A 72,089-nucleotide genomic window follows, 5' to 3' on the forward strand; every position below is an offset into this window, starting at 1 on the left:
CACTCGTGGACAGTGGGCTGGCTTAGGTCGTCATTCATCTTTCAGATGGTTTGGTTCTCACTCTGAGATCTGGATTAGGGCCAAAACCTAATTCTAGGCCAGTAAGTTGAACAAAGCTCAAAATAATGCAACTGCGACGGTTCGTAAAACCCGCATTGCTCTTCACCCTAGCAATTCGGGTTTCACGAACCGGCGTATCTTTACTGCGTCGGTTCGTGAAACCCCTTTTTCTCAATTTCTCAATATTTCGAGTACCGTCGTTTTTTTCTTTCTTTGATAAAATTAAGAATAATTAATTTTGTGATCTAAAATTTTGGGATTTGGTAGAGTTTTGAAAGCACTTTCATTTGGTACCAATATCTCGATTTTGAAAATTTTGACCAAAATCGAAATAGCGTCGGTTCGTGAAAACGCCGACGAAGTACAAAGTTTGCAACACTTTCCCTTCCACAAAACACCATTGCGAAGTAATGACACCACAATAATAACTGCATTTAAAAGAGAAGCTTTTTTCTCTTTGATTAAACTGAAACAAGCAAATTTAAAAGAGCTTTGTATGCAGATCAAAAAGAAGAAATGACATTATCTCATCTAAATTTGAATACTTGGGTATAACTTAGATCACTGTTCCACAAAACGTTTTGTGACTGTCTCTCAAGGCTTTCTATTGTTAAAGGGACTGTACAGTTCTAGTCGAGGTGAGGATTTAGGTTTTAACGTTTTGCAAGATATTCAGAAACCACTCTATGAGATGTCAGAGACCATGCAATTCTAAGGGATATCAAAAGTTTATTCGATGAAAATAGGTTTTGAAATGGCTGAGATATCCCAAAACAATGTGAAACAAAGAGATCCTAATAAAGTTGTGGCATGTTGCCTTTTATTATTAGCACTTTTTGGGATATCTCAGCCATTTGGAAACCAATTTTCATCAAATAAACGTTGAATCCTTCTTAAAATTACATGCTCTTTCATATTTCATAACAGGGTTTTCATTATCTCACTAAGGAATGTTCAAAACATGAATCCTCACCTCAACCAGTACTGTACAGTCCCTTTAATCTGATTTTGATGTCTGATTTTGATGAAACTTCTACCATTGTTTTTGCTTCATTGTACTCTTTCCTTCAATACAAAGCAAACTTGAAAATGACATTGAATTGTACTTTGAGAAAGATATGGAGGGATTCATTCTTTGTTTCATGATTAAAAAACATTAATGGGACATACATCTTGGATGGATTTCATGGACAGTGGTATGCTCTGAATTTGAATATGAACAGATTTTGATATCAACACACACAACAATATTAAACACAAAACTTTATAACTGAAAGATGACTGACAATGTAAATGATGAATGTCACTGTAAAGCATGAGATGTGATGATGCACCCCTCTAAAGACAATCCATCCCTTGAGTACAATCATAGAATCAGAGGCTGAACTGGTGCTATATCACTTCTTCCACATCTACCTCTGATGTATATACTTCATCTACCCATGCCTTGTGTGACCACCATGTAATCTCATCTTATCAAGCTTGCATGGAATGTGGGCGGGGCACACACTACTGTAACATGTGATACACTCTCCCAATCCCATCTTTTTAGGATATTAGTATCATTTGTTGGTACCTGCCTGCCAATCAAAATGCGTGGGTCCCCCCCCCCCCCCCTCCTCCCCTGATGGGACGATACCGTTGTTTGTCCGGAAATGAATAGAATCCTCGCATGCAAACGAGTGACGAAAGATCCGCAGGCTTTTTTTTTTACCCGTCCCTGATCCCCAAGAATTCACTGCTGGATGCTCCATTCACACTAACACGAATTCTCAAATATTTCACAGACTGGAGAAACAAGGAGCCTGTGAAATGGAAGAGGTCAACAGGTAGATTCCTACATCAAAAAAAGTACTGTAAAACACAATATTTTCGCGGCATGAAATTTTCGCAAATTGGAGCCAATGGCATTCTTTGTGGCATGAAATTTGTGCATGTCGCCTCTAACATTCAATGCGTAAAGTGTAGACAAGAACTTTCATATGCATTTTAATTTCACGAATCTTGGCTCTGGCGAAATTTGTGAAATTAAAATGCATGTGAACATTCCTTGTTTTACAGTATTTGGTTATGACTCAATGAAGAATACCGACAACTTTCATCTCACACCGCACAACATCTACATGTATCTGCTAGAATTTATATTAAATAGACTCTGATTTACTGTCTCAAGAAGTCTTGCAAACTTGAATACTTGACACATTGTTTCACTGAAGGATTATACAGCGTGGTATTGACATGTGTTTGTATGCTCTGAACAAACACTCTAAATAAAAATTGGATAAAGTCTCCAAAGAATGAACCAACTGTTGTCAATTACTCCTACAAGTGATAGGGCACAACAGTAGGCCCTACGGGTCTCTGCGTGTGACATCTTTCTTGAACGTGCCATCTGATGTGAACGCTGCCACATTCTTTGCACAGCTTTGACCTGTAATGGTCAGCTTCAGCAAATAGCTCAATTTAGAGGGTATGGGTAGTGGCCTTTGTAATAAATAGATGCTTTTACTTGGATTGCATACCTGTGGTAAGATGTCTATCCAATGTATTCTGTTTGATTATGTGTGTGTGTGTGTGTGTGTGTGCTGAATTATTGTCCACTGAATTCTCTATAAGCTTTCTACAAAGGTATATTAATATGTTTCACTAGACGTCTAAAAATCTGGCACAGAAATGTCATTATAGCCAACCACCAAATAAACACAGTTTTGAGCAAATAGGCTCTGTGGTTTAGATGCGGTCAAGCACACAAGAGACCAGGAATACCATATAAAATGGGTTAATTCAGAATGTTTCAGCACCAAGTTAGAAAACACACACAAAAAAGTAAATTTCACAATCTTTTAGACTGTGAAATTCTGACAGGATTCTGGAAAGAAATATGTTTATTTGACACTTTATATCACTATAGAAGGTTTTCTACTTTATCATGGAATGTGGTTTAATGGATCACAAATAATGACCTTTTTATATTCTAGTGCAATATTATTTGATAATCTACCGTATGATATTTGATCGAGTGGTACAATCTGTATTTTTAAACAGAATACTAGAAGACACCATTTGTTTTGAGGCCGCACTTTAACATATCTTTTGTTGTTGTTATATATACATTGATTATTATTCATATCATGAATGATTATTTGCATACTCTGGCAGAGAATTCAATTTATTTAGGGACACTTTCCATGCTTTTGAAGTGAACAAGTATACTGTAAAAGGACAAATGTTCGCATGTATTTCAATTTTTCGAATTTTGCGAGTGCCAACATTCATGAAATTAAAAAGCATGTGAAAGTTCTTGCCTACAAAATATGCACTGGTCGCCAGTGGCAATTCGCGAAAATTTCATGCCGCAAGAAAGGTCGTTGGGTCCAATTCGCAAAATTTTCATGCCGCGAATATATCCTGTTTTACAGTACATGTATTCATTATGTTGCATACTTTTATTCGTTTCTTTTGGTGAATATATAGTTATTTATGTAATTTGTATTTGTTGTTTTACCCTGTACACCATTGCATTTTTACGTGGGACCCCTTTGAAAATCAGTCTTGTGCTGAAAGGGCTATCTACCCTGTGAATGAATGGATATAAACCTTTGTTTGTTTGTTTTTTATTTTGCGGCTGTTTTCATTTCTTTTATGCGTACAAAATACCTTTAGATCCCTGGATCAGACATCAATGGCAGGCAGCATTACTAATAAGCCAGCCTTAATGCCAACCACACAAAGAGTGGTATTAATACTTCATAGTGTGGAAGCTTTATGGACATGATGCAGGGAAAGGCCATGGATAATACTCACTGTTGGTGTAAACCACAGAGAAATCTGTGTTTGTAAAGTGCAATAGCACATCAATGCAGTGCATTGACATTTACTTGATTTCCTCACAAGCATCCTGTAAACAAGAAAATGCCCATTTTACTGTTACTTAAGCACTTTTTATCATTTCTAATGCAGGTCTAGCCTAGAATCCGCATCACTGCAGAGCTTATGTTATAAAAGGTTTGATTGATAAAAATGAGGAATTAGTGTTTCAATGGTACCGCTTCCACCGATTCTCTCCGCAGCATAATCCTGGAAAATCAATGGATCATGCTCTCTTTCAACTGGAGCTCACTGCATTATTCTCCCAAATTCTGAAAGATTCAGCGCAAGTTGCAAATTGAAATAGCACTGCACCGCATTTACGTAAATCAGGTAATATTTAACTAACGAATACACTTCACAGTTTGGGGACTGTTCTATTAACAAAGATTGCCTGATCAATTGTCAACCAGAATAAGAATCGCATGGACAGGCCGGGGAATCAGGAAAGGAGAAAAAAACTTACAGACAAAAAAATACATAATAAAGGGTGATAGAATGAATAAAAAGCCCTACATTAAAAATCTATACAAGCCACAAGCACTTTTGTTGGTGTTTTGATTCAACTACATATTCAGCAGTTTTATGAAAAAAATGACCATATATATTCAAATTATTTTGGATATCAAAGTTGCATATTAACTTTCACATTTTAAATCATCTGTCATACCCACACCCCTTACTCGTTTGGAGACTCAATTTTATCTCATGACATTTGATTTCACTTAATGCAAAGTTTGCTCAACAACAAAAAGAAAACAAAAATCTTGTATTTAGTATTCATTCATCATGTCTCTTATCAAACACATAAAGAAAACAGTATTAGGCAGTTTAAAATCTAAAAAGACTTTTACTACAAACCAAACAATTTAGCTTATTTCTTTAAAGTATACTACTGTAAACTAAAGGTACACATAAAGACACATACACACAATATACTTGAACAACAATCTCTTTGAAAGAAAGAAAGAAAGAAAGAAAGAAGTGTATTGCTTGCTACTGTTACCATCACTGTACACTTGCATGCAGTATATCCCTTTTAGCAGAGACTCAATACGACCTTTTGCTGATGTGACTTAAAAACAGTACAATGTGGGTGACTTTATACAACACCACAGTTATGTGTTTGAATCAAACATATTGGTGTACCTTTACTGTTTCAATCCATTCTGGCTGTTCCACTTCCCAGGTGTCTACCTTCAGCCAATCAGAACTCTCGATTGCCAATTTGCACATCTCAGTTCGGTGCTTGCCAGATATCAGTCCCTGTGAGAATCAATCAAAATGTAGGCAACAAAGAAATTATTTCACTTGTGCATACATGAAATTTCTCAGATTTTTATTTGAGTGTTTGATCCACTATATTACTTACTGACATTATCATGTACATGTACAAGACATTTCCTGTCAACAAGTTAACATTTACTAATAAGAACTACTACAGTACATACAATGTACATTCAACCTGAAATTTTAAATATTACTGTTTAGAGCATTGTTTCAGATTCATAACTTTAGCAACTGCAGGCAATATTTTATCTGAAAGGCATCTTACTGATTAATGACAACCAAAAGTCAAAGCTCCACCAAACTCTGCATATTTCCCATGACAGCAGATTTTGGACTCAAAGAGTTAATTGAGATTAGATACAAAGACATCAGGGTAGACTTGCACTCAGCACTTTAAAAAATTATTTATATCTTTCATAAAAGTCTTACACAGCACCACTTTCACCTTGAAACTATTACGATGTAAACATAAGTTCCAACACATTGAAAGTTTACACTTAGGCTGCATTACAGTGTACTGCCAACAAAAAAGTGCCAACTCTTTTTTTATCACATGCAATAAACTCAATTTCCTGTTCTTTTCATGTGATGGCTAAGGTGTAGTTAAAATCATGAACCTCTCAGTAGATTCCCTTGCCACTATGGGGAGCCAATAAGGGAGCTAATTTCTGCCAATTAGAGACTGCATTAATTTCAAGGCACAGGGAGGGGCCTAGAGTCTCATAGAATCTCATTTCTGATTCGCCCACTGGGATTTCATATAAATTAATGTGAAGGCAGCATATCCACCTCAAGTATCATACTGACAAGAACGGTAAGCAAAGGAGTCAGTTATGGGCTAGAAGGGCATTAATGTGACTAAAAGTTTGATACTTAAGGCCTTCTGGCTCTGATGTTGATATCATATACTATATTAAAGAAAATGTTATTCCCTGTGGATAAATGACTTCAGCGCACACCAAAAATGATGATTAAAACCCTGTTTTGTGCAAGGAGGGTGGAGTTCATAGAACCTCTCCATCACATCTTAGTGCTCGAAGTAACAACATATTTAATCACTGTCGGTGTTACATTTATAATTTGCTCTTGTCTTTCCATAAACAACATCTTGGATTATACACAGAAGTCAGAGCAACAGCAACTACAGTCTATCGAAGGATACCAGCAACACTGCTGGACTTATGTTGATAGTGCCATCATTGAAACATTGATATTGCTACACTCTTAATGCAGACGGCACAAAGTCAACTATTTTGTTTTTTCTTCATGAATGCTGCAAGAGAACATTACAAACTACTCAGTACCAGATGTACATGTACTTCAGCAAATTATTTTGATGATTTCTCATATACACTTGCCATGCGATCATAAGTAAAGCAAAGGCATTCCAGTTTACAGAACATACAGCTTTGTTGTCAATGTTGTGATGTGTTACCTTACATTATTCTTGACTGTCTTATTCTTTTAGAAAAAAGATAGAAGAAGAAGGAGGAGGCTAATGAGTAGCAGGATATGAGCTGTGCACTTGTAAGTCAGTGCATTTCACAAGCTTTTGACATACAAGATACAACATGTTTCTGTAGTGTAAACCTAACCTACATTACATTTCTTTCAGTCCATAAATGCTTCAGTAACCCTAAAGGGGTTTTAACTGTGGATTTTTGATCTCAATTGCAGTGCTCACCAGACAAGACAACAAATATTCCTCTTTGTGCTTGGTCAGAAGAGTGTGACCAGTCCTTGCTATTTCACTGCATAAATAGACCTGCAGCTATCTCACTGGACACACATTCTTTGTAAAATGTTTACCTCAAGCTGGAACCTGTACAGGGTACATGCACTGATTTGATAACAAACAAACCACAAATAAATTGTTTTTAAACAATGCTAGCCTCTACTAAATATCTTCCTCCATGTCTCGTCAATTTTGCAGAGTTTGCTTTTCATCTCTTTCGAAATAAAAAGACGATTTTTCTTTTACACATGAACCACATGCAGAAATTCATTAAAAAGAACACTTTTAGCAAACTAACACGACACATGTGATTGATATTCTGTGTACGGTACTTAGAGGGGTATCCTTCAGGATACCCATGTGTGTGGTATTCTTGAGCTTGGGGGACATGTTTTGACTTAACACCATGCCAAAACCTCTGTACACTGAAAGACTATCAACATACACATAACCCCATCCTTAGACACATGAAGAGGTCTCCTGATATTTGTCAAAAAAAATATGTAGGTGGGTTTTTTTTAATCGATTTCATATGTAGCTCAAACAGTGACACACAAGGAGAGTATGTAATTAATAAAGCATGCTGTATGACACATCAAAAGATATCTTTCCCTAGCCAAAAAGGGGGTTGGGGCAAGGACCTCATACAAGGAAGGCACAGTAATCATCAATACCTTGCCTGACAGTAAGCTTGAGTTGCCCCTGGCAAGTGGGCAACTGGGTCTGCATTGAAGGACAATGTTCTGAGATACAAGTGTATGATCCCATGCCTTGCATGAGTGTCATGTATAGAGTTACCTACATAGTTATGTGGGAAGATCATCTATCATAGATTATCTGCTTTATGTTAAACACTGTACATAATCTTTGATGTCCATATTTCATTCCTTACTAGTGAAAAACATGAGCTAAAATGAATTGAGAATATCCTGTCTATTTGGTATTACAGACAAAGAGTTCATTTTGCATACAGAATTTGAGAAACAGAAGAATGAAGTCTGAATTCAGCTTTCAAAAAAGGATCTCAAACCATTCAATTTCTGCTTTAAAAAAAAAATCTCTTCACCACTAAACTGCTGCTGACATCAGTTATCTTTTGCTTTCACCTCAATTTTAACAATGTTTCTTATTTCTGTTTTGAATTTACCAAATTGTCTTCCTGTTCATATGACTATATCATTCACACATTTTTCCAACTGATAATTTCTTCGGTCATTCTTTACGCAATTCCCTTGATTGGTACACATAAATAATCTATTCACAGCTGGAAATCACCAAATGGGATCTCTTTACATACTCTGCACTATGATTGGTTCAATTACAAATGCTCCCCAGACACTTGCTCCCATGAAATATCTGCATGCTCAGCCAAACTTTCAGTCTACCTACAAACATAATCCTAATCCTAATCCTTACATGAAATTAAACCTAAAATCCTATCACAACCCTAACCCAAACCCGAAGTCCTTGGAGAAAATAAGACCCGAGCAATTGTCGCAGGAGCAAATGTTGTGTAACATCCATAATTAGATACCTTTCTTTATTCAATGATTAACTGAATAAATATGCACTGCAATTTTTCCAGTCTGGTCAGTGAGAAAATGGATTCCACTCAGTTTGCCCCATGATGGGGGAGGCAAAGAAATGAAGATGCATCGAGTCCTGGTGTTTTTTTGTAAACATCTTCTAATGAACTCACACCTGAAGCTAGCTCCAGTCTCCAATCTCCAATCTGGGGCCAGTAGAGGGTAAAAAAAACGAGACCACCAAAAGGGGCTCAACCAAGAACTGTAAGAATCAGACCAATACCTGGAGATGACTTCTCCTGCAAAGACTGCCTGACAAAAATATCGCAGGAGAGGTTTTTTTTTTCTTCTTCCTTTCTTTGTTTTTTTTAAAGATATTTTGATTGATGCAATGCAGTGACAGCGACAGGTCATTAGCCGCATTTACACTTACTAAGATCGCGATTTTTAAAATCGCGATATTTTGGTTCCACCGTTTACACTTGCGCAAAAGCATACGAAGTTTGAGCTTCACGAAACATCGCGATTTTTTGGTCGGTAGTGCGCATGCGTAATTTACCTCTTTTCCACACGGTAGCTGAGTGGAAGCGCGCGCTATTCTGTTCATTTTCACTGCAGTGCAGTACATTTTGATCACATTAGCTGGTTGGAACGTTGAGCCAGGGCTTTTTATCAGTACAATGCACACATAAATTTGTGCTTCTCGAGACTGTTATACTTACGGTAAAACTATATTGCTTGCTATATTAGATCACATACATAGTAGGTGTGTAAAACTTCATCTACAGCAGCATTCAGGAGGATCATGAAATTTCGCCGATATGACGAAAGTGAGAAGTAGGACTTGGAAGTTAGGACTGGTATTTTATCAGGCGACAGCAAGAACTCACACTTGTTACGTACTCCTGTACTAGTATTCCACAAACGGCGTATATCGAGAGCAGTACGGGCTCTCTCACAATCTGAATCAACACATTTCTGGGAGAACATTATTTTGTTACGTCGTCTTGGGGTGATGATATGTGGTTGGAAAACTTCAGGTTTGCTACTAGTAGTAGTTTTCACGTACTAGTTTCATCAGGGAGAGGGAGGTGAGAGACTACGAGCCGATCGAGGATCGGCCATTTAGACCTGTACACAGCTGTCTATACCGTGTACTAGTACTCTGGCCAGTGACCGACGCACTCTCTACACGTCCCAAAGAGGGATCGGGAGCGCGCGTAAACTCCCGGTGCAATCCGAGACCGAAAGTCACGTGATGAAAAATCGCGATATTTCTGCAGCTTGGGTTTACACTCGCTAACTTCGCCTCAAACTTCGTGATGTTTCAAAAAAATCGCACTCCGGCTGGTGATTTTTCTGGCGATGTTTCGAGGGCATTTGGGTGTAGTTGCTTAGCAACTTACACCCAAATGTCGCGATTTTTCCAAGCAAGTGTAAATGGGCCTATTGACCATTTGACTGAAATTAGACAAACAGCGATCGTGAGATGGACCTCTGTGAAATCAGCTGATATGTCCAAAGGGCAACTCAAAATGGCTGATGTGGTCATGTGATATACTAGTAACATCACTTGTACAGAATTCCCTACCCTATGTGTTTTTGCATAGAATGTTACGAACTGTATCACTTTCACTTTTCAAAAAAGACACTATTTCAAGGTCTCATCCAAGAAGCATTGGCCACATTATATTTCCATGCATTTCCCATGCCAACAGTCAATATCTTAGTGGAAATTTTGGAAAACTTATATGTGAATGCAATTTTTCTCATTCAGAGCACTTTGTAATAGGGAGTAGGAAGCAAATAATGTCATGGGTCATAGGTGGCTAGTTTGAGCATCACAGGACACCTCCAAGCAGAATTTACTCTAAATTCAGCAAAGATAAAAATCAGTAGAAGCATCCTTGAAGGGTGACTAAAAAAAATGGTCATCTATTCAATCTTTTTTCTTTTTTTTTGTGGATAATTTGTATTTCCAATATAATGCTGTATTTGCTGGATGAGAAGGCTAAAACAATTTGTGATCTCACAGTAGTGTATCATATAAAAGAAAATTCCACACATATTCATTTTCTAGCAAAATGAAAGAGCACTTAACTTCTGTCCTTCTGACGGCTGGGGGGGGGGGGGATATTACTCTCAGCATTTTAGAGGGAATTATCACTTTCATTAAAACAAAAATATACTCTGTGAAATTCTCCTTATGATATTTTCCTTCACTATCTGACAGGGGTAGTGTTCCCAATAAAAATTGCTTGGAGTAATTTGGGCCAATGAACCATCTTATGTTGCTCATAACTCCATTGCACCCATGATATTAAGGCAGTAAGATTAAGGTGCATTTGGGGTGTCAATGTATGAAGATACATCACATCTGGGGTGAAAAGGTGTTTGCATAAATCACAATCGAGAGAACAGAAGATTAATAAGACATGAAGACAATTTGATGAAAAGGAACCATTATGTCATCCTTCATGGTAATAGAGTTCATAATGTCACATCACAAACTGGTAACCTCACACCTCTCCTTCGCATCTGGTGAGAAAAACCTGCGTAGCTCAAGTATTCAAATATGCATGCTGCCGAGATTTGCCGCTCTGGCCAAGTGACGGGAATCGATCGCATTACGAGGCGGAGGAAATAAGACCAGAGCCGAGGTGTCATCATGCGGTGGCTGTGGGGTGTGAAGGACCCTGGAATACCCTCCTTTTCTGCTTTTTTTTTTTTTTTTTGCCATGATTCTGGCGACACTCTTTAGTGAAAGAGCCCCTGACATCAATCAACAGGACAGAAAGGTTCTATCGAGTACAAAGCTCCAGTTCCCCATCAAGTTAACCCGTTGAGGACGAGTCCCGAGTATACTCGGGCAGGTATCTATGGGAAAGGCATGTTGAGGCAAACTCAAACCATCCTCAACGGGTTAATGAATTCATCACAAACGCCTTCAAAGAAGGCCAGCATTGCTTCAGTGAAGATTTGTTTGTTTTTTTCAGTGAAGCATTAAAAGGACAAGAAAGTTAAACAAGACTGTTATTGAGCCATCTCAAACAGATTTCTATAAGAACAAAATAATGGCTCTCTCTTGCTTTAAACCATGACCTACTGTATATATAATATCATTTTTTTAAATAAAAGACCAAATCTAACGTTTTACGTATTTCACCTCTTTAAGTTGCATGTAGGAGGATTCATTGCAAGTACATTATGTTTTAAGAATAGTACTGTGTACATTGTTTCTTGGAGAGCAGTCATGAGGGAAATGTTAGCAAATGGCTCTAGAAGGGTAAACATGGATACTACAAAATGCACAGTGTACAACTTTCTCAATGGGCTATGTCTATAATGTACAAATGTAAAAATGGTGTTTCTTTTCCTATACAGCCTTGTATTACAAAGCATTGCACTCATCCGTTCCCTCCCATCAGGTCCCTCAGGCAGGAATTCACTTATTTGTTGCTAGGTGGGGCAAGCCTTCTGCAAATTTTATGGTTATCAAGGGCAACATTTGTAAACAAAACATGCATAGAATTTCAATACATTACCAAAATGATCTACTATAATCATAGGCCTAAAGCATACTGGTATACACTATCTTAGATTACTTTTAACAATTGAATCCCACCTAAACTTGAGTGTGCATTTATTACTAAATGCATATTTTAAACATTATTTGAGGCACAAGCATGTTCAGGAAAACTTCAGTCTGAAGAAAACTGTTGTTTAAGAGTGAACAGTAAAGATTAGAGGGACAACTAGTTATCTGTTAAATACCCGATGATTTTAATGCGCAAATGGAATTCTTCAAACATATCAATGTTTGACAATACCTACAGTTGGACATCAATAACAAAAACATTTCTTTGAAAAATACCTTTGTAGCAGATCAGTGATACATGTATAAGGTAGCCACATCCATATCACATTATTTGCTCTGGAAGCACGGTTGGGGCTGGATCTAACAGTGTCAATTAAAAGCTTACAGAAGAAATGTACAAGGACCTATATGCCTGGTGAAATAATAAAAAACTACAATAGAAATAATGATTTACAATTACTTAGAAAAACTTCAGTGCATGCACTTGCTGCTATCTTGAGAATAGGATTATGCACTACCAAAGCATAATTACTAGGAATGCTGAGCCCCTATGATTTATTGATCAAATATGTAAATCTTGATGGCTTATGACTGGTGACACAGGATCAAGAAGGGATAGGGATAGGATCGCGTTGACAGCCATGTCGTTAGCCACTAATTGGACTCCCTCGGGGGTGCAATATAAATGGGTCACATGATGGTTGGCACTCAGCGTGGGTGGGGGATGAATTCAAGGAGCAATTGGTCAACATCTTTATTAGATCACCTGCACATATCTTCCTCAAACTTTCAAAGTATTTTGTATGCGTGGCTAACATCAAAGTGCTCGCATTAGATGATACGTAGTAGTGGAAATTGCAGTCCATATGGAACACATAAATCCATGCAGAAACTTTCTTTTTATTTGTAGTAAATGAAGTACATATCTTGTCTAATGACACACAAAAGATACATGTTTTTGTAAACATGCATGAAATCATATCATCATACATATACACACAGACTGTATGCTGTACATAGATCATTAAATTAAGTCCTCATACAGCATCCTTAGAACTGAGGTAGTCATCCTCTTTTAATCTCCATCCCAACCCTTACATATCATGAATTTCGTAACTCGGCCAAAATAACGTTATGGTACTTTTTTAACCCATTGAGGATGGACTGATTTTGCTACAACACACATTTCCCATACACCCCTGCCTGAGTATACTCGAGACTCATCCTCAACAGCTTAAAAATACATTTTCACCACGCAACATGTCACAAAGTCAAGCATTTAAATTGTGTCAAGGCATTTCAGGGTATGTGTCTACAGTTAAGCATCATTCACTAAATGAAATATTTATGGCCTGTCTTCTAGCCACTGCAGTTCTATAATCTATATCAGAGACATCAGAATGTGTTCTTACCAGTGTATCCTTCCATAAATTTCTTTAAGATTGTGTGGAGCAGGGGACTTCTGCACCACAAAATCAAATTATATGACAACATGAAGAATATGTCTACAATCTAAACACGACAAGAACTGCATAATATATTTCAGGCTTTCAAAATTCAAGATATTCAAGTGAAGTCAAACTAAAGTTTTGAATGCAATCATGACCATAATCTTAAAGCATTCTCCACCACATGTACAAACAGTGATAAAACATTTATATGGGATATTATCACTGCATACTGTAAACGTCAATATTTTCGCGCGATTAATTTTTCGCGCTGAGCGGCTCGAAAACATATTCGCGGGTTCTTAAATTCGCGCACGGCAGCGGGTTAATACACAGTCGCTGTTTCATCCAGCGATGCCAGCGTACGATAAGCGACGTAGCGAGCGGCGCGAGTGCGAGTACAAGCGCTCAACTACGTAGTACATGTATTTTACTCGATACATGTTCTGTAGGACTAGTACTGTAGTCGCGGGGATGTAGCACACCAATCGGCCGTGGGCTCGGTGCGTGCGGTGCGTGCGATGATACTGCTATATGCGTAAACATGTCTGTACTACGTAGCAGTATCATCGACGAAGCGCACCAGGCCGTTCAAAATGTGCATAGAAAATTGCGAAGATATATTCGCGCATTTTTGAATTCGCGCTAGCCGAACGTAGCGCGAAATCCGCGAAAATTAATGTACCGCGAAAATTTCCACGTTTACAGTACTCTAGGTACACTATACAGAATAAGAAATGAGAAGCGGGTGGGAACAGATTCACATTGAGTTCTTATCTAAGACAACAAATTTTCCTAAATAGGAAAGTTTCTGCAACTTTCTTACATGTATCCAACAAATCTGCATTCTTCTGTGAAACTTAAAGTGACATTTTATAGTAAATGAAGAAATTTGTGCAGAAAAACTTACACAAAAAAATCATTGTTTACCTTCTTTTTGTAGCCATCATTGACGGGAGAGAGGATTCCTCCGATGACTTGAAAACCTCCTTTGTGGTTCAAGTAGTCTCTAGCAATCTCTGTAGTCATGGCAACAAGATAAGCAAAATTTATATGTTTTCTGTTGAATTCAGATCAGTGGAAGATAACAGTCTGACATCATACTTTTTCTGAAAACTCAATTGCACATATTGAATAAATGCAGTTGTTTGGCTCAGGATATATTGACATGGGTTTTTTTCCTTTTTTCCTTCTTCCTTCCTTTAATATTTCTTTGAAGACATTATCAATGTAACAATGGCTGAATTAAGTCACATAAATGATGCACAAAAAGAACAAAAGAGTCATCAAATATGCAGGATAGCAAATACGAGAGGGAGAACATCTTCACTTTACCTCCATCCAACCCACCACCCATCCCCCCCCCCCCCCGCAAAAAATAACAAAAGGAAACTCCCTAAAATAGAATGAAATAATGGTACATGTATATTTTGAGACAAATTGTATCCCACAAGCAGACAGTTGCATCTCATGTTGAATTTGTACACCCACATAATGAGCATAACTCTCTCCTTGCCTGTTTACTCCGTATCAATATAAAGTATACATTGTAACCCTGCAGCATCCTTTATTTATTTCCACCGCATCCTTGATCATTCATGCTGCAATGTGCCCTAATCTAAGCTCCCATTTCCTCGGCGATAGCTCCGGAAACATTGCCTTAATACGGGAAGGCCATCTCAAAGGCTCTCTGCTTGATACAAGGCGACATGTAAATTGCATTCTGCCATTGGAATTTCATCAATGATTTCCCCACCGTTTCATCATCTTTTGCCCAATGCAGATGTCCAGGCATACAGGTACAAACACACTTATACACATGTACAGCATCACAACAGTAACAATGTGTATTATAAATCAGATACACAGAAATTTTGTAGCACACCTTTTATTCTGATCCATACAAGTGAATGTGGCAGGAGCCTTCAAAATATGCTGTCAGGCTTAACACGTTTGCAAACTTTTGCAATATATCTGTCAGTGGTAATAATGATCACGTGTTTCAGTATACGTATTTCATCTCATATTATATCACGTGTTTCTGTATATTTAATCTCATATCATATCACACAAATGAAATTTATGTGGTGCCTTTATCTTTTCTTCTCTATCCCTCCACCCTCAGTTTTGATTATGTGGTTCCCAATATGAATTCTATGTCATTATCATTCACTTATTGTTGTCAAGCATAAAGATCATTTGGATCTGCTTCTCAACCTTTTTTACTCTGAGGCCCACTTTGGCTGCTACAAAGTTTTTTTGAGGCCCAGTTACATGTGTAGACTGAATACACATCTTTTTTATTTCTATTTTGGGAAGACATGGCTGCCTACTGGTTGTGAAGCAATAATTCTGAACATGTGGATGCCTTACACAATTTGTGCATTCATTTTCAACAGGTTACTGTCTAACATGCTGGATAATGAAAGAATTGTTTTCAGGACAAATTGCATCTAAAATACAACATTGTACTACGTCATCACTGATATTAACTTTTCTGGTAGAATAAACTGCTCATGTCATATGATTATTTCATAAGCATATGGTCAGTTTCACGGTAAAGGGTGTAACTTTCAATTTTTAGCCTTTTGGCCCACCCTGAACACATAGATTTACAGATCTCAAAGATTTTTTCCCATGTGAGTCACCTTATGAGTAGCCACCTTGGGTAGCATAATCAGGTCCAGGTATTGATGCGTTTTGTTTTGACAGTCACATATGTACCCTAAAAATGACTATTTTGTTGCATTGAAATTTATATAACATTTTTGAAATGTTAATAATTTTCTACAGCAACTGCAGAGATATAATTTTTTATGTTAAAAGCATAGTTGCATGGTCAATCGAAACGACCAAATTAGTTTGGTTTGTATCTGGCTCTTTGTTTTAGAATACTATGACTTCAAATTTGAGGTTTCGGAGGCTTCATTTTCTGTTAACAATTGTTTACAAACTTTGATGGACAGTAATGATCAGTGGATGTGTTTTGGTTACTTTCTTTTATGCTGAAAATAGTGATGTACAGCTAAACTTTAGACTTACATCAAAGTTTACTTGATTCTAGGGCTATTTGAAATTTTGTGATAATTTTATTCCATCAAGTGGAATTTCCGTTAGCAGTTTTGAAGCCTCCGAAACAAAGTGTTTAGTAAAATAATATGAATATAGATAAGAGAAGCGACCTAATCTATATGTCAAAATGTAGGATATGGGGCCCTAACCTAATAGACCAAAAATAGTTAAGATCCGCCAAACTCTCTGAAAATAGGAGACAATACAAATTTTCCGTTAACACGTGAAGCCTCCGAGACGCATTGAAGCCTCCGAAACAGCAAAAACATCTAATTTGACATTTCTGATAAATTCTTTAAGTGTCTGCCCCAAATTATGCCATGAAATCATCAACAGACATGGACAGACAACAAAAATAACAAAAACATTATGATACTGCAATAATTTTTGGAGCTAATACACTTTATAGAGAAAAAGTGGTTTCGGAGGCTTCAAAAGGATGTTAACACTGCATTTTTGTGATTTTCTCTGGACAAAATGAAATTAGATTTATTGTTCACCCACCCAATGATCGCTTATGACATATCTAAAGATATTTAATCACATTCAGTTTTCTGGCGGCTTTGTTTACTCACCAATATAGATTTACTATACGATTTACCTATTTTTCTTAAACAGTGCAGACGTGTCACACATAACTCACCTTTTCATTCAGCAATAAAATATTGGCAGATGAGGATGTTGCCCCACAAATATGTTTAAACAGTGTATATCAACCAAAAAAGACACAATTTACCCATCACTTTCTACATAACATACATGATTTTCATAAAAACATACGGCATACCAAATTAATTTTCCAGATGTTTCGGAGGCTTCATTTTATGTTAACAGCATGTAAATGGAATGTTTTGATTACAATTTTGTAATTCTAAGTCTATCTAATAACTGTTTGGACTGAATGAGACTTAATGATTCCCCAAGCAAGGTGTAGATAGTTGTTTAAATGTATGAAAAGCATTTATTTTGTAGGTTTCCTTTTGAAACAATGGAACAGGCTAGATATTGTGAGTAATGAAAGTGACTTCCAGCTTGCGTGCATGCCCACATCATGCAACTGTAGTGCAACAGAGCAAGTAGTTGTGGATACAGCAATGTTCTTATTAAAGTTGGATAACTCATTTTTACTCTTGAGAGAAGTTGAAGTGTTGTGACCATATTTGTATCACTCTTTTGACTGGTTAGACTTTGTTAATGAAGACCAAACAATTACTTGATTATTTAGTGTTAAATACACTTTTTTTTTAAAGAACTGGACACTATTCCTGTCCTGAAGATTCCAGGACTTTAATAGATGGTTATTCAAGAGGGAAGCATACACTTAACTAAGAAATATATTACTTTTGAATTTAAGGTTGTATCCTTTATGCATGATCAAGAGCAAATGGTGGAATATACTTTTTGGATTTTTACACTTTCGACTCACTATCATCTGAGTGTAATACATCATGTAGTTTCGAAACACAATCTTTTACATGTCCATTTATAACCCATTGACAAATCCATTCCATTGTTACTCACATGGCATTTGTTTTTGCCATACTAAAATCTTGACTTTTCAGCTTTCCATTTCTTAACAAGTTTTTTGGCTTTCATTTCCAATACTTATTTGGAGGAAAGTAATTAATAAATTTGTGATTGGATTTGAAAATAGCTAACATCTTGCAGATTATCATTTCTGTGGTGTGACTTGGATCACAGGGTACTGTTTTGGAATTTTGACATTTGATTACTTCATTTAGACAGGTTTTCATGTCAATCTGTATGTCAGATTTTATGCATGCTAGGTGCAACACAATCTTGATGCTATACCCTATTTAACATACTTTATTATGCTGGCAGTGACCACTTGACTATTTTTGATTAAACAAAATGTTACTTGTGTTACAAAACATCTCTTCGCAAACATGTGTGAGACTCTATGACATGTTTGTGGGTTTAGTTCTCAGTGCAGTAAATGGACAGTAATGGTTGGGATAGGATTGTTCATAAATGACATATAGACCTCTACTTATAAATAGCCTGTTGCCATGGGGTACATGTAGTTTACATGGGTGGGTGACTGGAGAAGTTATGTTCATGAAGAACAATATTGAAATGATTGAAATCTTTATAATCTGTTTATCCTGGCTTTTTCTGGAAAAAGTTACAAGCCCCTAACTATTTTGAAATTCAAAAGGTTAAAACTGTAGTCTGTGGGTTTATATACTATTTAAAACAAACTTGTGGGTTTCTAACAAACTTAGATATTTAAACACATTTGCTGCTTTTTAATTTTTTGCTAAAAAGGTTGTCATTTTTAGAAACAGTAAAATTTCTGTTAGCAATTTCTCAATGCGTACCTTCAAAAACAGGCCTCCTAGCTGTCACAGGAGTCACACAAACTGGAATTTTATAAAATAACTATAAAAAAAGAAGCCTTTGAAGAATTAAAAAAATGAAAAATAAAACGATATGAAACAGGGGTGACTTGTATACCACAGAAAAAGAAAGTAAAATTCTAACTATCATATACTGTATTATAGGGAACTATACATTTGGTGAACATTTTTTTTTAATTCAAATTCATACACAGTCATGGGTAGGGTATGTACATTTATCTTTTCAACAGGCAATTCAAAAAGATGAATGGGATCTTGACCATTTCAATTTCTATTGAGCTCCATGATAATATCACCAATACATTGATTATTCCAACTCCATTTTGATGATGACAGTTTGATGATGACCCTTACATGGAATGGCTGATCAGTGTTTAAGATTGCTGTTCTATGACCATGATCACTGCATTTGATAGCTATAGTAGGGGATATCAGGCATGGTCCATATGCAAAAAGTAAGCCTTTTTTTCCCTTTCTATATTTTACAATGCTATGTTGTAATCTAACCGTCATGCCATCACATACACTATGTAGTCTATTTTCTATCCCTTTCTCATCAACAGTTGAAATTGATTTCACATGTATATAAAACAATTATGATGGGTGGTTTATGTCAATATACATCCCACAAACTGCACTTATAAAGCAAGCAAACATAATCTTTGCATTAAGTCTATAGCTACAGTTCTAACTCATTGAAAGTAATTCTTACTGCATTATGATTAAAAGTTTGACAAATGCATAAGGCTGTACATGTGTGTAGCCTAATCATGTTCTGTATTGCCAAAGTCATGGATATGCAAATACAGTGTATGTATACAACTGAGCATAAAGATTTAAATATTTTCTTTATCTCTTAACATATATGTTGGAAAGTCTTTTTTTCTGCATACAAATGAATACTATTGTACGTGTTACAACATTGTTAGTTATTTGGAAACAATCAGCTGCATTAATGTACTTCATATCACCTTAAAATGGACCATTTTTGCATGTTAACAGTCATGATGAAGCCTCCGAAACATGCGTTGCTGCTAACTTTAAGGCACAAAAAAAAGATGTTCCTAATCAGTGTACTTTTATTGCTACTGTTGCAGTTTCCTTTTGAATCATATTGCCTCATGTAATGTCATTAATTCGAACTGAGCATTGCTCAAAGTGTACACAGTTTGTTATTCACTTTTGTGGAGGCCAATTTCCTTATAATAATGCAGTGTCACGTAAGTACAATTTCTATGAAGGGTGAACATTATGCACTGCCATAAAATGTACATCTGTATACTGTTATTCACATTTTATTGATGCCCTGTTGTTATTCTAGCATGTAGTGATAGTTGCTTACTGTAGTTTTATTATTTTAAGTGAATACAGCCCTAGAACTTTGTGTTAGCAGTTTTGAAGCCTCCGAAACACACTAGTTTGTTAACTGAAGCCTCCGAAACTCACAAGTCTGAAAATTTCAACTTTGTCAAAAATAATCCAATTTCTTTGGGATTTGGGTTGATAAATGTTTGTTACCAAGAGATAATTTAGGGCTATGTTTAGAGTGGCTCTTGCTTCTAGAACATTCTTTTAACTTAAAAATAGTTTGTCAGGTACCATTTTTACCTTGGAATTTGAAGCTCACATCCAAATAATTGCAAGAGCGAATATCTGTTGGGGGAAAAGTGTTTTGATATTTCAAATATATGTTCACAGCAAGTGAAAAGTTGCATTACATCCACCATTTATCTTCATTTGGTTGCTGTGGGTGACCAAAACATTCTTGTTGTTTTTACCTAAATTTATCTAAAATTCCATAATAGTCACTTCATTTTTCATATTTAGCCTAAAAATTAAGCTCTGGAATGACAAAATATTGAAAATATAGACATTCCTATATAAAATAAAGGCAAAGATAGAAATAGAAACACAACTTTAATTTTTGACCCTTGCCACATCAAAGTTACACCCTTTACTGTGAAACTGACCATATTCATTTTGTAAATTGGAATGTGCAGGGCAACTTCTTGAGGGGCTAACACTGCAATAAAAAAAAAAACACAACAAAGGAAAGTGAATAAGTGTCAGCCTTTTTTAAAGAAGCAATTTTAGTGAGATGATCTACACTGCATTTGTGCCATGGTATCCTGGCAAAACTTTGCCACTTACTGAATTATGCAAATATCAGACAACTCTCACATATTTACAAAAATAAAACCCCTCTGAAATATTCATACAGCATATACAGTGCATGAATTTTAGTAATGGTGTCCATCTTTCTTGAAAAAGTGCTATCACAACAGAGGCGCCCAAAAAAGCCAGATCATTAAGATCACAAAGCCTGATGGGATACAAGCCCTATTGGCGCCAAGGGGTGAAGTACAGGGCTATGGGATGCCCGTTAAACTCCTTGGTAATGGTGTGAAGCCCTATTGATGCTATTTCCATGCATGTTAAACAGATGCAGAAATGCTTACACTTCATTCACTCTGTCTGAATTGTACATCAGACCATCCTGAATATCATAACTGTGTTGCAGCTCTATCAAATTTCATTCTGCATAATGGCACTACAGTACACTGATAATAATAGCACCAAACACCACACAGACATAGCATAGCCTATGGATGTACTACAGTTGGTAATGTTTTTGTTTGTTTCATATTTTGTTCTGATCCAATGGATATCGAAGGTCATGTGATCTGGTCTAAAAATGTACAATCATTGTTAAATTACATTCTTTCTCATTTAATCTGATTATACAGTAACTAGTGATGCTACAAGTGCTTTAAGGGCATTCTCGTGGCTCTGTGGATAAAACCACGGATTATCAATCATGATGTCCCATTTTTCAAGTCCCCTAGTGGCAGTGGTTGTGCCTCTAGGCAAGGCACTTTATCTTTTCTGCCTTGTCCGATAGCCATTGGTCTGTGGTTGCTTGCTTACAAAGAACCTTCATTTTCTTTAGGGGCTACAAAAAGCCCGTCATGATACAAAAAAATCATATATACAATTACAACATTGCCTACAACTTTCTGCAAATTATGTTAATCTATGAGAACTGTTCAGATGCGGTTTCCTTGACTGATTGCATTGTACTGGGTTTTCTTGTGTTATCAGCAAAAAATCATGCTTAGTGTAATGAAAATATTATGTTGCAGACATTGCCATTAAACTTTCCTTTTTTCCTGTACACATGTGATGCAACTATTTGCATCTGCAAGAATTCATTTACAATTTTGTAAAAGGACTTTAATACTCCAATAAAAGAATAATCATAATACACGTGAAGACTGACACATCACTTGGGGCTGGTTTAGAATTGTGAAGATATGAATAAGAGAGTTGATGCTCCCCTACACAAAACATGTACAGCTTAGTAATTAAGGCATTCTATAGGGAACCCCTGTATACTGCCTACTGGGACTTATTTGTCCGATATTGCATGCGTCAGGGATCACGTCACACGCACATCTCTCAGAGTGGAGTGCCAGGATAGCATGAGTGATGGAGCGGGGGGGGGGGGGGGGGGGGGAGGGGAGGATGGGGGGAGGGGGGAGAGGGAGAAAGGAGGAGGAAGAGGAAGAGGAGGGGGAGAGAAAAAGAGAGAAGTACCCATCTGGAAAACTGATAGATTCTCTGTTAGAGTGATGGGTCCCACCCCCACACTGGTAACTTCTGAGGGGATATTCCTAGAAAGTAATACATCTCGGCAGTATTCCATCCTCTGATGACGTGCATGCTTTGATAAATTTAACCGCTGCATTGAAATGCACACTCGGACATGTAATTTGGAGTCTTGCTGTCGATTCTACTTCAAGCGGCTAAAATTTAGAAGTTTTATTTCCTTGTGATGCTGCAGTAGTATACCTGTGTCCCTTTTTTAAGTATCCCTCCAAATCTCTTCTTGAGATCTTGTCTTACTACAAATGTTGGGATGGAGACTCCATGAAATTAATCAACTCTTTCACATAAAATTTCACATATATTGACAAAATGCAATGATTTTTTTTTTTTTTTATGTTAATGGTGCAGTATTTCTCTGCTGGGTATCATTAGACTTACTTTTTTTTTGTCTGATAACATGTGTGACCTTTTATGATATTTGTTGATCATCATCAAATTCCCATATGTATGGTAAAGATTCTATATTGAAATATTTCATACATGTGCATGTACATTAACTCTTTAATTCATATACCTGAATAAATCATCAAAATTATTCACACATTGATAGAAATATTCAGTTTTGTGAGTCCATCAATATTTCATGTGAGAGAGCAAACATTTCAGAGAGAGGCATGAATGCTTGTTACTTCTTTCCTTTCTTTATTGGGACCAGCAATTGGGAACCACAAATAAATTTGATGAATGGGGAAATATTTCGTCCCTTGTAGATTGAACATGGTACTACAGGTTTTGTTTTGAAAAGGACTGTTTGTGATCATGTCTGGACTAGACAAATTCTGAGAGACAGAACACATACAGTACAGTATGTATGCACACAAGAAAGGATATAACAGTGAAACTTCACGCACCGGTATACATGTAGATTTAAGATATTCACTGAATTCGACCACAATCACGATACAATAATAAATGTATTGTAGGAAATAGTTGCAACCAACATTTCAGGAGGTTGTTGTTGTTGTTGTTGTTATTATTATTATTATTATTATTATTATTATTATCTTTGTTATTATCTTTTATATTTATATTATTATTATTATTATTATTATTATTATTATTATTATTATTATTATTATTATTATTATTATTATTATTATTATCATTATCATCATCATCATTATTATCATTTATATTTATATTATTATTGTTGCTATCTGGGCAATTCCGCGGTAACGGAATTACAAATCAGAGAATTTTGGCTCATATTCTTTCACCCTGTATACAGGATTGATTACTTTGCCTTCTCTTGATACATTTAAAAGATGCAGAGGTACTCACACTGTCACCCCAAATACAAATTTGTTAAATGTTCTCACTTGGTTGGTTACAGAGGAGGTCTATGTGCGATGGTAACGGAATTACCAGAAAATTTAGTCACAACTTCAACTCTGACTTTGGGAGTTGTTTCTCTGAAATCTATAACACATACACTGTAGGTTGTTGTCTGATTTCATCTTTGATTGTGTTGACTTCAATTCAGGTGTATTGTTTTTCAAATATTTCATCACATTTTCAAAGCAGCAGGCTTTTTCCCTATAAAGTCAGTGGTAACGGAATTACACAAATGGTAACGGAATTACGCCTTCTGAAATACACTGGAAAAAATACACATTCTTGGCACTCATGTATTCTGAAATGTCTTGATAAAGATTGTGTATGCCTTTAGCTATAATATAACCACTAAATAAGTACTCTCTAGCCTTTGACCTTGAACTGGTACAAGTGTATAGGCGCTAAATGAGTTTTTATTGTCAAAAAACATAAAATGTTCAGGCTAACGACCGTGATTTGAAGTCATAACTATGTCAATCAAGATCGCGTAACTTCTAAGTACCACATCCATCAAAATTTTTCTACTTTCAAGTTAAGAATTTCACACTCTGCAGGTAAATGACATCTAAGACACATGGTACGGAATTACGCTAGAATAGCCCTACACAAGTACAATTCTATAAATCCAGTCAACAATACTCAAATTTTCTTGTATTTCTTTTGTTGATATCATGCAAGACAGATTTCTCTGTTTTCTTCTTCCTAAATATGCCAAAAATTGACAATATGTGTGAATTACTTACAAGTATTGTACATATATATTATGTGCACATGCATAAGAAAATAATAAAAAACTGTCCGGATTGACACTGAATTTAAATCTAAATCATGAAGTGCCAATTTACAGTGCAAGAGCACAGTGTGCAGCCCCATCATTGAACACAATGTTTAATATTAAGGATGAACACTAAAGATGCTTGAAACTTTTACGTGAAAAGATGCAGTTGTGGTTCAATGACAAATATAACAAATTACAATTCAATCATAAATAGAAAAGAAAATTTTCTTATATGATTATGGTACTGCACCAGTGCTTTACTATTATCTATATGCTGTGGCATATATTAATCACTAAAAACTTGTGACATTTTACTAATAGCTGAAGTTGCCCCCTGGTATATAATGTAGTGCATGATTTGATAACTCCCTTACAGTGTAAGTCCTACTTAAGCCCACCAAAATAAAATGGAAACTAAACTAAAAGGAAATAGAAAACAGCAAAATAACTTTAAAAAGTACAACTTTTACAACCATTAGAGCCCACCAAATTCTGTTACAGTGTATTTCATAGAAAGGTAAGAGGGCCTCTTTTATCCATCTGCAGCTCACTGTGTTAGAGGGAATAATCAACCTGTGAATAATGTTAGTATTTACTTCTGACCACACAAAATTTCCAAATGACGTCTTCGGAAAAATAATCATGACCAGGCCTATAAATTTCCTACAAGTTTCCTGTCTCTGTCTTTCTTCGTTGACTTAGTCTATTTTCTCATCCTGAGTGTTGCCATAAATTTACTCACAAGAAGTGTGCATCTTCTCTTTTGCAGTAAGTTGTATTTTGACTGCCTGAAAGCAAATTATAAAATACACTGTAATGGCACTTGTATGAAAGGAAACTGGATTGTACAGCAAATGGTAACATGAAGAGTAAAGGTAGAAGTAGAAGCCCATTGACTTTAATATTTAAAATCTTCTTAGGATGGGAAAGTCTAGGCCTAAATGTTACATTTTTAATATAGAGCTGTGTCACAATTACTGACTGGGTAAATGTTCATCACAAATGGTGTTTTTGTCTTTATTCCTTCGAAAAAGAAAGGATTAAAGAACAAATTTCAAAGGGTAGCAGATGCTGTGTATCAAATGGGCATGAAAATCAAAATAGTGGAGGAAAGATCTAAGAAACAGATGAAAGAAGATCATAGTCATACACTTACCATTAAAGATAAAGGACTTGAGGATGAAAACAGGACATGTTCAATAAAAGGTCAGACTATCGACTTGGTGATAATAAAGCCTTTAGCATACAGAAAGGTCAAAGGTGTCACATTCAGTGGGCATCCCGTGTCAAGTAATGACTTCTATCACATTGTGTATGATCCTTCTCTTAAATTCTTGATCTTTGCTCACAAAAATTATCCTGTTCCTTTCTCTCTGTCAGTAGCAGTGCTCTCTTTTCCTTTTAAAGAAATTTTATGTCCTTCCTCTTCTTTGTAACCTTTGTTCAATTTATGCTGCATCACACCCATTCAATAGTCCCTCATCACTATACTTAGATTTTGTATGAAACCATGAGACTTTTTAGCAAGAAAATATACATTGATATCTCAGAATTCAGTATGATTTTGAACATTTGAGAATGAGTATCTGTAGCAAACCTTATAAAGTTATCAGTTACCATAGTCTCCATGTACACATGTAGTTCTTGTACATGAGAAAAGGTGAAAGAAGGGAGGAGACTTTCAGCACAAGAAGTCTTGTCAAGCGTGTACCCTGTCAGGACTCACTGTCAGAGGCATCCAGCTACACTGTATGCTGAGTCATGTCAGTGTATCATACCATACAGTTTCACTCCTTTACTGCCAATCACTAACACTGTATAGCTCAATAATAATGCCCTGAAGCTATTTCATGAACAGTTCACATACATATTGGCACGAAAGTAGGATATGTCATTCTCTTCCATATTAGATGTGCGTGTAATTCCGTTACCATGTAATTCCGTTACCACAATTACAGAAGAACTGAAGGAGATATTTTACAAAATGTTTTGTGACTTTTCAGGGAGTCACATGTAGAGAAAAAATTTACAAGGGGAGAAAAAATCAGTGATTAGTTTGTTCAGGAGAAAACTTTTTTCAATTTTATGGTAACGGAATTACGTCAATTTGTCAGTAGATTTTGAAACGTTCTCCAAAAAATATCATAATGAGAGTGACTGAATGCTTCATTACATGTGATTGTTGAAGCATAGGAAGAAAGATGTGGAAGTATGGATAAAGCAGAGAGATATTTAAGTTGTTTCATTTTAAATTTTCATTTAATATTGTAAAATTTTAGATAAATACAATAAATAGTCTTCCAACTTTAAAAGTGTGTACAACAAAAATGAGGAAAGTTATTGGAAAAGGGTTTTTGGTTTCCGTAAATACAACAATCCATCTGTACGGGAATCTGAAATTTCTGAGCATTTACTTAACTTTGAATTTTGCTGTTTTTGCCCTTCCCATACGGAATTGCCCATTATTGCTGCTGCTGCTGTTGTTGTTGTTCAGACTTGGTTGTTTGCTCGCTCATTCTTTTCTATCTCTTGCATCAATTGAAAGAAAAGGAACCCTTCCTTACATTCACATGATATTACATTATACAACCAAAATTTGTGAAATTTTGATTCCCATATGCTCATTTCTGCTTGCTCCACCTCGTGCCCAAATAAATTTAGAATCAAACCCTGCAACACTGCTTGCAATAAATCATGCATGTAATGGATCATAAACCAATGTTGAGTCACACTAAGTCAGACTAAACTCATATACTGGAGGGAAAAATGGTGACAATTTCTACAACTTCTGCCCTTATCTGGAAATAATCCTTTTTCCTGTCCATTCCCATAATTTCCTCTGGAAGGAAATCCTCTTCAGAAGAAGCTGGTGTAAACGGATGGGTCATCTCACCAATACCAGGAAACAGAACGATTGCACAATACGAGCAGATGAAGCAACCATATCAACTCTGTAGCCCATAGAATATCCACAATATGTAGGCCTATGTACATTGTATGAATCATGTGTAGGTATATTATTATACCAGCAGTCATCGAATCAGTCTTCAAAATTCTACTTTGCTCCTTATAGATTTGTATGCACCCAAATGATACCTTTCATTTATTCACTGGTGTGTATGACATTTACACATGTGAATTTCCTTGACAATGTAATCCTTATACATACTCGTACACGTGAGCGACTTTGGACATTCTGAGATTTATGTTACGACTTTCATGTGATGACTTCATGAAACGAACCCCAGGTTTTTAAGAAATGTATCCATTTAAGTTTAATCTACTGTGCATATTACAGTCATGGTAAACAGTAATCTGTACGTTCCTGTACGCTGCACATCTTTCTCTACACAACAGTCCTTTCTAGGATTATCTACAGTTGTACACATGCTGTTACTGCAAACCTACCTTCTACAATCTCATTTCCTTTAAGTGTAAATCTTAGCTCTTCTTAAGAATCAAAAGTGCATGCAGAAGTCCTCAAAAAGGATTCATTACATTAAGCTAGCTCTTCATATGTATAACATTGAAATTAAATGAAAACTGTGGTTCATTGACTAGCAAATTCAATTTCTGCTTTTAAACACACATATTTTACACATTGTATACATCAATATTTGGTGTAATTCAATTCCTGCAGATGTAGAGATGAACTGAATTTTTTATCTTACACTGATGAACTACTGATATCAAAACCTGGTTTTTCTGAATATTTTTTTTTATCCTCATGGGTACAGATACAACCTGAGATTGTAATAAATGTGTGTCAAGTAGCACTCAAAATACTGTAAGAGGCAAGCATTTTACAGACACCTTCCTCTACAATATCTCAAAATGTGAAGTGTAACTGTTTCCAGATCTATATTTCTAAAATATACAGTATTGCTCAGATTCTATAAGTGGGAAAAATGAGTAATACATTTGTAATTACAGCTGCTGTTCAAAGTAAAATCACATGTTTGTCCTTGTAATTTATACTTTTTGGTGTAAGTCGTGGTATGATTACTTAGAACCCCAGCCATCACTTATACTGAAGAAGAAGAAGTACCTGTACTCTAGATCAATACTCAGACCTACAGGATTACATGTGGACGTTGGCCATTGCTGTATGTAGGCCTACAGCGTAATTGTTTTGAGGATGTAGTGCTGCTTATCATAGGTCTGTGTCATGTGTCTAAATTTACATTGGCTTATCAAGCACTGGGTTAAATTTTTGAGCAGATTTCTGGTTTTTTATAGTGTCTACTGATACATCATTCCGATTATTCAAATTCTTGGGCAAAAAAATGGTAATGTTTCTACATCATCCACTTGAAGGGATGGTATAGTATTGGTGGAGATCAAGATGAGGATTGGGCTTTTAACTTTTTGCGAGATATCAAGAAACCACTAGTGAAATAGTACAGAACATACACTGTACAACCATTCTAAGAGGAATTCAAAGTTTATTTGATGAAAATCGGTTTTAGAATGGCTGAGACATCCAAAAACAAAGTAAAACAAAGCGAACGTAATAAGTGGGTCCCACCTTTTATTAAGATTGCACTATTTTGGGTATCTCAGTCTTTTCAAAACCAATTTTCATCAAATAAACGTTGAATTCTTCTTGAAATTTATGCTCTTTTTCATATTTCATATGCGGTTTCTCACTATCTCACCCGAAAATGTTAGAAACCTGAAGTTAGGTCTCAACCAGAACTATACGATCACCTTAAAAAGAAAGAAAAAATATAACATCTTTAAAAAAATACTTCCATGCCAGTGATAAGTTTTCATTTGCAGGAATAAATTCAGGTTAGGATCTACAGCACAAGAATAGGGGTTCGAATTCATTTCAAAATTCCAGAGTATGCATTCCCGTAGCCCATACATCAGCAATAGGGTTTGGTTGAGGGAGTTGCCTTTTTTTTTCCAAGAACTTGCAATTTTTGTAAATTATAGGTCCTACCAGTGAGTCCTAGATGTTATAGATCTGGCATTCTATATTAAATTGGCTATAAATTATTAGATAGCTCCAGGATACTACTACCAGGGTCAAGTGACATGGAGGGTACAAAACCTGCACCAAGATTCGACCTCATGTGCCAAAATTTGACCGCATGCAAAAGCACAGACTTTATCCCTAGAGTAAAAGCCCCAATTTTCGGACACTTAAGCTTTTTTGCAATATTTATTCAACTCAAATAATTTTCCACAAAATGAAATCTATAATAATGTTTGTTACATATATCAAACTAATTTTTCTTAATATTGATTTTCTCAAACCGATCATAAAATTTCACAAAATCCCCAAATATTATCACCTTGTCAATTCCCCAAAATTCGGACAGCGTCTCCAAAATCCGGACACGCGTGCAATGTCAGTACGCATACAAGGCCGCTGAAAAATCCGCGCGCGCCATACCTTCTTGACGCAAGGTTGCATTGGGGATGTTGCGGCGCCCGTTCGTGTCCGAATTTTTGGGACTCTGCACTTGCATTCAGCCCCTGTACATTTATTCACTGCATCGGCACGTACGGAGATTTTGTTTTTCTTTTGTGTTTTTGAGGATACCATCACACTCTGAGCTTGCGATAAGCGAAAAATCTCGCAACAGAACGGCATAATTTTTCAATTTTTAGCGCTTTTTCGGTGACCCCGATTCTTTACACGGGCCCTAATTTGCGCGCGCTTTGGAAAAGTCGCGGCGATTCCGCGATTTTGACGGCAAAATTTGGGATTTTAGATGGATTTTTGGAGGTGACTCGGGCATTTTCGCGTGGTGAACGAGTGTGCTAGTGTGTGAAACGATGTGATATGCTTGTGCTGTGACAGTCGACTTTGCTGCCTTGTGATAAGTGGTAAGTGTCCGGATATTGGAGGCCGGCCGAAAATTGGGGTTCTTACTCTATATCAAGTTTTGGCCTACACATACTGTATACGCTATAATTTTCGCGTACATAAATTTTCGCGAATTGCCGCTGTCACACTTTTTCGCAAGTGGTTAAATTCGCGATTGGGGGACCAGAGAAAATACGAAGTGGCAAAGAAAGTGTGAATTTTCAACTTACTAGCAAATACGAATGATACTAGTTATACACTGCATGAAAAAAACTTACCAAACTCTGCGAACTAGTAAGTTAGAATTCAACATTTTTGAAGTGGTTAAGTCCATCGCGCTAGATTTCTGACGAGTGGTCCCCTTGCGATAATGGATTGGCTCTCTACAGTATTCGTAAGTAGACGTGGATGTGCGTAAACAAGCTTAGCCAGTATGGTCTGTTCGGTAAGCCGTGACATGGTATACTAGTACTGAAATGTTCGTATCATCAAGGCAAGGGATTCATTTTGGAAGGTAATATTTTCGCGTGTTGTTAATTTCGCGAATAGCTCCCGACTCGCGAAATTCGCGAAAATAAAACCCCCGCGAAATATATAGCGTATACAGTACTACACTAGCTAGCGTCAAATTTGGATGGCATTACTACAGTCGAATTATGGGCGGCTTGCTTTATTATGAGGAGCTCTTCCTACCCAGTGGTGGATTCAGGCGGGGGTGCACCGGGCACGCACCCCCCCCCTGTATTTTTTTTTTTTTAACAAAAGAAATAAAAAGGAAAAATGGAAGTGCCTGTGCGTCCCCCCCCCCTTTTTTTTTTTGTAATTTTGTAAAGGCACCTCCCCCTCCCCTTTTTAGTATATTACAGAATTCCTGCCCTGGATCCACCCCCGCCCTGCTAGCGTTACATTACAGTAGATCACATTCCTATTCCTAATCCTAGTCCTACCACCCCCTCTCTGCATTTATCAGTCTCAAGTTGTAGCATGTGTTGAAGCACAATGAACAAAGACTGAGGCTATACTACTGGATTGTACAGCACATGGCTGCTCTGATTCTCTTACCGTGAATCCTGCCATTTGCATACATGCAGGATATGCATTATCATATTGCGCCATAACTCACCATGCTCACTCTCACTGCTTTACAAGGACGGTTCGTGCACGTTGTGCATCACATTGCTAATTACGCCTTACGCTACGCCTTGCGGTACAGTTTCATTCATTCTCAACTCTCTAATCTGTTCGCATTGCTGAAGTCTATGTACGTATTAACTCACTACAGTGAAACACCCGAATATTCTCGCCTTAGATATGCAACAATACTTACCAAACATCCTCAAATGCATGTTGGTTATCGGGTTAAAAGACCCGCATGCTAGCAGCATCACTCGAGTGGGCGCAGCCATTTTGTCTGTTGTGGCTATGTGGGGTTGACGAACTATCGTGAGAGGAGTCGAGGCAGGCGCAGTGGGGATTTCACCGTACGCGTTGCCTCCTACGGCGGCGGACGCAGCGGCGGCCGCTCCGTTGTACGAACATCTCGGACATGTCGTGGGGGTCGAACTTGTTTTGATCGGAGACGGAGGCGCACGGAAGAAGTGCGGCGAAGCTGATCGTGAGCGCCTCGTACTATCTCGATTGGGCTTCATGCAGATCGTAATAAACTTGAACTTTCCCGGCATTTCAGACTAAAGAAAAGGAGTTGAAAAGCTGCGACACTGTCCCCATTGCGTAATCGCATACATTCTCCCAATAAGAGTTGTTTGCCGAAGAGTTTTATGAGCGCAGAAACTTTTCACAGGTCACCACCGGATTGAGGTTTTTTTCCAACTCCCAGCCAAGTTGGTTGAATGAGTTACCGACGGGGGCGGGACGCGAAGCCTACAGAAATGCAGGCATTGGGCCGCACGATTTTGACGTCATGCTTACCTTCTTACGCTGCAGGACAAAATATATTTCTCGGTAGAAAGGGCTATCTCCAAATCTCTGCTTTCTCGACCAGTTTACTGCGTGGGTGACAGTGGCTGTGTGGCTTTTTGCCCGCATTTGTACTTGGATGTGTGCTAGGGCCTATATAAAATACTCACTAAACATCGTCAAAGCCAACGAGAAAACACAACGAAATTAATGATGGCAAATTTTTGTCGGCTAAAATAAAAGTTTGGATTACTAGTATACTAATAAAAAGTAAGTCCACACGACCTTAGAAATACGAGTATAAAGGACGGTTTAACAGACTTTGATGAACATTACAAACCTTCATCGTTTATCAGAAAGGTATTATTATTCAAATCTGAACTCTAATCCTCTGGACTTAAAAAGACATGCAAACATTATCACTTCAAAACGACATAAATATTTTATGGAAATGCGTGTTCATTTTGATGAAAGCGCAAAACAGCACTTTCACTTCTCATGATTCTGTGTATATAATGGTACAAGACATTCAATAAGAGACGGTAAACATTGGGGTGGGGGAGAGACATTCCTTAAACGTTTCTGTGATCACTTACAGAGAGTTTGTCTATATGCACTTTTTGAAGTCGTTCCTGTCTGTCTTGGGTTATCATAACCATATAGGCCTAAACATGATGTGAGAAGCAACCTGTTGAGGACGGACTGATTTTGATACAACACGCATTTCCCATACACACCTGCCCGAGTATACTCAGACTCGGGACTCGTCCTAAACGGGTTTTAACACAGATTGTTGCCTTGCATGGACGTATGAACATGACGACATTCTACTAAAACATGTATCAATCAATACAGTACAGAAAACAGACATAAAACGCGTTACGGTGGTATTTGATACACTTCATTTTTTTTTCAATTCAATTCAACATTAATTTCATTTTTCGACCAAACATATAAGTTACACTTCTTTTGCACAAAACATGTAAGTTACACTTCTTTTGCACTTGCGTGCAATATAGGCCTACATTCACTGCCTTGGGGTATGAGTTGGTTAATTCTAAAACAAAATGGAGGAGTCTATAGATGACATTGCGTAATAAGTCAGAGAGATTGGAAGCTGGCTCACATCTCAGCATATTATGTTTTCGAGTTCTTTAAACATTAACAGAATTTTAAAAAAGTCCGATGCAACTGAAGTATGTTGTTGTTAATGTTGCCACGTCTGCTACTGATAGTTGGACAGTACCAATCACTATAATTTTTGTCTCATCGAGTATATGTCTTTGTGAACAAATTAGTCAGCTTATGAACTTAGTTTTTACTCCCTCTCATATTTCTTCTCTTTCTCCTCTCCATCTATCTATCCAATAGAGTTACACTATACCTATCTATCTATACCTATACCTATCTATCTATCTATCTATCAATCTATCAATCTATCTATCTATCTATCTATCTATCTATCTATCTATCTATCTATCTATGTGTATATGATTATGATCTGTCTCCAATCTTTGTATCGAGCTCTTTTTTGTTTTATCTTTTTTTTACCTTTTCTTTTAAGATTATTTTGCTGATGTTATCCATTCGTGATCTATTCGTTATAGTTAGATCTTATTCGTGGGAAAATAAAAAAAAAAACATGTTGATAAAAAAACATGTGTTGATAGCTTTTGTTTCTCTGTTTGTTGATTGTGTCACAGAGTTCTTGCATCCTTATATTTTTACCATTTTGTATCCTCCATCTTGTATAGAATCAGCCTTCAACTGTAATATTCTTCAATCAATAATACGGGGTGTAGTTGTTCCAGTATCTCGTTCTTCAGCAAAGAAAATAGCAATGACAGCACAGAGGGCGCACTAACTATTGCCTTCCGTGTCTGTATTGATGGGTTTAGGGGTGCATGGGCTACTTTTGTTGTATTCTCTGTCCACCTGCTTGCTCGTCTTCTCTCTAATCCGATCGGCTATCTCTCCCTCTCTCCCTCCCTCCCTCCCTGTCCATCTCTCTCTCCCCTCCTCTCTCTCTCTCTCTCCTCCTCCTCCTCCTCCTCCTCCTCCGCCTCCTTCTCCTTTTGCATTTAACAGATATACAAACAAATGAAATTATAAACGGAATTTAGAAATACGAATGAACAACGGAAGAAACATGAAAGACAATCGTGAAAGGAGGCCGGTCAGGGAGAAGAATGAATAATTAGACGGGACAGACATAAGGATGGAAAGAAGGATGGAAAAATGCATGAGTCAAATAGGGAAGAGAGGGAAAAAAAACAGGAAAGGGGAAGATGCGAAACGAGTTTTGTGCACCAAAGAGGAGTAGATGAGAGTCTGAAAGATGACCGAGGATTGGAAAATGTAGGCAACCTATATACTTTCCGACGGCGCGCTCAATAGATAGAGTACTGTAGTTAACAGGGGAAAAAATGCGCTAAACTGCATGCAACAAGCGTGATTGTTGCGTAACAATGAATTGCGCTGCACCTCTATGGCGTACTTAGCAACGGCTTGGTATATTATAATCACAGTGGGTGTTATAATGTTTTGTATTAAAGTTTTGTGTTTTGACACGGACGCTTTTACTTGCTTACTTGCGAATTTCGGAAGAAGCAGTTCCATACATTCTTTGGCACTTGCAGCATCTTTTAAAGTTTTTAAAAGATGGGTTGCATTCATTCCAAAGTTGGCCCTGACATTGATGAGTTTGATCCGGGCTTTATTCCGCAGAGAGTAAGCCGCTTCCGGAAAAAGGTAAAGATGTCATAGATTTACGAAGAATCAATTTCGATTAAAAGCGCATTAAATTTATTCATCATCACTTATTCATGATTTATGAGTTTATTCCCTGTCATGGATAGAAAATAAACATTATTTTGGCAGTTTCTCACTAATATGTTTAATGACATACAGATACATTCCCATTCTTGCATTTTTATACAGTAATATCACTTCGATAGCACCATGAAGACATTTAATAGGCCTAAATACAAACGTTGGCAAGGGTACAGTCATCAATATTTCAAAAAATCTCAACATCTATGTTTTCATGATTCTGCATTGTTATGTGATTCTTTATCGAAAATTTAATGCACATGTAACTACAGTTAATTTATCGGAAAACATAAAGTAGGTCAATTTGTAGGATTTATCAGTAGGTTAGAAAGGAAGGAGAAAAACGCCCAAGTTTTTTCCAACAGTCAATCATAGCGCGCTTTTAGATACACACCCACCTTGGGTTAGACTACTCATTGGCCTCAACTACTACTCATCATGTCATTGGCCGCAACTACAGTATGTAGTACGGTTTATCTTTGGCACTTCATCGATGCCAGTGTTCAGGCATGTCAGGTGAAACGCGCTATGTCCGAATTGATTTTGTCAAATGAAATTAAACAAACTGGTCAGTGAAAGTTTCTCTTATATATTAAATGATTAAAGAAAGTTATGAAAGCTTCACGCGTTTCCACGAAACAGTGACTTTATTCAAAACTTGTCATGTGCGAATCTGCTGACACATTTTTAAAATACCTTTTGGTAAGATTTTCATGAACATTTTACGGTGTCATATATCTATGAAGTTAGACTTTGTAAAAAGTTTTTGTTGATGGCGATGCAAACATTGTTAAACATGACGTGTAGCTTCAGAGAGATGTGTATTCTCCTCTGCATCACTGAATTCTACGTGACATCTACGTATTTAATGACTCCCATGTTAGGATGATCTTCCTATGAAGGTTATCATGGAAGTCGATGGCGGTGATTATTGGGATCCGACATCGATTGATACAGCGCCCGATGGTGACGAGTGGGGGGACTTCGTGGTATTTCCAGAAGAATGCCGCAAGAAGATCTTCGACGAAGACAACGACCCCGTTAAGGTTGGTTCGTTTCCCCATTTACTTTCGTCTGTAAGTCATTGTTAATCATCATGAAAACTGTGCGGTACGTTGGGACAATTATGTAGTTTTACGTTACAAAGAAACTCTCTCACACACACAGACACAGACACACAAATATATATGTATTATATATATACATATATATATATATATATATATATATATATATATATAATATATATATAATATATATATATATATATATATATATATATATATATATATATATATATATATATATATATATATATAGGTAATTCATGCGTACTGACGAAGCTCTGTATTAGCTTTACTGAAAATGCTTACCTTTAAAAAGACTAACCGCATAATGTTTCCATTATTGCAAAATCGTTTAAAATAATTTGATAAGAAAGTGAATGGATTATCGCATGGTGATATGCATTCCTGCATGAGCCATTGAATCTCTATAAGACTTCATGATAATGAGCGCATACTCAATAAAGTCACATGCTTTTCCAGTAATACGTATATCTTTCCTCTCTTTGTTCATGGCACGAGACACCACAGGTATACTAAGGAAATATCACGATGAAACAAAGGTATGGGAATCATTATGACGTCTTTTTTCTTTCTGTCGTATTCAGTACATGACGGGCATCAAAACCGCTGACATCATCAACCATTGCAGCGGTCAGGCAGTGGGTGTTGTCGTGCTGGACGAAGTAACAAGATCGAAAGTCGATCACGAAGTGATGAACGACCTCGCCACGCGGTGTCAAACCAATGATGCCAGCATCCAGAGCGAACCAGGTGATGACGGCAAAATGCCAAGCGATAACGAAGGAAATGATAACATCAAAACGTCAGATGATGGATGCAACAGCAGTGAAGTCACCATGGCAACAGAGGAAGATGGAGGGAGGGACGGCGAAACCATTTCCACATCGGAAGATGATGAAGGGAGGATTGAAACACCCGTCTTGCCAGCTCGGAAGGAGGAGGAGGAGGAAGAGAAGGAGAAGGAGGAAGAGCAGGATGAGGAGGGGGAAGAAGAAGAGCACGAGGAAGAGGAGCAGGAGGAGAAGGAAGAGGAGGAGGAGGAGGAGAAGGAAGTGAAGGAGGAGGAGGAGGAGATGGAGGAGAAGGAGATGGAGGAAGAAGAGCAGAAGGAAGAGGAGGAGGAAGAAGGAGAGGAGGAGGATGGAGGACCACCTTTGACTGGTAGGGACGAAGGAGATGCTCGAGATGATTTGCCAGGGGTCGAGAAGAATTACTCGGAGGAGGAGGAGGAGGAGGAGGGGGAGAAGGAGGTGGAGGAGAAGGAGATGGAGGAGGGAGAGCAGAAGGAAAAGGAGGATGAGGAAGAAGAGGAGGAGGAGGATGGAGGACCACCTTTGACTGGTAGGGAAGAAGGAGATGCTCGACATGATTTACCAGGGGTCGAGAAGAATTACTCGGAGGAAGAGGAGGAGGAGGAGGGGGAGAAGGAGGTGGAGAAGAAGGAGATGGAGGAGGAAGAGCAGAAGGAAGAGGAGGAGGATGGAGGACCATCTTTGACTGGTACTAGTGGTAGGGTAGAAGGAGATGCTCGAGATGATTTGGCAGGTGTCGAGAAGAATTACTCGGAGGAAGAACCTCTGATGGTGGCGAACGAAGAGGAACACGAGAGTCTCGAAGGCAAAGTTGCATGTCACCAGCTATATGACGAATTGACACATGAAAGTAGCCGATCAAATGATCTCACAGGTGTGTGCCATTATAACACACTTGGTTATTCTGCTTGGAATGTTAAACTGTTCTTGTTGGAATGTGAGTGTTTGTATGAATATCTTCACATTCATGTTGATGAATAAATTATTGCATATATTTTTTTGATAAAACATCATTTTTGAACCCTGCAATGATCGCAAAACCTCCAGAAAATTTGTATCTGGTCTAAAATAGTTGACCACCTGATGTGATTCAGATTCAGAGTATGCGGCTTCACTTTTCCCTAAGACGCTTGCCCGAGTATACCCGGGACTCGTCCTCAACGACTTAGTAAGAATGTTGTAAATTAGAGCAAGTAAAAAGAATGAAACAAGATTTGTTAACGTATTGCGTTTGATCTGTATCTTTAAACGATTGAAATGAAAAACTGTTTTCAGATCCTATATACTACAAATCGTCTTTTCACAGCTTGTCAATCTCGGAAAGTTGAAAGACGCCCTCTTTGTCAATGTTTGGTATGATCTTCTCTGTCCCACAGCCGAGAGGAAAGCCAAGGAGACGTCTTGCGCTGCATCATCACCTAAGGAGGCTGATGATCACCATGACAATGATGGTGGTAATGATGAAGAAGGGATCGTGACCAAGGCATCGGTAAGATGCATAGATAACATTCGAAGATGCATCTATTCCATTTGAATCGCACGCAGTACATTATTTTTTTCATAACTATCCAAGGCCCTGTTGCATAAAACCCTTACCGCTGGACTTACCGCTCCTTTCTAGCGGTAAGTCTTCAAATTAGCGGTAAATTTTATAATCCTTGATGCTGATTGGCTGTGATGCCTAATTTTGACGGTAGTTACCATTGAAATTCAACGGTAAGTTTTATGCAACGGAACCCAGAAATATACAAGATGATCACATGCTGTACACATGCTGTATTATTCATCCTGCTCCAGCCCTTCAAGGTATCATTTTTCTTTTCTTTGCACAGGACAGTCCATGCTATTACCTGCAGCAAAGACAATGAAGTTAAAGCTAAATGAACATTGCCGGGCATGTAATCCTGTTGCTTAACGAGGTTTCTCGAACTTTACACAATTAACTTGCATTGCTGTGGTGTCATTCATAGACTGATATTTTTATTGACAAGATCGGTTGAAGCTTTTAGATTTGCTCTTCTTCGAGTATACATTGCATTCTAACATGAACTTCATATCACCTTTAACTGTTGCGCATCTTCAGGCCGCTAGAGAAGACATAGAGGGGAAAAGAGACATGTCAGGCACTGCGGTGAAACCGCGGTTCGGATTCGGGTCGACCGGCGGGGACGATGACCTGCAGTGTGCAGACAACCGCATCGACTTACAGAAAGCGGTAAAGGCTGCGGTTGAAGAGCTGATGGAGGAGACCATTGGAAGAGCGCTATATTCCAGACATGACCGGTGATCGTATTTCTCTAAGCGATCCTCAGGGTGGTCGTTGACAGGATCAGGGATGTGCGCTGAAGGCTGCAACTGTGGTTGGCAGAGGGACAGTTAGATGGACCTGGCATGCATACGATGATCACGCGTGCAGTTATAAGTAGGGGGCAGCAGCACAAGCAGGAAGAAAAATGAAGTGCATGTGCAAAGGAACCTACTTTCAGGTAATTAATTCTCACTAGTAGAAATTATGGTAATGAAAAATACACACACACACACACAAAATATGCATACCTCTTTCCATTAATACTGCATCTGTAGCATCTTAGGTTAATAGCCATCATGTTGGGATGTCAGCCATGTTTCAATTCATTAATACCAAATCCTTTATTGCATATAATGAGAAATCTAGAGTCCCATGTGAGATCAGCCTTTGTTGAAAGAGCTACCAGAATAGAGAGATGAATTGACAGATATACAGTGTATATATATATATATATATATATATGTGTGTGTGTGTGTGTGTGTGTGTGTTTGTATATATAGATAGATAAGTAAATAGACAAATCTAGTGAAGATTATGGAAAAAAATGATGACTGATAAATGTATTGTCAGTATAGACAACAGCAACGGCAGAGCTGAAGATAATCACAGTAGGGAAGAAGATCATAATAAGAAGGATATCAATATTCTCTGTTATTATTGAGTTTCAATGATTAGACCTTAACGTTACAAATACTACTCGCCATTTTTCCCCGCAGCCCAAGGTTAGCTTGACACCACGCAGTAGGCTGAGGTACAAGGAGGAGTAAAAGGAGACAACTAGAAGAAGGAGAAATAGAAGGAACATTAAGGAGATTAAGGAGGAGAACATGGAGGAGAAAGATGAGGAGAAGAAGAGAGTGGAGAAGAAGAAGAAGAAGAAAGAGGGAAAAGAAAGACAATTAGGTCGAGAAGGAAAAGAACAAGGAAGAGAGCAGAAGCAGAGCGAAAGGGAAGAAAATCTACACCTGAGCCCACCACATCCGGTTCTATCAGAGTTAATCAAGGGTATATCCTCAATACCTATCATAACAAGATTACAGTCATGAGATTGATACATTGTCATTTTCACTTTCATGGTCGTTGTCAGTGTGTGCATAGTATAGGTGCTCTTCAATTATTCAGTCGAATATGGATATGAAGGACATGAAGGTTAAGGACATGGAAGTATACAAGGCTTCTATTCACTTATGTTGTGGCGTGGCGGTGTCTTTGGGGGTGCCTATGGGATGTCGTGGCCGAGTGGATAAGATCACTTGTCTCTGAATCTCATCATACTGAATTATGAGCGTGTTTTTACTTCTTGGGTTCGAGCCCATGCAAAGCCCGACACGTTTGCCCCTTCAGCAAGGCACTTTGTCCACATTCCTGCTCTCCATTCATACAGGGTACATGGATACATAAAGAAAATTACCCTTAATATTATGTGCTAGATACTATAGACTATGATAAGCATTTCATTTCATTTTCACTTTAATTCAAAACGGTGATGAAAGAACTCGCTCAGCCAGTGGCTGTTATTCTGCAAGTCCGTACATACAGTAAAACAACAAAAACATAGCACAATAGATTCACTGTACTAAAAATGATTAAAAGAAAAACACGTAGTATATATATATATATATATATGTGTGTGTGTGTGTGTGTGTGTGAGTGTGTGAGTGAGTGTTGAATACAAAACATGAAAAAATATTCAAACATTGACTAGAGACTGACATGAGGCAAAACAACAATGGTATTCATTACATTACATGGTATATCTACCGTATTAAACTTATAACCACAAAAATTATCCTTAATATGTGATGGATATTAGACTACAATTGCTGCTGTTTTAAATGAGACTTGATAATATTACACAAACACACACACACACACACACACACACACACACATATATATATATATATATATATATATATATATATATATATATATATATAATTATTAGAAGAAAGAGTCTCAAGTACGCCATGGATCCAACGATTACAAAAATGTTTATTACAAAATTTTCGGTCTGCCTCAGACCTTCGTCAGTGCAAAGACATTGTCTTTGCACTGACGAAGGTCTGAGGCAGACCGAAAATTTTGTAATAAAAATTTTTGTAATCGTTGGATCCATGGCGTACTTGAGACTCTTTCTTCTAATAATTTCAACATTCGAAGTCCGACACGTATATCAGTATGAAATAGGCATCATAGAACAAAAAAAAAAAAAAATCATTTCGTCAATACAAATAGGCACACAAACACACGCATAAAAGTCGTAATGATATACTAGTAGCTCGTGTGACGCTTGCAATACTGCAATGTGCAAGGATACTTGCATCTACATACACCAGCATACGCAATCAAAATAATTGGCAGTGTTAAACGCAGAGATCGTATTGAAGTCCCGTGTATTTCGTGCCTTTGGTACGTGTTTAAGCTCTCAATTAGCGTTTCTCTCCTAATTATTATTACACACTAAGGAAGAGGAAAAGAGAGACGAGAGGAAAGGAATAGAGGAAGAGAGGGAAGAAAGACCGTGCAGGTTACGAATTGGTGCTTAACGTTGATAATGATGAATACTCCTCACAAAGGGGTACTCTGTGTGTCTGTATTATTGTCCCATCATTACTGCTTAACTACGTTCAACAGCGAACGCGCAAACAAGTTACCGCTAGGAAGATACACCCAGTTTCACCGGGAAACTTCGGGTTTTTAAAACCTTCAAACCGGTACGAACTTCTGGAGGGAGAAGAGAGCGCAACAACGTGATAAAATTTGCTAGCAAGCGATGAAAATTTGTCGCTGAGAACTGTCGATTCCCGCCTCCAATGCTAATCACCTCGACTGCTTCCAAAGAGATTTCTATCGGAACAATCTTTCGGGCAGCGGCTCATTAAAACTGGTTGAACATCTCAGCGCTGTCAAAGGTAAAATCTTACGTGCACCTCAGACTAAACAGCAAACAAGACTTCTCTCACAAAGTCGTGAATGATTGCAATTAATGCCTTCCATTTTATTCTGATTTCTTCAAGATAGGGAGAGAAAAAAGAGGTAGAGAGAGCAGAAGAGAACGGTCATTCTCGTGCTCTTCAGAGCGAAGCCAGAGCAGGTTTTTCTTCAGCTCAAACTTAGGACTGTTCTCATGACCACCGTCACAGAACAGAGTACCATGGACATCACCAATTCAACGCTGGTGATCGATGATGTCGGAGATATCTTCACGTTCGCCATGGGTCTACTGATTACGACAATAGCTATTTTAGGCAACGCTTTCGTCATCATTGCGATCGCGAAAAATCAACACCTTCGGACGGTGTCGAATTTGTTCGTGCTGTCGCTAGCGTTCACCGATCTTCTGGTGTCGACAACGGTGCTACCTCTGGCCGTTCAGTACTTGTACCTGGGAACGTGGCGGCTAGGGAGGGTTCTTTGCATCGCCTGGGTTGGACTGGACGTCCTCTTCATCACGGCCTCCATTTTGAGTCTCTGTGTCATATCGATCGATAGATACCGGGCGATCAAACAGCCCATCAAATACTCGATGCGTCGCACACCGCAGTTGGCGGCAAAGTTTACCGCAGCAGTGTGGACGATATCTTTGACGATCAGCGTGCCATCTGCATTTGTAATCGATTACTCCGACACTGGTCTGCAGTGTGGTTTAAAGAAAAATGCAATTTATGCCATTTGCTCCTCATTTGTTTCCTTCTACGGTCCCCTATTCGTCGTGCTCTTTGTCTACGTGAAGATATATCGAGCGGCTAAGGAGCGAGCAAATCGCATTGGCAGCAACATTAATGGTGTGTCAATAGTCATGGAGGACAGATCCGACGAAAGCAAGCCTGAGTTAAAACGGCAGACGACTTTACAGCGACTTAGATCGACAATATCCCGCGCAAATCTGTTCGCCGTAGCAGCCCAGAATGCGGAGGCCGCCTCGACGTCGGGAGCGGGTGAGGGCGTGATGAGCAAGGCGCAGTCGCTAAAAATTTCAGCTGCTCGTGAACGGAAGGCTGCGCGCACAATCGCAGTCATCGTCAGCGTTTTCGTTGCCTGCTGGTTACCTTTCTTCGTCATGCACGTGACGCTTTCACTGTGTCCAACTTGTCACGTGTCTTCTCTTGCCTTCAACATCGTCTCCTGGGTGGGTTACCTCAACAGCGCCTTGAATCCCATCATCTATACCCTCTTCAACAAAGATTTCCGCAATGTGTTCGTCAAACTCTTCAGGTGCCGATCATCCTAAAAATATATCATTACAATTCAGTGTCGAGATGTCATGGATGTGAAGACTATTTCAAACAAAGTGAACAAAATCATGCCCACCAACTGCTTTTTGTGTCATTCCCTGCAACCCCATCAAGCATTCTGTCATTGGAAATATAATTTGTATTTCTCAGTAATTATAATAAGCCTGCATTATGTCATTAAAAAATTGTATCACGGAATAGAAATGTATTGTTATAATTATTTCATGTATGTATATTCATATTCATAAAAATTTTGTTCATAAAAAGTAGCAGAAACTAATAATGAAATAAAATAATAGTGGTGTACAAATCAATCGCTCCCAGTTACCTAAATCCATTTCATAACTTTGCCGTACGGACTCGGCAACGATTTCCAAGATGTTATGACATCCAACATTTGACAAAACATGTAAAAGTGAGGCTTTCTCATCTACCCATGTTGGTACAGATTAATTGTTGCCTCTCTCCGTAAACGTAACATTCAAAAGATATTAAAGGATCACTGTTCCTAATGTGGAGTCTCTAATGTATCACCCATCGTATAGTATGAAAGTCTTTCAGTGGGAATCGGATAATCAAGTCCTTATATCCACGATGAAATAATAAGTTTGTAATATAATTCAACACTAATACGTTAATTTATTAGTTATGTTATCTGCTGTAATGTGTTTTCCCCTCTGGAGTTGTGTAGAATGTTATTGATCAAGTTTGCGAATATATTGAAAGTTTAAAACGTACCGTTCCTCCTTTACGTGCCATTTCACCTTTGACCTGCAGATGAACATGATTGTGTCCAATTATTGAAGATTGAAGATATGAAGATTTTATGTGATTTGATTTTTTTTTTTTGGGGGGGGGGAGGGGGGGGGGGGTTATTCCCCATTTCAGTGAGGATCTCTACTCCAAGACATACCTTTTATCAAATCACCACTGACATATGAAACTGATAATTGGTTTCTTACATTGGTTTGATTTAGACGTCTAAATATCATTTCTTAAAGAAATCTGTTTGTATAATCATCAATATTATACGCAATGTATCTCTTCCCGTTCTTGGTTTTCACCCTATTAGTTTAACTCCGAAAGTTGTTATTTTGCCAGGGATGTGCCTCTTTCTCCTATAGTATTTGCAAATCTAGTAGTTCAGTGGAAGTGGTCCTCATGGGAATGAACTTGATATTTCATCATAAACTGAAGTCACTGGCCATATCATTATGCGGGGAAAACGATGAGAATTATTCGCATCGTTATTCGTATCATTCGCATCAAAATGCAAATTATTTTGCAGTGAATGGTTTTATTTAAGAAGGCAGTATAGTGACTCTCATGCCTCCTAGGGAATATCATTGTTGTTATTTTTACCTTTTGATTATCTTTTAAGTATTTCGTTTAGTCCCATTCCTACCTCCACATTTGTCACATAAATCATTCTAGTCGGCATTAAAGACGATGAGCAAAACAAAAACAATTTAAACTAAATTGTCTCCATTGATGTTTGTCAGATGAGTGGATTGTTCTCGGAGACTATGCTGAATCAGTGCGACTTCGCTTTTCGAGAGAAACTATGAAAAAGAAAACCAACAATCAGACAAAATTAATAAGCAAACAAACAGGCAACTTTGTGTTCCAGTGCTGTCGATAGTCTAGTGTACTGACTGACGCTCGCAAATGAATTTCAGACCATTATAAAAAAAAAACCAACGAAACAGTCAATAAATATCAAAGTACGAAACAAACACTTGAATTTCGATTGAATCATCGGGTGGCACTATGTACTTCTAAAGAAGGAGGGGGTCATTATGTCTGTAAAAAACTCGCAGAGTTTGCAACACTGATGTGACCAAGGATGAAAGTTGTTTCCTGTATGCCATCCCATGCCATCAAAGGCGTCAGTCAAATTCTCGGTAACGTCCCTACGTCTTCAGCAGACATGTGTTAATTGGAGAGTTCGTCTCGCTTTGTTCATCTGCGGAAAATTAAAAAATGGTGACGTAATTCACGAAGAGGAGTCCTCCGGTGGGCGACCAACACATAAAGGACATTAACCCCTAGCTCTAGTGGTAGAGGGAGCGCAATAAGCGCACGCACAATTAACTTGTATTTGAACTTCTGCTTAAAGCGGATGTAATTTGAATGCACTCCATTCTTGATACCGTCAGGGAATTCAGGTGCTCTCTTGTGTAACTACCGTATGATGCCTTAGTGACTATTTGTTTGCAACTTAACTTTTATCTGGTTGGAGAAAGAAGTCATCTCTTACAACATTTCTTGTTTTATATCAGGGATCTCTTGTTTTAACTGATGGCGAAGAAATGAGCAGAGCAGTGAACGTGCTCCCTTTGTTGTAGTAAGTAGCAGCAGAGCCCAGTCGTCCGACTATAGTTTATACAAAGCCATGTGTCATGATACCGCTAGATGGCGCCTTGCATCATTCACTGTCTGACAATTTTGAGTTTGTCCATTGAACTGTCTTCGCTCTGCGTCTTGTCTGCCATCAATCTTACCATATACCTTGTAAATTTTGATGGCTTGGGATTGTTGGGAAGGCAAGGGAAAATGTTGTGCATTACGACTGTATTGATATAATTGACATAGTATGCGAAATCAATTGCACTACTATTATAATATACTACTGTTACGACTACTAGTACTACTACTACTACTACTACTACTACTACTACTACTACTACTACTACTACTACTATACTACTACTACAACTACTATTATACTACTTACTACACTACTAGTACTACTACTACTACTACTAATACTACTACTTACAATAACAATGATCATGTAAATCATAATATTACTAACAAAAGGAATGAAAATGATATATTTGATCGTAAAAATACTGAGTATGATAATAATGATTGTAAGGGCGGTCTAAAGAGAAAATGACAGCATCAATAGCCATTCAAACAGTAAATATAAGGACAATGCCAAGTATTCGTTTGCGCCTTAAAGGTAGGGAATCCCATTTGCATGCCTTAAATGAAGAGTTGTATAAGTACAGTGGTATGTTGAAGAGAGTATCATTTTAGAAACTCCCATAAAGTATTGAAAGTGGAAGGTAACATTTAGTACATTTTTATTGACCGTTAGATTTTGAATTGAATTTTTTCGGGGCTCACCGTAAATTCCAGTACATTACTAGGCTACCTTTGCAGACCCATGCACTGCATGTGTGTCCATCATGTATATTTTGTGAAGAAAGTTCATCAAAACTTACAAACATTTCTATATACATTCTTGCCACACACTCTATATGTTATTACATCAGCTGTTATAATTTTAGATTTGTGTTTATAGATTTAAAAAGATACAGAAGACTGCAACAAAAAGGCTTAAGTGTGGCTGACACACAGAACTACTGAGTAGTTGAGTTTTGTGCATTATTCAAATTGTAGATAACTGTTGACTTCCAAATTTCTCAGCAGTGGCCTAAACAAGTCTCCTGAGGTTCATATCTAATGTTTTGCTGCATTTTGGGAGGTCTGTAAAAGGTATCCCCTACCTTTAAGCAACTTGTTATCCACCATCATGAAAAAAAAAAAAAATGATTACCTGTGTTAGTGCGGTTTAATAGTGACACCGCCTGTTTCTATATTGCAGGATAGTGTGAAGTACACTGTAGTTGGAAGCAATAATGCCGAATCTCTCATCACCAATTATTGTTTAGTTCGGTCTGTGAAATTTCAACTTTAGGGGAGTAAAATTATGTTATCACTCCATGATTATTCGATAAACGCAGTGATGTCCTCAATCGCAGTAATAAAATTAATTGATACAAGACATGACTTCTTGAGAGAGCGACCGACCAAGGGATCATCAGTGATCATAGAAGAGAAAAGTAAGGTTCTTTTCGCTCTTTTTGATATTTTTGGTCAAAGTTCATGCCATACCTACTGTAACTAAACAAAAATATTAAATTCATCTTTGTTTAGGTTACATTTTTTATTTGATCAACTCCCATCATCAAGTTGTCTCTTTGAACGCTCTCGTTAACTTGCCCCGCTGTTTGATTTATGATAATTTGTTATTTTTAACACAATATTCATTTTCATTAGTTACTTTGCCCATTTTAAGCGAAACCTCTCTTAATTTCGCTAATTTAGGTTATCACTGCCTTCAGCTTTACTTTGGAAAAATGTACCCACAAATGTCCGTTCTTAACTAAACTAAACTTAACTAAACTACTTAAATGTCCACATCTAAGCTTTACAAACTGTCAAATTGCAAAACCTTTTTAACATTGTTATCATCGTACAAAATATTGAGTAGAATATACTTTGCTTTGCTGTATTTCGTTTCACGCTGAAAGCTAGAGTTTTGAATTTCATTTGTATCCTTGACATCTTTGTTGCCTTGCTTGTGTATTTCATCTGAAAAAAACCCCCAAGAAAATAACAAAATAGCAATGACTTCAAGTCAGTCCTCAACTCATCTCCAATATCCAATCATAAGGGAAAATAATACTATACGGTATCACTCAAGTTATTCTCTTACCGAGTAGATCCATTAAAAGGGTCGCACCTCCCTCTCCAAAGCTATTTTCTGGAACGGAACTCTCCTTTCTTAGTCAGTTATAAGAGAGTTCATTGACCCAACTCATTTCCTCTCTATAGATCCCTTTCCGCGTAACAAAATATGCTTCAAAGTAAATATCGTGCATTAAAAGAAAGCTCCCCTTCTGCAGGAAGCGTATACATGAGATATCTGGATGGACAATATCAGAAATATGATCATGTCCGTCTCGAGGATGTGAATTCCTCGGAAGATCTGGATCATTAGGGAAATCAGAGATGTTAATATTTCACTAACAACTAAATCTAATTTCAGTTTTCGATATTAAAGTGAAGCACCGCATTTTCCTGCTAAGTGGTCCATCGCAAATAAGGAGGTAATTACATAATATACCTCCTATCAACGTCTCAAAATATTATAAACTTTACGGGGCTATTGTATTAGGCTGATGAGTATGGTGATTTTACCAATGATGCATTTTGGAAGTAGTTTGAGCAGACAAGGGGTATGCCAATTTTCGAACGTAGTCCCAGATCTGGTGCTGATAATGATCACGTGACCTGATGTCACAGCTTGATCCATGGGATAGTGACAGAAGCAATGCTTATAACTCATCTCTTTTTCTTTTTTTCAAAACATAATGTAAGGTGGAGAGGAAACGCATATATTGTCTATATTTCCCTGCAGAGGATGGAAGTTTATGATTGCGCCAATAAGAAAAAGTTTAAGTAAACTCCACCCTATTCTGACATCGGTCAAAGTTCTACTTTCCCTAGATATGGCGGATACCTGTCTCTATGCCGATTTTCAATGAGACCTTATCAAATAGAGAAAGCATCAATCAAACAATTCGATCAAAGTTATAGAGTTATACAATCTCACAGGGTTTCCTGTTTTCACCATAAAGCAATAAAATGGTTTACCGTACAAATTAGGCATGGTGATAATGCCATCTTCTTCCAAATTTCACGCTAATCCACATACAAATCTTCACTCATTTGGGATTTTATCATGTTTATGACATAGGGATTACAACTTTTAAGGGAGAGAGGCTCATTGATTCCATATCATTGTTTCAGACCATGTTTTTTACTGTCAATAGACATGATTATTGATAGAAAATGTAAAAGGCTATACATTATATCATAAGACCAAATAGAAGAGTTTGCTTGTTTGTTTGTTTGTTTGTTTGTTTGTTTGTTTGTTTGTTTGTTTGTCTGTTTGTTTGTTTGTTTCATTTTCCATCTGAGAAGATGGTTGGATAGCCCACATTCAGCTACACCAGCTGGTATTCACAGGGTCCAGTTGGATGTGAGGCCGGACCACTTCACCGGGTTAAACACCCTGCTCTTTGTGAAGAATAAAATATATGAAGCGGGATCTTTTCCGTGCATGAGTTGTGACTCTCTCTCACACGCTGGACCTCCATTTTATGTCCTATCCGAGGGACAGAGTGTTTTGCCTCTTGCTAAAGAGGACGGTATGCTTACACACAACATTGCTCAGTGAGACTCAGGAATCAGGGAGGTGCTCACCTCCCTGGAGGAATCGAAACCGGGTCCTTTGGATCTGAAGGCAGACGCGCTATACCGACTGAGCCAACTCACCACTCTTGAACATGAAATAAATGAAATAAAATGAAATGAAGAGCTGCTTCAGCGTAGAACATTCCTAATGTCCTCCCTCGGATAAACATGATGACAGAAGATTGAAAACGTGTCAAACAGTGATTTCCTACATTCTGAAAGGCAGAGGCAGAGACAGAGAAACATAAGACATTTTTGTTATAATAACATGTTGAATATGATTTACAGCTATTTCATTTTAGTGCTGAACCCTTCTTCCAGTCGTCGTAAAATAGAAGTACATTCCCTCTAAAACTAGACCAGAAAAAAAAAAAACCACACCAATGTCTGTTCCGGGTTATTCCTTCCTTTCCCCTCCTTCCTCCAGTACCCTCCACGACCTATATGGTTTCTCTCAGATAAGGGTTACTTCCGTAGGATTTGAATACTTTATAGCCAAGAATTTGAAGAAGAAAAAAGTGCCGTGTAGATGATGTTGCAACTTGCCAATGGATACTCAACTTGATCCCATAATACCCATGATTTCTTCAGAGCGCCATTTTGGCGCCGGGACACCATGTTTCTCTGACCATAACGCGTGTCGGAGGCTGCATGACACTTTCGCTCTCTGCTGGAACTTCCCACCCTGCAAACATTACAGGTTCCCTGATATCCATCACTTGTTAACTTCTCCTGATGTAAATATATGAGACTTCGGATCCCAAATTCAGAAATTACTTGATTTTTCTTGGTTTTTTTTTTAAATTCATGGCGAACTCTCTGTGAACTCCATCCCTCAAAATCTTTCTTGCCTGACATGTTGTTGTGCCTCCAACAGTAAAGTCAGCTGAAATGAAGCTTATCATGGACACAAGGACAGGAAGTGAGTGTCATAAGGCCGCTAAGCTTCGTCTCAAACCAGCGTTGGTAACACTAGCCTCATTTATGGTTATATACTCCCCCTTTTCCAAATTGCTAAGGCCGTATAACCTTTGATATATTTAGTATTATACGTAACAGAAATATAGTTAAGGTTTTTTTTTCTGCCATTGATCTGTAATTGTGTGAATCATGTTACTATAAATGTATTGTAATTTTAAATTTTGTGTATAGACAGGGCGCCATTGTAAAGCAGTTAACAAACTGAATGTGCGTACCTTGTATTTTTTTTTTTAGAGAAAACATGAATATATTCACGTGATTATTATGGTCAGACACAGCGAACTGAATTTACGTTTCGGCGTGTTTACCTTTCTTCTATATGTCTTCCCTTGTAAGAAACCATAAATATTTCAGACTGAGAATCTTGCTATCTGGAACAGGTCCTCTTTGTTTTGAAAACTAATCTTTATTGAATTCCCGTTCTTGAGATCAATAATGGAGTTGCAATAGTGCAGCAATGATGGCATTCAAGGCGGATTTAGTAGTTGAATATTGACCAGAGTCATATGATTAATAAAACATGCAAATTATTGTAAATCGATGGAATGTTGTATCACCTCTTCTAATATAGATAAATATGACCCAATGACTGTTAAGTGAAATATCTTGACATTCTAAAATATGTTTTATTACCGCTAACCTTGTATTATCTTACTCTTTTATCAATGCAGATATAAACATGAACAGTGGTGTTTTACTTCAAGTAAATCATCTCGCATGGTGAGATTTGACTCTTAATATAACCGAGATTCAAAGTCGATGTTTAAATCTCTATAATTTGGGCTAAGATGGGTGGACTTGATGTGGATATTAGTATGGAGCTTCCTCCATTGACTCTCATTGACATTATGCTGCAGCATTGCTCAAACATGCACCACGACTTCCAACCCGGAGCACACTCGGTATATAGTCAAGGGGACATACCGCAGAGGACGAACATGAGCTCATAAATATCATTGACGGATATAGTTTGAAATCGACATGAGCAGCACTGCGACAGAGATACATTAGAAATAAACAGAGGAGACATACGGGGATTCCTCGCTATGGCGACATTGAGGGAAGATGAGAAAGAGAAAAAAAAATTGGGTCAGCGTCATTAGGTTTATGAGCTGTACCTCAATCCTGGTACAATTTCCATAATCGCAGATAAGACCTTCATTTCATTTTGCCCTGTCCCAGTGGGTGCTATAAACCCGACTCTTGTACCGTATATAACAGTAAGAGGGGGTATAGATCAATTAATTAAAAGGGTCCATTTCGAATGTCAGAGTTTATTAGGTCATAGAATGAAACTCTTAACTGCATTTAATCGTGGGAATGGAACTTTAAGATAACATAAAGACGCATTATTCGCAATATACGCAATATTTTATGCAGATTTTTCTTTTAATTTCTTATACAGAAATAAAATAATCATAAACAAGGCTCAAGAACGAATGACATTCCTAGATATATCGTTGCAACATGATTATCAACGAGAATAGTTTCTCGAATATTTTGTTCAGTAGAGGCTATAGTTGCTGTAAATCATTATTCAGCCAGTTATATACCTACAATCAACAGATACCGTTTATAAATGTTCTATTCAAATACATGTAATCTATTCGATAAAACTTCAAGCAAAGCGGGAACTTGAGATAGCAACGGAGCCCATTGGTCATGGTGGGGACAGAGCAGTATGCCACAAGATATAGGCTAGCGCCAGCTACGGCCAAAAAAGTCAAATACTTGCTGCCGCTCGATGTTTCTGCAAGCCGAGAGATGACAGGTATGAAAACAGGCAGGCATTCCCTTTTAACACCATATTTTCTTTTCGGTTTCTGTATTCATTTCCTCTCTGTTATCTCCTTAATTGTACTTTCCTGCTTCAGCTTTTTGAGGATGGGACGTCTTGTTGAATTTTGTTCATAAGATAACGAGAACTCAATTAGAGTCTGTTATTGCATAGTGCATCTGAAAATAAAAGTACAGTGAATGAATGTTTTATGAAGTGCAGAGAAATAAATTCGGGTGAGATTTAACAGATACGTAATCATAACAGTGGTTTACATGATTTGCGAGAAGGAATGAAAACACAGAGCCAAATAAACGGAGAGAGATCGGCATCACCGAGTAACTGATTAGTAGAGCGCAAGAAATACGTCGCTCTAGAACGAGAGAGGTTAGATCAGTTCAGTGACAGTTATTTCAAGCAAACAATATACATTAAGTACAAATAACAATGCGATCAATTTGAATATACTGGGGCGCATCTCTAGAAGTCCGCGTTATTACGCCTCCATCAAGATACGACCTTCCAAACATCACTGTGACAAGTACGTAGGCATGACGTTGAAAACGCCTGTAATGTGCTGTCGAAAGTTTTGGCCTTGAGAAATAATCCTCCCATCTCGCTCCGAGCTGGCGTGTCTGCCTCCGAACTAATCGCAAGTTCGTGACTTTCCAGCGTGCATGACGGAACATCTCGGTTCATTCCATCAGGCTTCATTTGTCAAAAGTGGGTTACGAAAGTGTGGTAAACATATTTGAAAATAAAAAAGTTGTACATCTAGAACGTCTCAATGAATGCAATATAGGGAGGGAGGTCGTGATTTGGATTCCATTTGTCACAAGATGTCAGTGCCATGGTAGTATTCTGCAGTTAGCTTAACTTTGTAGCTTGTGCGTTCGCAAAGTTCATTGGGAGAGTGAACTTCGTCTGTACATGTAAATAGATTTGAACAATTTAGATCTTCGTGCAAGAATTTCATTTCGATGATGAAGTTTATACCTACCTTGTTCAGTCTTTTGTCATTAATATTTCCAGATGCTTATTGGCTTTTTTTTCAGTTTCAGTAACACAAAGTTTACAGACTAAGACCAAGGCTATAGATAAGGCACATCTTCCGGCGCTTGATGAAGATAGAGCAAAGAGTGCAACAGGGTGTTTGAAGTATATATACACTGCAAAAAGTCCGGTGTTAAATAGTGAACACCGAGCTGGTGTTAAATTTTCGGTGCTCATTTCTGGTGTTAAATTAACACCTCCGGGTGTCATTTCCAAATTTTAAACTATTTTTTTAAAGAGTTTCTTAGTAACTGCACTTCTTGTTGATTTTTAATTTAAACAAGACGATCAAGAATTTTACATTAAAATATTAGATTTTTGAAAAAAATGTGAAAATAAATTTACACCACATTAACACCAGCTGGTGTGGTCTCTTATTGAAGCTGGACGGGTGTTAAACCATTGATATTAACACCAACAAATATCAAATCAACACCATGTGGTGTCATTTTTGAATTGACACCAGTACAGTGTCAAAATAACACCAGGTACAGTGTCAAATTAACACCACGAAGTGTCAGGTGAACACTTTTCAACACCATCACAGTGCATTTTCTACACCTGTGGGTGTGGTCCTTTATTGAAGTTTGATCGGTGTTAGATTTAACACCCGTGGTGTTAAATCTAACACCGATGTTTTTACAGTGTAGTTAGATCTGTCTCCAGTAACGACATACCAATACAAAATATTCTACACGTTGACCTTAATACTAGGATTGTTAAATGAGCCTAAACGTGCTAAAGGCTTAATTTGTGAAGATTTCAATACATTTTGTTCTGTCTTTTGAAATATAGGTATAACCTCTATAGTGAAGAGAAAAATGGGTGTCTGGCAACTGAGGGGTAATAATAATGGCAGGACCCTCTAGACAAGCCATGGTACCACTGAACAGTCTAATCTGGGTAAATATGACCATACACTGTAAAACATCTGTGTTAGATTTAACACCATGGGTGTTAAATCTAACACTGATCAAACTTCAATAGGGGATCACACCCACAGGTGTTGAAAATGTATTGTGACGGTGTTAAAAAGTGTTCGCCTGGCACTTCGTGGTGTTAATTTGACACTGTGGCTGGTGATATTTTTGACACTGCGCTAGTGTTAATTTAATAATGACACCGCATGGTGTTGATTTGATATTGGTGGTGTTAACTTCAATGGTATAACACCCTCCAGCTTCAATAGGGGACCACACCAACTGGTGTTACTGTGGTGTAAATGTGTTTACACATTTTTTTCAAAAATCAAGTACTTTATCGGAAAATTCTTTATCGTCTTGTTGAAGTTCAAAAATTAACAAGAAGTGCAGTAACTAATAAACTCTTTAAAAAAAAACAATTTAAAATTTTGAAATGACACCCGGAGGTGTTAATCTAACACTATAAATTCAGAACCGGAAATTTAACACCAGCTCGGTGTTTCATATTTAACACCGGACTTTTTGCAGTGTAATGTTATCATATTATTATATTTCCGAAAAGAAATCCAGATAATTTGCACCTTCAAAACTGGGGACACATGATACCCTTAAACACTGATCACAAGACAACAGAACAAAGCAGTTATACCATTCATGTTATTCTCTGTTTTTAATACACAGGTCTTTTTTATGTACATGACCTGGTAAAAATATCTTGGTGTTTAATATTACTAATAGGACCTATCTATTCAGAACGGGTATATTGAGTTCCCTAATTGTACTTCACCAAGCAGAGTTGCTATACGTAGACATAATCATTCAAGAGTATGTAATGTAAATATTATATCAAAGTATCATTTAGATTTGTCATAGGAAGAAGTAAGTAATATTATAACGTTTCAGTATTATATCAGTTCCCCTTTAATGTTGAGAAGTGAAAAGTACTTATATGATGTCCCTGGATAGGGATTATAGACTGCATTTTAAAAAAAAGTTTGATCATTTTGGTCTTGGCCTATATTATCCATTGGAAATAAAATACGGCGGTGGAAAAAAAAAATGTACTGCCTTAGGTTCGGAAGCATGGAATCAGTGTTACCCATGTCCAACATCACAGCAATATGTCACACTACAGATGTCTCATTCCTATGTCAAAATAAACAATATCTTGTACAGTTCGGGAAAGCGATTGTATATTTATAGAAAAAAATGAATGAAAAATGAAATATTTGGAAAATCGAGAAGGACTAATTGCTTTTCGAAATGCGAAATTGATATCATATGTCACCTGTATCTCTCGTCTTCTTTTCCTCTCTGCGCTCTCCCATGCACCCTATTAAAGATTTGGCCCCTTGGTTTGATGATTAATGCAGTGATCTATCATTTTATTCATCCTTTATAATTTACTTTAACCTCTACATGCTACCCGAGATGATAGCTTGAGCATGATTTGAGAAATAAATCACGAACTTTCCAATCATGCTTTCTCTTATGGTTGTAATATGACTGAGAAAAGGGGGAAATAAATGCATACCGCCTCTTAGCTCTCTTAACTCTCTCTCTCTCTCTCTCTCTCTCTCTCCCTGTGTGTGTGTACGCTTGTATATACGTATGTATGCGCTTGTATAGACGTATGTATGGTAATATGTACATGTATGTATGTATTTATAGTATAGGACCTACATGGATGTCTGTATGTATGCATGTATGTATGTATGTGTGTATGAATGTTTGTGCATCTTTTTGTTTGTGTTTTATGAGTCCACCGGAGGTGAGGGGAGAGAAAGGAATCACCTGCGACGTCTGTCCGTCCGTTGTCTGTCCGTCGTCCGTTTGTCGTCTGTCTTTAACGCTACAAAAACTTGAATAACTCTGTACCGAGGGCTTCATGAAGGGAAGGGCGGTTATACAAAGTTTCACATTTTACCAAACATGGAGTCACCTCAAGGTCAAAGGTCACAGGCAGGGGTCATTATTTAGTTTTTAATGGCACGTTTTTATTATGCCTCATAACACCATACGCAAACACACACACACATTTTTTTATACACGTACACATACACATACAGACATCCCTCACGTACGCATATATATATATATATATATATATATATATATATATATATATATATATATATATATATAATTAAATCTATATTATCTGAAAAGCCAAATAAGCACGATGCTTTCACAAATGAAAGTAAACACTTATACATTATACAAATGATACCAAACACAAAAACATACAGGTATACCCGTGCGTACAGAACAAACGTACATAATTATGAATGTCATCCATGACACCTAGACGCAGACTGTTTTACGTTCATGTTAGCAAAATGAAAAACAAAAATTTTTGAATACTAGGCCATAGGTTTACTGGCTAGAATATAATCATTGTCAAATATTACGAGCGATATAGACTTGACGTAGGTATTGCGTATACTGTGTGACTGGATATAAAAACAAACAAATGCACACACACACACATACACACACACACACACACACACACACACACACACACACACACACACACACACACACGCACACACACACACATATACATACATAAACATGGATTGCTGGACACATAAAATGCAAAATAGAGAGGAAGAGGCAGAAAGAAAGAAAGAGGGAAAAAATCGAGAGTAAGAGAAGGAGAGATATGTGTGTTTTTCTTCAAGTCTTGCAGAGTTAGAGTTTCCCGGCGGATTCCAAGTGGATCGACTCCCATTTCTCCATAAGACCTCAATGGCGGACCAGTGCGTGGTAATGACATTCAAGTACTGAAATGGATAGCTCGCCTTCTGGAATTTCTGTCCGCCAGACTGGTTTCATGATTAAGGAAGATATTCGGCAGCGGAGCATGAAGCCTCTGGGAAGATAGCGATATGGTGGATGAAAATAAAGACCCAAAACCTAAGCTTAAAATGAAAGTCTGTGAACTCTGCTTTTTTTGGGTAAAATGAATTGTTTTTAAATCAACTGTACAGTTCTTCTTTCTGTTTTGCAAAATATGTTATAATCAAGCACCACCACAATATTGTGATGTGAGTACAAACAACTCGTCAGGACTTGATGATGAGGGGGAGGGATTCTTGATATGAAATGTTGGTGACTTGAGTCCAAAATACAATTTTGTTCCTTTCTTCTGTATAATGTTCTTCTGATATTTGTGAGTGTTTGCGAGATAGTGCGATCATGCCAGGGCATTTTAATTACATGCCTCTATGACTCTTTTTCCATACTCTCGCAACGGAGGGCTTGAAATTGTCTTGAATGCTATGGACAGAGAAATCAAGTTTCATTCTTAATTTTGATTGATCTAAATTCCTGACTGGAATGGAATGGAATCCTGATTGGCGTTGACGAGGTTGTGTGCAAAGAAGAAAAGGCAGAACAAGAAGAAGAAGAGGGAGGAGGAGGAGGAGGAGAATAATGATACAACAGAGTATGTTATAGATTAGAAGTAAGGAAAATGCAGTAAACCATCAAAATAAAATGGTAGAAGGGAGTATTCCCATGCAAAGAGTATCTTTACAACCAAGCTACCGATTGGGGAGGGAAAATAGCATTACTTCACGAAGAAACTAATTACCTTGCAAGTTGCATTACAAGCTAACCGTAATACCATGGTGAGGGTACAGACTTCAAAGACAGAACTGACAGTTTTATAGCAAAGTATTCTCAGCATCTGCATGCGTTCTAGATGCTTTTTTTCTGGATGCTCATGCAGACGTTGGTGAAATGTCTTGCCATGGGGTATGTTTGGAGACTGTGTAGCATATCCTCAATCAATTCCACCTTATATGTTTGACGTGCGGCTTTAGGCTTCTATAAATCTATGAGAGAGATATGCTGCAAGTCATCACCATGCCACCCAGGAGGAGACGGACCGTGTCGGCTGGAGATAGATAACACCGATGGCGAACATTGAAAGGAAAAATATTTCGTGCCCGTGAGCCATGAAGGTCAGGGATTTATGAGACAATTTTCGAGCATTTAAGCTCAGTCGGTGCAAATTAATGGTGGCAGGTAATCACGAATGCCATATCGGGCTACCGACGCATCCAAGCTTTGAACAATCACCCGCCGCTGCAGTGCCGTTAAATTGGGTTGGCTTTCTCATAGAGACACTGTTTCCTTTTTGCTCATTGATCCGTGGCACACCTTTGCACGTTACGAACCTCTCAGCCCCAATCATACCTTCCCAGATGTTGTTTGTGAACTATTTTGACTGATACTTCATAGTCCTCGCATGCAAGTGAAATATATTATCGACTTTTTTTATCCTCGCGTTGTCGTTTTTTCTTCTTTAAAATGTCCTAGTTTTGAGACATACGTAACTTTAATGGAAGCTTACAATGAATAAAGCTGCTTTGATTCGATGTCGAAATCACTTTTCGTCCTTCTTGTTCCTCTTGAGATTTTTAAATATATCAATGCACACAGACACACACACACGCATATATATATATATATATATACATATATATATATATATATATATATATATATATATATATCATATTGATTAAATTCGCCTGTTGGTCTGATGTCTCGTAATATTCTGCACCTTTAGAAAGGTGCAGTATCATTTATTCATGCATTGGCTTGACAATTATTGTGGGATATTAACTCGTCGACTAGTAAAATGACAGAAGGTAATGTGAAATGAAAACTACATTTCATATTCACCATCGATTGATCTAAAAGTACTATTGATATTTGATCCTTGTGGTACTTTATCAGAAAAAAACCAAGAAAATAACAACAGGAAAACTTTGTTTTGACAAAACAACACAAAATATAACACGGATGTCACGATGTCGTTGGTTGTTTGGCAATAATTGATAATGATATTTCCTCTTGTATCCGTATTTTCCTCTCCCTACACTTCGCCACAACCCTCGCAGGAATTTTACGAGCAATATCTACGGCTCCCCCATCTAGGACTTTCTATTTTCAATTACGATGTCGTCCCCCTCATGAGCTCGACAAGATGCTATCTCAATTACGAGAGCAACCGGCCCATGAAATTGGCTCCGATGTCGTAATTTGGGGGCTATGATCGCTCGCTTCAGCACATCGCCACCACACACGGTGGATCACAGTTTTTGCTATTCTCGTTAAGCGGCTCACTTGTGGATGCCTGACATGAGAAATCTCGTCGTTAATGAAACGAAGGAGGTCTTGCAAATCGCCACACCCATATCCTCCTTTTTTACCCAACCAATCGCATTATCCCCCTGTAAGGAGCAGAGGTGCACCGGGGAGGTGTGCTCTCACCTCCCTGGGCACAAGGCGTCATCCTCCTCCTGATAAAGGGACCTTGTCACGTCCTGTAAAAGTTTAGTAGAGCCAAGATCCTTCATTTGATATGTGTGTGTGTGTGTGTGTGTGTGTGTGTGTGTGTGTGTGTGTGTGTTAGAGAGGGAAATGGCGGAAACTACAATGAGTGAGTATATGACAACTTTGCGTGACATTAAACAGTTTGCTTACGTATATATTCCTCATTTTGTCACCCACTATTTCGGTGTGACACATTGGCAAATGCGTAGAAGCTCACTGTTTTCCTCACTGAATGGGCACTAGGCTATAGAGATCAAGGGTGGATCTTTCATTCATTGTTGTTGTTGTTGTTGTTTTGGTTTTAATGGCGTGTATCAAAACCAAAACAACAACTACTTTCAGGATGATCCTTGTAGCTTTCAATACAGTCTTTCTCTACCTGTCTACTTTAATGCCTCACAACAATAGGAGACAATAGATTAATTGATGACGACAGCAAAAATCCAAAATTAAGCAGAATTGTAGATTATCACAAAAGATCTGCCTGGAAGTAGGCCCATGCATAAATCCTTATAAAACCATCGAAGTTATTTATGTACCAGCAAAGTGATATGCACCGATATGAAATACGGCTAATAGTATACTCTGAGCACGGCGTTTAGGAATTGACATTAAGATACAGTGTGTTCCCATATCCTCACACAAAAAAAAAAAAAAAAAATGAGAAAACGACATGGCATATCGAGCGTATGCAATAAGCATTAATGTTAAGTCTCGCACGTATTCAAACTGGTTCATAAAACTCTTTTAGGACTTTCAAAGCATTAGTTGCTCATATTTCATCACTTTATTGATATACAAATCGAACAAAGGAATACATAAATACAAAACATAAACGCACAGGACATAACTGGATAAACAGAATAAGCAGGGCATATACATAAATATCACACAATGTTACAGAACATTTACGAATATAAATGCACATAACTTTGACAGAATCCTACACATATTCAAAGTGTGAAAAATATTGTATAAGCAGGCAAAAGGATAAGAAATGAGACCAGAAAGATTAAGAGTAAAGAAAATGGAAACTAATAAAGAAAAAGGAGAAAAGAAAATAGCATGAAGAAGAAGAAGAAGAAGAAGAAGAAGAAGAAGAAGAAGAAAACTAGGACAAGTGTAGTACATACTTAAAAAATGATACACTTTTCTCTTGACGACATTTAGCATACCTATTGAATATTAACAAACATTAGCATTAATTTATATTCCAGTGAGTCCAATATATAATAAAATGGGGCAATTCCGCATGCATAAATTATTCACAATGAGACACGGTCATTCATTCCGCGCCCCATTAACATAACAATAACAATAAATTACATAAATTAATATCACATGGGACGACTCCGCCCCGGGGAACCGAAGAGACCCTGGAAAAGCCCAGCCCCGGGTGGGGACGCCCCATTATTATAAACCTTTAATTTATATTCATATATATTTTAAAAAATATATATTATAATGATAGCCCGTCTCAGAAAAACTCATGCCCGACAACCAGCCCTCCCGAATATCAATCCGATACACAATTAGTCCAGTGGCCTCAACCTTAACATTAGGCCAAGGATTAAAATTGAATTATGTCAAAGCAATGAATTTTGACATTCCCACTTTGGTTCTTCCTTGGCCGAATAAATTACAAATGAAGAAGTGATTGCAAGTGACGACAATATGTCCCGAAAAGTCTTGAAAGACACTGGTTTCCCTCACATAACTCAAAATAACAAAATGTATCCAGACTAGACGGACAAAAAAGAGCCCTTTCCAAGCCTCAAGCCAGAGCCCACCCGACGGCAGAACACTCCCATCACATAAAGCAATGAACTCGATTAAGTGCAAACCCTACACACATCTCAACTACTTCATAATTATATGTTATAATGATAGCCCGTCTCAGAAAAAACTCATGCCCGACATCAAGCCCTCCCGAATATCAATCCGATACACAATTAGTCCAGTGGCCTCAATCTAAACATTGGGCCAAGGATTAAAATTGAATTATGTCAAAGCAATGAATTTTAACATTCCCACTTTGGTTCTTCCTTAGCCGAATAAATTACAAATGAAGAAGTGATTGCAAGTGACGACAATCCGTCCCGAAAAATCTTGAAAGACACTGGTTTCCCTCACATAACTCAAAATAGCAAAATGTATCTAGACTAAACGGACAAAAAAAAAGAGCCCTTTCCAAACCTCAAGCCAGAGCCCATCCGACGGCAGAACATTCCCATCACATATAGCAATGAACTCGACTAAGTGCAAACCCTACACACATCACACCTATACTTCATAATTATGTTATAATGATAGCCCGTCTCTGAAAAACTCATGCCCGACATCAAGCCCTCCCGAATATCAATCCGATACACAATTAATCCAGTGGCCTCAACCTAAACATTGGGCCAAGGATTAAAATTGAATTATGTCAAAGCAATGAATTTTGACATTCCCACTTTGGTTCTTCCTTAGCCGAATAAATTACAAATGAAGAAGCGATTGCAAGTGACGACAATCTGTCCCGAAAGGTCTTGAAAGACACTGGTTTCCCGCATAACGCGAGAAATTTCTTCAGCCTTTGCCCATTGTCATTACTAACAAAGCCCCGAGAACCTATTTCAATAGGTAGAAAGACAACAGTGTAACCATTTGCTTCGATGTCAGATACCAAAGATGCATATTTGTTTGACTTCCGTTCATTTGCCTTGAGCAAATTTGTTTCAAAAGGGATTCAGATTTCCTTAGAATTCAGGAGAAACATAAGTCCGTAGTTAGACTGAGAAGTCTCAAGCTTGTGAGGGGCGAGAAACATTCCGCCCTGTTCTCTCCTACCCTTTAAAATTTGAGTGTTTTGATTGACAGACTTTGTCTTTTCACTGCACCAAAAAATATGAGGAAGATTCCGAACTATTATACCTCAGCTCCATCTCGACTGTGTTGATAGGAGAATTAAGCATAAAGCAGTGTCAACGATTGATGATCTACCTGGATACACTCCTTAGGACATGAGAGACTGTGATATCTGAGAGAACGAGAGGGGGAAATAAAGAGTTTCGGAGGGCGAGAAAAGACGAGAAAAAACGAGAAAAAACGAGACAGGAAAAGAGGGGAGAACAGACAGAAAGGTGAGAGAGAGAGAGAGAAAGGAAAGAGGGCAAAGGAGAAGGAGAGAGAGGGAAAGAGAGAAGGACAGATGGAGAGATTGGGAGGAAGAGAGAGAGGGAGAGAGAGAGATGTAAATCTATATGTCATGCCCATGGACTTATATCAATGTCAATGCGATTCTCAAGTGTGCTTTAGATGAACATGCTGGTCTTGAAAAAAATATAGTCCGTCAGTTCCAATGAGATAAATCATGCTGCGATGTTTCGTGACAAGTAGATTACCGAGTAAATTACCCTACACGTCATTTCTTTTTTATCGTTGTTGTTTTGGTTTTGAATTCATCTCGAGGTTCCTATTCTCCTCTCTGTGGAAGTCAGAGTGATGTGCAAAGGACATTCCAAGTATGGTATACCGTATTTTTTTAATGTTCAGTTTATGTATAACTGGTTTTCTTTTTTAATGTTTAGCCAACATCAAACGTAATCGACAATTACGCTGTGGCATGGATACGAGGAAAACAGTGATCAGCGCTGACACAAATTATCTAAAACCTCAAAGTGGAAATAGGTATTGCATTAATGACCTTAATAATACAATGACAATTGTGACGAGTCTGATCATAACAATAGTAGAGATGATAGTGGATATGGAATAACACTGACAATAAATGCTATTCAGATGTGTTCTAATAACATATATTAGCAGTGAAATTATTACTTCGCAATTCCAATGGTAACAAAATATACCTCATGAACTATTTATATCAATCACTATATCTGGAAGTCATTAGAAATACATACTCACCGCAACTGAAAGTTTAAAAAAAAGAATGTATATTGAATATCATTTCAATGAAATTCTGATATACTAGAGTTGGCGTCACTTCATTTTCTTAAATAATCTTTGAGGTGCTACAGCAAGGCAAGACATCACGATATTATTTTTTTTTTGATATTTCACTCAGCAAAGGTACTATGCCCTTGTGTATATATATTATATATTTTACTCGGCAGACTATCAGGGCTCCCAAAATCACTGGTTGGGCAGTGCGCAGCGTTTGCAATTTTGCGATTTTTGTGGGTGCCCTCTGCACTGGATCAACCAATTTCTTGATGATAGCCAGAGGGAAATCCTCAATTTGTGCAAATGGACTGAGTGTTATAGGGGGCAACTCCTTAAAAGTAGAAACACTAAGCATCATTTGTGACCGGAGTCTTGACTCAAGGCGCAGGAGGTGACAGTGAAGAAAAACAGTGACAAATATCCCAGGAAAAGTACATGTTCTGATATTATAAATCATTGATATAATATGTGTTTTGTGAAATCACAGTTTATATAAAACTTTTTTTTTCTTGAGGTTTTATCCAAAATAAAACAGAGGAACACCCGCCTTCGAAATGTGATATCGATTTTGCATTTGTGAATTGTAGTTTCGTTAACAAACCAGATTTTATTTTGCCTTAAAATGACTGAGGGCAAAAAGAGACTAGATGTATCTGTCTCACCGATAGATGACATAGGAACATGGCGTCATTGTTTAGATTTCCTATTTGTATCGATGTTCAAATTGCAGGATGAAATTATGGTGGGACGGCATATCATGTGGTGGCGTCGCAAAATGTCCTCAGCAGTGGGGGGAAAGTGCATGTTCAAATACCGACAGAAAAAGAAAGAGAGGGAGAGACGGAGCAGAAGTAAAACAATACCACGGATAACATTAAATGAACTCGAGCTTTCAAAGGCTGAACGGGTAATAAGGTTTTAGTGAGAGAGTTTGCAATTTCATTTACGAGCTAAAAATGTTCTCATGCTTGCCAGCCAATTCGGCTAGCCATATTGTACCCATACAGAGTGCATTTAAAGGTACCATTTACATCCACATTTCTCCAATTACAACTGACTTTATTTTCGGCTTCATTGTGTATTTGACTTTGTCTGAAATATTTTGAAGCCCTCTATATAATTTAGATGCAATGAGTAAATAAATCCAGACATATTAGATTTGAAATCTCTTTCAAAGACCACCATCTTCAAGTGACCTACACTCAGTCTTATATCTTGTTCATTATTTTAGTCAGAAACCGCACTGACATAAAAAATGGTGTTATAATGATCTTCGAATGACCTTAAACTACACTTGTATAGGTACTGTGGATATGAAGTTTGCAATGATGTTATAGATAATGAAGATCAAGTAAAAAAAATTATAAAAATAAATATAAAAAAGAGATAATTCTAATATCCACTTTCGGCATTGATTAATTGCAGTGTAGTTATAATAAGCCCTTTCAGTAAAAGACTGATTTTGTTCAAAGGGGTCCATGTAAAATATACAACGGTGTTCACAAGGAGAAACAAGGAGAAACAACAAATGCAAATTACATTGATAATCATAAACAACAAAACAATGCAAAATACAAAATGGCAAACATTGTTTACATGTTGGAAAAAGTATCCTGGAAAATACTGAAATTAGAATTTACTTTACAATTATACATTGCTGAAAGAGAATGGGGGAGGAATCCTCATGACGAAAGCAAGGCTTATCATTATTTTATCTCTTCTACCAACCATATTAACCAGATGTCATACGACAGCCTGATTTTCGTTATTCAATATAGTTTCTGCTTATCATGAAATGTAGGCCTATTTGAAACATTTTTGTTCATAACTGAAATCTTCAACTTTTCGAATTCTAAATTAGAGTATATGACGATCTGTTTCGTGGTTCCGTGTTGTTCTTCTCGTTTTACTCAGTATCATTATAATTATATTTTCCATCTGTCTTTGGATAAATATTGACTAAGACATGACTATCAATTTGATGAATTACTTTCATTGATAACATTCACTGCGAGAACAATTCTTGCCTGCTCTTCAACGGGATATCAACTTGAGCATTTATGCACCGGGCAACAGGTTATCATGGTTATGGGAAACAATTATCTAACCTTTGACCTTACACGATGTTCTGACCATACATTGTTCGTACACATTGATGAACGGACAGACACCAACAAATCCGCCGCTGAAGTCTGATTGTTGTAATAATTTTTTTTTTTTTTTAATAAAATGAAATCCCTTTCGCGTATTTGAGCATGAGTGTCAGGTCTGCCAAACAATCAAAATGAAAGGGGAAAAAATGAAATTTGAAAGATTAATTTTCAACTTTACCAATTCTGCAAGGCTTTAGTGAAAATTGAAAAATCAAGCAAAGTGGGATCACACACATAAAGAGAGAAAAAAATGTTAACATGTATAACAAAACCGATGGTAAACCGCGCTTTCGACTTGCTACATGCTTTGAACACTACAACCGTAAAGCAAAAGGTTCTCTCTCTGAAATATTGTCAAAAATTTTAAAAGGCTACTTTTTCAGGTCATTGATAAAGATCTGAACGATTATTAGTGATCTTTCAGAGGGACTACTTAAAATCTCATAGACCCTATATAGTTACGTCCAAGGAAAAAGACAATGAGTGTATTTTGTTTCGTATAATTTGGAAATGAACTACTCATAAAAGCGTAATTTTTCACTCAACCGAAGTCTTGAAAAGACAGCCTGTGCGGAAGATTAGTGATAAGTATACCTGCCTGTAATGAGCCATTAACTCATAAAAGTATAAAGTTTCCATCTACTAAAATCTTGATAAGACAGCCAGTAATATGGAAAATTAGTGGCACGTTCTTGACTGTAATGAGCCATATGCGTACTCTCTTCATAAAAGAAAACCAAGGGTATAGTCACGATTCGTACTCACGGACATGTGTTAGCGAGCGGAGTGGTCGCAACTGACTCCTATATGAATACAAACATTTTGGCACGAAGTGGAACCGTCAAACTTTCACTCCCAGATCAAACAACTCAACACACTGCCCTATTAGAATAAGGTTATAACATATTTACGAGATCTTTTTCAATTCAAATCAATTTATTCATTTTATAAAATAACATTCAAATATTTACAGAGATGTGTGAGTCAAAGGAGGAAATCACGCTAAAACATTGGGCTTAGAAATGGAGATTTCCTTCACAATACAGTTTAAAATCAAAGTTTTAAATAAACATATAGTATATTTTTATTTATTTATTTCAACATCTTTTGACAGGATAACAAGATCAGCAAGTGAATGCTGTTTTACATCAAGGTCCTGTACAATCCAACTATACAAATACAAAAATCATGTTACATAAATATAAGCATAAAACCACTACAAACAAGCAATCAGAGCTGAAAGTCTAATTGAAATCAGTAGTAACCAGATCTATGTATGATTATAACGAAACAATATGGTCAAAAAGGATATATTAAAACAGTGAATAAAATGATGTCAATTCGGCCTATTCAATTCAATTCAATTCGTTTATTTCCATTTCAATCACAATAAAAACAACATGAAGCATTCGGTGTTACAGATGAACATAAACAACAATGACATGTAAAAGAAACCACAACAACAACATCAGAATTACAGTCATGAATTGTTCCAGAATACAAAAGGCAACAAGTAAAATGGAAAATGGTGTACACATAAAAAGCCAGTAAGGCCTGTAGGCGCGCATACACCGTTGTTACAAATCGTGTAGAATTGGAATCAAAGTTGTTTTCAAAAATCATAAATCAGTTTTATACAGAAGATACACAAAAGAACATCAGACACACAAAAAAACAACGAAATGAACATAGAAAGAATTGTTAGATACATCAATGCAATCTTAATAAAAAGATAAAAGATGTCTTTTATACTGCTTCTTGAATAAATTATTATGTTGCTTATTATAATTATCTGGGTTAATAATTGCATTCCAAAAAACTGGTCCTGTATGAGGAAGAGTTTGTTTTAACCCATTCCATACTAAATTCTGAAATCCCTATAGACTTAATACACAGGCCACCAGGTTCCCGTATTGAGCGGGTTAATTTCGTACTAGGACATTTCCATTGATGAACTTTATTGCAGCTCCGTGTGTTATGAGTGTGTATATTTGAATTTAATGTGAACATATTCATGATGTAAGGAGAGAGTGTATCTGTGTGGAAGCGTTGCATGAAAGAAATTATTTGAAGTTTATTTATATCGTGCAGCTTAAGTGTATTCAATCGTTTAAATAACTGAGAAGTGTGAGCTAAATATGGAGATTTTGTAACATTACGAATTGCTTTCTTTTGTAATTTGAATAACTTATCAAGTCTGGAATTAAACGTGTTTCCCCATACGACATTACAATACAACAAATGAGGCAATATAAAAGAATTGTAAAGAGAAAATAAAACAAAAGATGGCAATTCAAACTTCAAACGATTTAAATCACCTACAAACTGCACAACTTTTCTGCATGTCAAAATGTACATAAAAAAACTAAGTTCATGGACTACAGAAAACAGAATTAACAATACATTGATTATCAGATATGACGAAAGTCATCTTTTATATATGTGTGTGTGTGTGTGTGTGTGTGTGATAACTAATAATCCAATGCCAAGGATGCAATATGTTCTACTAATTTCACAGTCAAATGACCAACTTCATTTTCATGCTGATACCCACGGACATTGTTACACCCCAGCCCCGGTCACATAGCACTCCACGTCTAAATCACGTACAAAAGATATGAAAATCTGGTGGACGTGGTCGTGAGTGGTAATTTTTTGGTCAATTTTGGTTTGGCCGCGCTTTGTACGGGATATGGCCGTTGGCGGCTGTTCCACTGCTGAAGCACTGCCTAAGCACGGCTAACCCCGTCCTGCCGCGTGTGTGTACGGGGAAAATCCATTTGTCAGCGATAAGCCGCTAAACCCACGCTATTTTCCGTGATACCAACGCGTAACACGAGTCAGATGACCGTGCTCTACCCGTGGCTGACGGCTAAACTGTCGCGTCTTATCGCGTCTCCCCAAGTTTTAATCACTGCCGGAACACGGATTATCACGTGTGTTTCACGTGTGTTGCACGTCTTTACCACGTGTGCCACCCGTGGTTGTCCGCGGAATAAAATTTTGAGCAGTTTAAAACTTTTTATCGCGACCGACGCCGTTCCGATTTTTCCCCGCGTCCTGCCACGTCTATAAATCAACCGTAGCCCGTCTTAAACTCGACATCAACGCGAACGACATCATCTGCTTCACGGGAGACCACTTTTTGACATGTTTTGGCCGTGATTAAGCCGTAAAGCGCTGTGTGACCGGGGTTTAAGCAATGCCATTTTATTTCTCTGATATCTCACCCAATTTTGTGTCATTGATCGTATCTTTACACACTAACCACGAGTTAAACGCCATGATAAGTTTACCAGACGACCGATTATTGTAGCCCTCCTGCCATGATACCGAAAAGGCCGCAAGGTATAAGATACATCCGTGACGTCAACGGCGATGTGTTTGAAAAACAAGCAAACCCCAACAACTATTTGACCGGCAAAGTGCATGATAAAATGGAAGAGGTTGGGGATGGCACGTTATGTGTTCTCCGCTATCGACCAGGCGACACTTGTCTCTCCTGAATGATGTTAAGCTAACTTTAGAGATCTGCCCCCCTGCAGTTTATCGCGACAAGTGGCAGATCAAATGAGTCCAACCCCACCCTTCTAGCTTTCAACTTTACCCCCTTTAACACCGAGCTGAGAACGAGCTGAGGAAAACAAATTGACAGAGTTCAGGTTAAAAGGAAGAACGGCGATACGCCCATTTCTGGTGAGCCGCAAAACGACAGAGATACAGTGTAAGCGGTACATTTACTTGATCCTGAAGCTTGATATCCATATGAGAAGGACATCGTTCTGGGTCCCCGTCGATGCTAAAAAGAAGGCGAGAATAACTTTAAAGCTATTGTTGAGAATTTCATTTCGTGGCTTTAATGTGTGATCAAAGATTTAAAGTCGCAGGTGTTTCAGGGAGTCAAGAAGTAGGTATGAAATTCGGGGCATCAGACAACACTGCAGGTTTATCAAACGTACTATCTTTATGTCGATGCTGAAATGTAAAACGGCTAGTGTGTGTCCCGGCTCTAGTTTTGTCAAAGCTTGGTATTTCATACATCCATATGGCTACCAATTCAAGACATATTTAAAAGTACACTTGACATCATAAACTATTCCTCGTAAAGCTACCCTGAGCTTCGTAATGTGGGCCATGGCTATGTCGCGAGTAGAAGTCTTTGAAAAGTCAGCCATTTATGAAATCCCGAAGAAGTTGACTGATCGCGCAAATGGAACATTTTTTTTCTGCCACTTGCTCAAAAATCAAGCCACTTTGAAAATTTTGTCCTGAATCTGCTGAGTATGTAAGTATTTTGACCCATTAAAAACAGTCAAGTGTCTGCATATTGATTCTCCAGTAATACTCGATTTCTAAAGGTTCAACCGGGGTGCCAATTTTTTATGTTTTGTTTCAATATTCCACAAACTATTCTTGTGTTTTGAGCGAACACACACTCCCACCTCCTATCAAACACTCATTTTCCTTTTTGATAGAAAGCAAAATTAGGCATGCAAGAACTAGTGTGTATGTATGGTTTATACTTATATTTTCAATAGAATATCTACCTTGGCTACATGTTATGTCGAAAAAGCGATGTACAATGCTAAGATTTCTCATGATACATAATGTCAAAGTATAAGTCGCCATGTTCTGTGAATAGTTGAGAGACCGAACGAGAAAGCTATAGTTGTGATATGTCGATTTCTTCAAGATATTCTCAGAAACAGGAATTGAAAAATGTTAAAATCTCTTCAATCCACTTTTCAATCATCAAGTAGATCTTCATCATGGTACATGACTATCGAAGTCAGCCTTTAGAGCGTTGGGGATTGGATGTGAAAGTAACCTACCGCGTACTTAATTCTATTGGCGCCAATACATTTCCATCCGTTAAATGTACAAGGCTTCTACTATATCAGTCGTGGGCACAGGCTCAACTCTATACTGGAAGCAAAACTGCCTTATCCTAATCATTTGATCATGAATCGTTAAGCATGAATTGATTTTTGGTTTTATTTTGGAGACCGAGAGGTGGTCATGTTACGCCCCTCTTCACCGTGGGATAAACTGGCGACGTCGCTGTTTCGATCTTCGCCTCGTCGCTCGCTCTTGAAGTACCGTCATATCGCAGCACACTGGATGAACGCCACGGAATCCACACAAAGTGAAATATAATAAAGCAACGGGTAATGAAAAAGGAGAAAGAATTGTCAGAAAAAGACTGAAATGCACCTTGTCTTGTTCAGCTTCATCGGATGAGTTTCCCCTCTTTGGAGACGGAGCTGAAGGTTAAGACCCTTGGAGAACAGGACAAACTTTGTGAGTAGTTTAAGTCGTCAAGTATCGCTGTCACGGCAGCTCATCGTGACAGTGACGCGATTTGATTATCACTCTTCCCGAGCGAGTTTCGGTCCAAATCCAATATGGCAGGTGAAAAGTAAGAGAGTGTTATCCTCCTCGGCGGTCTGGCTAGCGGAAAACCTCTGAGAAGATGAGTACGGTTTTAAAGCCATACCTGGTCAAGAGGCCAGAAATACATCAGTATCACCTCCCCGCCTTTTTTAATCTTAAAGGAACAACACATTTTAAATTTAATACACTTCTAATATCAAACAAAATCGTAATCATAGACAGAAAAACGTATACACGATTTCGACGCGTGTTAGTGATGAAACATGTCGCTCTACAGAACGTAAAACTTGTCCCGCTTTCTGTCTTACTCCCTTTCCTATGTACAGTCTTATAACTTTTTTGGTCAATTTTCATGTTTTCTGTTGTCAATTTAAGACGACTATGTTTCTCTGTATTTTGGTTCTGAAGATCTGCGGGCTTTTCCTCTTGTGATAATTTTCCAATTAAGTTCCCATGTGAACTCGTTTATAGGTATTTTAAGATGAAGTTTACCTGTCAGCATTTGCGTTTTTGTCAAATATCACTATTGTGAGCTACCTTTGTAAAAAAGAAAACAACCACAATGTTGGGAATAAGGCTACCATACTTGTTCATGTAATTGAGAACAGGCAAAATGTAATCATGCCTTTCACGAAATAATTAGCCCATAATTCAAAAGTATGAAAATCAGATGGAA

General features: G+C 37.6%; 2 protein-coding genes across 2 annotated transcripts; one reads left to right on the top strand and one right to left on the bottom strand.

Annotated features, from left to right (window-relative positions):
• Nucleotides 1-5,058: 5,058 nt before the first annotated feature.
• On the bottom strand, nucleotides 5,059-32,367 carry LOC139712500 (uncharacterized). Its single transcript, XM_071624316.1, has 3 exons — nucleotides 31,908-32,367; nucleotides 14,455-14,543; nucleotides 5,059-5,193 (listed from the first exon to the last, which is right to left on the bottom strand). Exons 1-3 carry the CDS (start codon nucleotides 32,260-32,262, stop codon nucleotides 5,059-5,061), a joined length of 579 nt encoding a protein of 192 aa, XP_071480417.1. The 5' UTR covers nucleotides 32,263-32,367.
• Nucleotides 32,368-42,667: 10,300 nt separating this feature from the next.
• On the top strand, nucleotides 42,668-43,771 carry LOC139712501 (probable G-protein coupled receptor No18). The gene has a single exon (XM_071624317.1). The coding sequence runs from the start codon at nucleotides 42,668-42,670 to the stop codon at nucleotides 43,769-43,771; it is 1,104 nt and encodes a 367-aa protein (XP_071480418.1).
• Nucleotides 43,772-72,089: the final 28,318 nt, after the last annotated feature.

This window comes from Diadema antillarum, unplaced genomic scaffold, assembly GCF_040938485.1.
Source record: "Diadema antillarum isolate AM-2024a unplaced genomic scaffold, OU_Dant_1.0 seq00001813_RagTag, whole genome shotgun sequence".
Lineage (NCBI taxonomy): Eukaryota > Metazoa > Echinodermata > Echinoidea > Diadematoida > Diadematidae > Diadema > Diadema antillarum.

Bases quoted from the DNA above. Each gene is read 5' to 3' on its own strand.
- LOC139712500 (XM_071624316.1), bottom strand. From the start codon at position 32,262: ATGCCGGGAAAGTTCAAGTTTATTACGATCTGCATGAAGCCCAATCGA. The intron at 14,544-31,907 runs GTAAGTATTGTT...CCATGACTACAG, and splicing joins CATGCATTTGAGGATGTTTG to AGATTGCTAGAGACTACTTG. The intron at 5,194-14,454 runs GTAAACAATGAT...TGATTCTCACAG, and splicing joins ATGATGGCTACAAAAAGAAG to GGACTGATATCTGGCAAGCA.
- LOC139712501 (XM_071624317.1), top strand. From the start codon at position 42,668: ATGACCACCGTCACAGAACAGAGTACCATGGACATCACCAATTCAACG.